We start from the raw sequence: 72,089 nt of genomic DNA, 5'->3' as shown, positions 1-72,089 counted from the left end.
ATGGCAGCGAGGTCAGATCCAGAGTTCGCTTGCTAAAGGAAAAGGTTGAGTGTGGACAAGAGAAGGTAAAGGGGTAAGACAGATTTCCAAAGCTGGGCTTGCTGCCCCTTGTATGGCTGCTGGGGAACGGGAGGAGAAGGGCTGGTGGAGCCAAGTCCATCACTCAATAACTTTTTCTCTGTATGCCCCAGTGTTCATCTCAGCAGCAGCAGCCTGGTTTCCTAGACTTGTGGTGCAGACAGTCACTTACAGGGTGGAAAATGAGACATGGCTTCCTGCTTTATGTATGCCATCCTGTATGCTGAGATTTTAACAAGTATACCATGAAATCAGACAATTTTGGCTGGGTTCTTGCAAGACAGAGCAAAATAAGGCTGTGTCTTGTGAGCCCAAATGTACTGCACTCCTAGGTCCTCTGGAAAGGAAGGACCAATAAAGATGTGACATGAATGTACATTCCTGAAGAAGGGCTGAAAAATGTCAGGTTCCCTCCCAACCCCTGTCTTGGCAGGCCTACTGTGAAATTAAATTTCCCCAACAAGACAAGGTTTGAAGAAATAAAGCACATGAAGTCTCCTGGGGAGGCTGTATTTGAAAACTGTGTCCTCAGTTTGCTGTAGTTTAACAGCATGAGAGTGGGCTCATTGGGATTTCCTGTACACTAATGTCACTCTTTGATAGTTCATTCATCTCACCTTTCCATGATGCTCCCACATGGACATGTACATCAGGGGTCTCTGTGGGGCTTGTGACCAAAGTCAGTGTCCTCGTGGGTACATTTTAAGCATGTGGAATAAGCAGAAATAAAAGCATCATGAAGGTCAGTGGTTTTTTGTGTAAATACTAACCTAAGCATGAAAACAGAGGATATATAGCCCGAAAGGGACTTTCTGTGTCAAGGAAACCTGTCCAAAGCCCTGTGTCACCCTGTTGCTTTCATCCATGGATGACTATAAAACCATATAGATATTTTGTCCCCCTGCCCCTGTGTGCATGGTTTGGAGCCATGCCCATCCATTACCTTGAGACCTCCTGATCTCCAAACATCTGGCAAGATTTTCTGAGGTGACTGTAGCATAGAGGGATTTGAGCTGGTATTAAACACGGGTAGTGGGGCCTCTAGCAACAGGGGTTGATCCAAATCTCTGTTTTCCTGACTGTATTTCATAGCTGGTGTTCAGCTACCTTGAGGATACCATTTTAAGTAACTGAGCTGGGCAGTTTGAGGCTTGAAAAGCTATGTCAGGAGCCTGTACCCATTTAATGTATTTTTTTTTTGTCCACAACCACTTTCCCAAACTGAGGATCGACCTGTATGTAGCACCCTGTTGTTTCCTGGGTGGTTCCTGCTCCACAAGCATTTCTACAGGGGCTGAGGAAGGGAACAAAGATTTAACGAGCAGCAAATGTGCCAGTGTCCCTACACACTGCCGCTCCAGTCTTACAGGAATACTCCAAAATCAGAAAGACATGGACAAACATCTTATTCTATTGTCATGCTTTTGCTCATGAACTAAAACTTTGATCAGATATACCTCACAGATGAACTCTAAGAAGCACAGACAAAGTCTCTATTCCACAAACATCCTTAAGAGTTTTACTATTATTTCAAGGGGACCTGGGCTTGCTACTCTCTGATTAAGTGTTGGGTTTGTTAGGCAGCAGCTGTGGATTGCTTACAGCCATTGGTGGTGGTGATAGGGCAGCTGTGTATAATTGATCTTCCTGAGGGCCTACGTTCCTTCCACTGGGATGGTGGCCTGAGTGAGGTGCTGGGAGTTAGTCCTGGTGAGTAGTAATTCTAGTTGCTACTGTACCCTGTAATTCTGGTATCTGAGAAGTTGTGGTTGGTTTGGATCAGTTTCCATGTTGGTACAACAGAGATAAGTTTTTCCTGCTGTAGTGAACAGGCATACTGCATCAATCGATTGGTTAATATTGTGAAATGCTTTGAAGGGGATAATGTCTGTGCTGGGGAGTTCAAACTGTGAGCAGTGGTACAAAGTTCCTGCATGTTCCAAAGCTCTTCCCTACGCTTCCCCAAAGCTGGGTGCCTGCTTTTTTCTCCTAGATCCCTGGTCCTCCTATTACAGCTCTTATGAGACCTCAATACAGAGTATTACTCTAATCCTAGCCTGACTCTCAAGTCAACCCCATTTCCTTAGTCCTTGAGCTATTACACACTGAAGTTCCTGCCTCACACACACCCTACCTTCTTGCTCCCATTTATTTTGCCTCAGTCCAGCTGCTGAAGGGTTGGCAATGTCTGCATAGATGGTAAATATGCTGTAGCTGTGATGGACCAGTGGCTTGGCCGCACAGAAGTGTCTGTGCAGGTATTTCTGCAGGATGGGTGCTAAATAGAACCCACGACTACATCAGCAATATACATGCTTAACATGAATGTGCATGTTGCCATTTCTAGAAATGTTCTCGCAATAGCGACCAGTAAAAAAACTGGTACGATCTCTTTTGTGAACAATATTTACTGCTTCCTAGTAATGCTCTGAAGTTCCTTTCTTGCTTGCTGGCTCCCCACACAGCTACCAGGGATTCTTGTTTGTTTGTGTCTTTTTTTTTTTTTTTTTAGCCTTCTGAATGCTTGGTACCCTAAGCTTTTCACTATAGGAATGGCCAAAGTAGAAGCAGAGCTTTCACTTTTAAGCACATATAGTTTTGACTCTTCCTGTGATTTTTTTACTTCCTGCTACCAGAGAGGAGATTAGCAAAGGATATAAAAGAACTTTAAATATGGCTTATTTTGTTAAAAACCCATAACAGTAGATATGACTATGGTCTGTCAAAGCTGCATGATTTTAGTTCTTCATTAGGATGTGTCAGACTGTACTGAAAACAAAAGGGGCTCAGAAATACCACCACCTAGTAGCAGAACCATCCTCCCCATTATCAGACTCAGGCAGTATTTTCAAACTTGCTTCTTTTTTGGGGATTTAGGAAGGTGCAGTATCCTATTCCCATACCATACAAGTACTAGTGGGTGCCCAATTATCCCATCAAAAAAGAGTAGTAAGTCCCATAGTTTAGGAGGACTAGAGCTAATTGACAGGTGTTGGAGGCTAAGGTGGAAGGTGGCAATATTACAGCTTGCTTGTTTTCTAGAAAGGAAAAAGCGGTAAGTTGCATTGCTTCCCTTAAGAGCAGCATGGGAAAGAAGCAATACTTTCCTTGAAGTGTAGGAAAGTATTGCTGTGGTGCTTTTGCTCTGTTGCTAGAGATGGCTGGGAAGGTGTTGGTGCTTGTGATGCTTTGTGAGTGCCACAGTGGCTGTATGCAAGTAGTACAACCTGCATGTGACAGTCTGATAGGAGAACATTGGAAAGATTGTCAGGGTCAAGTAAGCCTTGTAGGTTGGTTTTCCATCTTCAGTGTTGTCCATGACCAAACACTTTGCTTCCACTGGAAAGTAGGACCATCTTCATCAGCCCCATCTTCTGTCACTGATAAAGACCTCACAGTAATTATGCTCTTTGGTGTACTAAGTACCATCCTGTCACCTATGCCTTGCTAGCTCATGTGCCTTTGCTATTGGAGAATCTCAGCTTTTTCTGATGAGTAAAAACTTCTGTACTGAAGCAGCACAAAGCTAATTTCAAAGATGACAGCTCACCCAGAAACAGCAGAAGTGGTGTTGCTCGAGACAACTGGCCGCTTCCTGTGTGCATTAGGTTGCATGCATGATTACAGAATTGAGACTGCAAATCTACATTCACTTATTTCTTGCATGTGTACTGTTGTGGCATAGGTTTGTATGTTCTGCTGCCATGTATTTATGCTTTATGCAAGTCCTGCATGTTTCACTGTAACTTACAGGCAACCTGAACTATCAAGAAACAATAAATAGGAGGTATTCTGGCAATGTTTCAGTTAATATTGTCTTTTCTTTCTAATGTTGCAGCTAGTAATGTCTTTACGCAGCAGAAAATTCTGTCACTCCAGTGGGAGGTTGATACTATGCGGTTTCCTGTCTAGGAATAATTTTTGGAGGCTCCTTCCTTGTTTATTTCTGGTTTAGTCCAGAAGGATTTTTTAAAATTATGTGAAGTGAGACTGTGGGATTCTTTGCCACGTGCTGCTGTTGATGACCACAATTTATAGACAAAATTCTGGAAGAAAAATTTGATAATATTTAGACAAAGGCATTTTCTCTGGTTTGAAAAGTCCCTTGAGCCTTAGATCCTGAGAGACGGGGAGAGTATCATGTGGAAGGATTTGTTTTCCCAGTCTTATACTCTCCTAAAGTGCTTTCTGTCGGGCTCAGTCAAAGACAGAACTAAGTGCTGGATTGACTTTGCTCTGATTCAATACAGCCTGTTTTCTCCTTTGGTCTCTGCAGGTACCAGGTTATTGTTTAACTGGCAGTAAGATCTGTGTTCTAGGTGAGATAACGTGATATGAATCTTGATATGTACCCCTTTTTGCTAATGTATAGTTTTAAGACTTTATTAATGTCATCTTCTGTGCCTGTAGGATGCCTAGTGAAAAATGACATGAATCCCCATTTCTGACTAGGCCCTTTCCAAAATTATTATTTACAAGTTCATGAATCTGAAAATGATTCTCCCAATAATACAGAATATCTTGTTTAGACAAAACAGCCATATGGATGGTTAATAGCTTCACACATCCAGACTGATTAAGGTGGCAGCTGATAAAACAGGACTTGACCTTTTTCAGATCTCATTGTATTTTTGCCCTGGGTAGCAAGCAAAAGTAATTTAGTTTAAATCATATTGCTTTTTCTCAACTTCACTCCTAGCTCTTATGTTCTACCCAAATCAATAAGAGGGAGAGTCTCTAAACAAGATCCTGTTAAAACAGTGACCTTACACTTCAGTGCTATTCAGGTGGGTTTAATAAGTCAAACAATTGTTTTGCTGAGGTGTTTTTCCACTGTGCAGACAACAGGCAGATGCAGTTAGCATTGGGTTCAAAGACTTTTCTGATAGATAACAGTAGCAATCTGAGGAGTCACCTTTATATGTATTTGTACTGGATGAAACTAATATGCAGGAACTTTGTCATTTTACAGACTTGTTTTAAAGCACTCAAAGTGGTTTATATCAGGTTACTTAAACTAATATTGAAATTCTGCTGTGCGAGGGCCTGAAGTATATCCAGTCAGAGATTTCCCAATAGACTGGTGTCTCATTCAAAAGTGCCAATTCACAGAGGTTGAACTAAGTTCTAGTTTGAAGAAACCAGAACCAACAAACCCCCCAAAATAAACACGTGCACCCCCCCCCAACCTGAACAGAGCCCTGTGAAAACAGGGGAGTAAAGAACACACTTTGAATTTTGTCTTCAGATACATTAGGCCTGGAATTTTCAAATTGTTGGTTATAATAGAGGAAGTTGAAATTGCAATGTTGTACTTTGCTATTTTGAACTGAATTGTTTGGTCTGGGCCTTTTATGAGGGGGTGGTTGGGTTTGGGGTCATTCTTCATTTTATGGCTTTTTTCTTTTTTTTATAATTTAAATCAGACAGGGTTTGTGGAGCAGAGACAATATGGAGATCCTGGAGTTCCTTGTGTAAAGTAGAACTGTATTTCTGCCCGGGTAAGAGGGATAGCTGTCTAGGACATCCAAAAGAGGATGTCACCAAAATGAAGGGCCCTCTGCTGCCTCTTCTCTAGGGGGAAGTTTCCCTTGTGCAAGAGAAGCAGTGAAGGTGAAGTAGGCACAGACATAGTCCCTGTGGGAGGGAAGAAAGAGTGGAGAAGGGGGAGTATGTAGCTATGCAGGACACGATGGTACCCCAACCTCCTTTCTTAACTAGGAAATCTGCATCTGGGTGATGCAATTCAAGGACAAACTCTTCTGGTTGTGGTGATTTTCTGTAAAACAAGACTCACCTTTGGTGTTTTTCCTTCACAAGGCTAGCTGGGGTCCTCCTGCTTGTACCTTTGCATGCCAGGTGAGAACTGGGGCTCCTTGTCATACATCTGTCCTATGAGAACTATTGTTTTCTGTAAATCATCCATGTTATGACCTTAGGTGTTCTATATAGTAGTCATAAAGCAGAAAATTATAATCTATTTCTTATCCAACTGTCTGCCTTATAGAAAATGAGTATGTCTGTAATTGGGCATGAAGTATTTTAAATTGGGCCATCAAACAGACTGCATCTGTTGTTTTCCTTATTATTATTCAATACACATCACAGCCACCGATGTTGTGTTTTCATTAATTTTTCTATTAACTTTCCCCATCAATGTGATTAAAGATTCATTAATCTGAAGCAGAGTAAAACAACCTGCCACCACCCCCAAACCTGAGATCAGATCAAAACCATCCTGCATATAAGATTAGGCAAAACCTGATTCAGCCTTATAAAAATGAGGTATCTCTGAAAACAGATATGTTAGCAAAGGATTAGCTGTTCAAATGGTCAAGTCAAACAAGACATAATCAGGGCTAGCTTTACACCTCCTCCTCATTTCACTTCTCCCATCTGTGATTTCATAACCCTTTAGATGGGAGTTTAACTTAGTACCAATTATCTTGTACCAATTATCTATGTATTTAATTTGGCTGTGTAATTGGCAGACATTTCCAACTTGGCTAATTTTTTATATGCTATGTATTTAATGTAGCTGAAGGATTTTTTTTTTATTCCCCTTGTTACAGTCTTTTAAGAAATATATGTGAGCTCTCCTGCCTCCTATCTCTTTCTGGCTGTTATAAGCAATGTTGCCTTTAAGTTTGAAAAGTACTACTTCTAGCAGCTTGTAAAGGATAGGAAAATGATGGAAATAGAATGCCTCTAGACATGGTGTGTTCATGTGGATTTAGCAAATGTAAATTTTAGGAACTCATTGGTGACTGTAGTTTCATCAGTATTATTTTGTTATTAAAAACACAGGCATGACTCTTTCCTCAATATAAGTCCTCTTTTTTTTTTTTTCTCCCCCATAAACTGCTAGCGACTACCTTAATGTTAAGCCATTCTGACAGAAGGGAATACAGCATAATTGGGCATGGCAATAGACTTGTGTTTAAACCTGCATTTCTCCAAATCTTCCACGTTTTCTGTCAAGCGAATTTCAACTTAGTACTCTTAGGGAATTGGTGAAAGGATTCAGATGTGCTAATGTGCTTTGACTGAGGGCATTCTGGTGCTTGCTGGGCTCCTCCTGTGCTTCAAGAACTGTCTGCCAGTCTCTGCTCTGTTACACGCTCCCTCTCCTTGGCAGCAAACTCATGAGCAAAGGTAGTGCTGATCATTAACCTCCCCAATGTGAATTAGTTTTCTTTGCAGTAACTGGTATTTAGGTTTTGATTTAACAAAGCACTAGGGCTTACCCTGGGAAACCAATGTTACTTCATCTGGTCTTGTGTGCCTGTGCTGGTTTTGGCTGGGATAGAGTTAATTTTCTTCACAGTAGCTAGTATTGGGCTATGTTTTGGATTTGTACTGGAAACAGTGTTGATAACACAGGGATGTGCTAGTTACTGCTGAGCAGTGCTTGCACACAGTCAAGGCCTTTTCTTCTTCTCCCCCCACCCCACTAGTGAGCAGGCTGGGGGAGCACAAGAAGTTGGGAGGGGATGCAGCTGGGACAGCTGACCTCAACTGACCAAAGGGATATTCCAGACCATATGATGTCATGCTCAGTATATAAAGCTGGGGGAAGGAGGAGGAAGGTGGGACATTCGGAGTGATGGTGTTTTGTCTTCCCAAGTAACCATTATGTGTGATGGAGCCCCACTTTCCTGGAGATGACTGAACACCTGCCTGCCCATGGCAAGGAGTGAATGAATTCCTTGTTTTGCTTTGCTTGCATGTGTGGCTTTTACTTTACCTCTTAAACTGTCTTTATCTCAGCCCACGAGTTTTCTCACTTTTACCCTTCTGATTCTCTCCCCCATCCCACTGTGAGGGAGGTGAGTGAGCAGCTGGGTGGGGCTTAGTTGCTGGCTGGGGTTAAACCATGACAGTGCCTTACCTAATGGAGATGGATTAAACTGTATGTTGGAAATTGGATTACAGTCCACTTTCCTAGCTTTCTTCCACAGCTGGGAAGAACTAAGAAACTGCTGTCCATAAAGGAATTTGGACAGGGATGCTAAGGACACTTGGCCCAAAGGCTGCTGGCAATGTTCTACCTGTTTTGTGTTTTTCCAAAAGGTGAACATGTTAATTAAATGATTTACACACCCCATGTTCTGCACAGGGTGAAATATGCAGGTTGTCTTTCTGTCTGAGACCCATGAGACTGCAATACTTCTTACCATTCACTTCTCCCAGGAAGCATGTCAGAAATGAGGCCATACACATAATGCATCAACCTGAAATGGCAATGCGGTGGGGAGAAGAAAGTTTGTGTTTGGGCCACGGTGGCATACGAAAGCCAAAAGGAAGAAACTGCCTCAAGGTTATACTGAATCAGTGAGTTTGTCCATTTAGGTGGTGTGTAGCACGGGTGCCCCAGTTTTGAGGTTTGCTCCACCCAAATACTTTGTGTGTGTGTAATGGTAAGGGACATGCCTTCAGGGGAAAAAAAAAAAAAAAGACAGATCTTATTGCAGATGTGCTTCTCTTGGAGCTTCCTGACTTTGCAGAGTCCACTTCTGAAGCTGGGATTTTCAAAGGGTGCTGAATTCAATGGAGTTGCTTAAAGGACTCTAGTCATAACCTGCTGCTACCAATAATGGCCTGGCTAATACCATCCTCCCATACCAGTTTCTAGACAGCTCAGTGCACAAATTAATGCTTAGTGGTCAGCAACTGATGAGTGAATGAGCCATGGGGTGCCCCTGATGCCTCTGAAACATCTGTGAACGGTGACTTCTGTCTCTCTATGGACTGCCCTTCCTGGGAACAAGGACCTCTGGATCCTGTGGTTAGTACCAGCCCATTTGAAACAGCATTTTAACAGATCAACATCATGGTTCTAGAGAAGAATATATGTCATTTATTGTAAGGCAAAATTGACAAAACTTAGGTCTACAGGCAGAAACAAGTAAGACAAAAGCAGGCTTTATAGCAACATATTCTGCAAGTTATCTTTAGTTTCACCCATCTAAAAAGCTCTGTGGCTGGGATCCATGTCTCTTGCAAAACTTCAGATATTGTTTTGGATATTGTTTTCATCAACCAGGTTTGGGGAGAAGTCTCTGCTGTTTTCTCCTTGGAGAGGCCTTCAGCTTTCAGAGTTTGTAATTCATAAAGACTATTTAATTAAGGCATCGGGAGGAGGTAAGTGAGGGAACTTCTTGTTTCTTGCACTTTTTGTCCCCAGGTGTTCTTATTGTCCCTGCTTAATTTTGAAAGAAGAAAAATGCTATATTCCTCTGGACATGGCTGTAGAGGGCCATCTTCTGGTCAGGCAATAAATAAAACTCTCTTACTGAGCGTTAATGCAGCCTTATGACTGGCTGGGCAGTAACTTCACAGTAAAGAGTATTTTATACAGATAAATAAATTATACCACTGCATGCTCTGTGTTCCTCTCAATGAGAGGACACATATGATGGTGGTCCAACAGCTTGGAGGTGACAAGTTCTGCATGGGAAAATCCTCTAGGGGGATGATTTTCAGAGACATGGCAGTTCTGACATTTTGGAGGCAGACCTGTCTGGATATCAAATAAACCAGGCCATACAAAAAAACCTCAGCACTAGTGAAAACTCTTGAGTCTTGGATATTTGAAGGGCCATTAGAACCAATAATTTTAAACCAGTGTTGACCAAGATCATATTCTGTTCACTTTGTTGTATATTTTTAAAATGCTACTCTCTTCTTAAGATCCTATTCACATATACTTTAAGCGATGTCCAGGGTAGTGTTTTTAAACATGCATTTTTCATTCCAATTTTTTGAGAAAAGCATGAGATGCACATACTGGGAGTACTCAACTGCAATTTATTCAGTCTACTTGAGACAGTTAAGCACAACAGACTTGGAGGAAAGATAAACAGTTTTATCTGAATTTACACTGTACTGCTAATGGTGAAGGAGAAGAATTGTCTGGAAACTTCTTAATTTCGTCATAATTGAGTACTGAAGGAAAGGCTATGTGGACTAGCTCTGGCCAAGTGGAAATGATAGAGTAGTTGATTTTTTTTTTTATTAGGTATATTCCAGTTTTTAGTTTATCTGATGCCTGTGGGTACATTTGGCACACAAGCAGAACACTTTAAAGCAATGTGCTATTAAACTGGAAAGAACAACAGTTTAAGACAGAATTGAAGAGATGAGATGCAAACAAAATTGTTTACAACTCTGAGAAAATGTCTAACACTTGGATGATGAAAAGTGAAATCTCAAATTTTAGGAGGAAATATTGCAGTCAATAGAGATATTGGTTCCCCTGGAGATGAATCAGTAGGAGTTAGCTGTATTGCCCTTCAGAGACAATGTCTTTTTAGTCTCTCGATCTTTGAGGAAAACGCACTATCTGAAAGTCATGTGTCCAACTGTGACCCTTTTAACAAGACTATTTGCCAGAAATTGTGCTGCCTAAACCCCAGCCGGACCTTTTAAGTCTCATGCTACGTGTATTCTAACTATGTAAATGCTATGTGGCACAAGATGGCTGCATCAGGGTTTAATACACAGCTGTGCAGGGAAGGAATCCATCTCATGGAGCAAAAAGGCAAGGAGGGCAACTCAGTCTTTTGCAAGAGGCATGTCAGTGAGGGGTGTGGTGTATGGTGAAGCCTGGAAGTTCATGCTTGTCTTCATATTAAAGGATTTTGAAGTCAGTAGCCAATTGTTGGTGTGCATAACTTTGGATTGATTGCTTTTCTATGTGGAGCTGCAAATGAAAAAAATGCTAGTACTTGACTTATTGCAGTCTTTTAACAGATAGTGAAAGATGACCTGGGAGATGCTGCATCTTTTATGTCCATAAACTCACCTCCACTCCCCTATGCTTATCTACCTCCCTTAGGGTTTCAGCAATCCAACACCTAAACAATTATGTAACTTGCAGTGCAGCATAAATTATCTATTTTACAGTTTATAAGGAGGAGCACAGAAGGACTCATGAATTCACAAAGATTATTTCTGTAATTTCATCAATTGAAAGCAAATTGATGAAACAGTTTATCCAACTCATCAAGTGAACTGACCCCTGAAGGTTAATGTAGGGTTTCTGAAAGTGCCAGAGTAATGAAGGAGGGAGAGCAGTATCAGAGTGACTAGGGCATGTGCAACAACTTAATTGCCTCCTTGCAGAGATGGCTGTGGGGTGGGGTTCAGTGGAATGACGACTTTGTTTTTCCAATACTTCCTGAATAACAGAATAGCTTGTGCTCCAAAATATACACCTTGTGGTGGTAAGCAGCTTCTCTCACCTGTTCTCCAAAGAGCCATTGATCTGAAACCTGAGGAGTGATACTCTTTACAGGGAAATGCATCATTTGGTGAACATGGAAGAAAAAAGCACACCACATGTGAAGTAATAGCTGTTAACTATATGTGGTTAACAGGTCAATGGCAGCATATGAGTCTTTCTCTTCCCAGCTATATCAGTTTTACAGTGGTGCAATTTTACTATCTGCATAAACTTAACTGATTTATCTTAATAAGAGGAGTAGCAAGCCAATGCCACTAATGGCATGTGCCACATGGTGGATATTTCATGACATGCTCAACAAAACAACTTTCTATGCAGTAGATATTTCATTCAACTTGAAGTTGTCTGACTCATCTATTGTAAGATAACATTGATCATCTGCCATTCACTTGGGAAACCTGTTGGTAGAGAATAGGTATGCTACCCACTTATTCTAGCCCTGGTATCCCTAAAAATACTTCTGGATCTTCCATATTGCACAAAGGAAGAGGTAGAGAAAGTGTTAATTGTTCACATGCAGCACCTGCTTAAAAGCTTGCTGCCACAATTCAATTTGCAGAGAGCAGGGGGTGGTGTGGGAGCAGGGAGGAGCAGCTGGGAGCAGGAAGGATGCAATGTCTCCAGCTGTTTGAAGAATTCCTGCCATCAAGCATATACCTGAGGTCTGAAGATAGGCTTTGTAAAGTGCACTTCATGTTGATCTCTGTTTCACTTAGGCTGATGTTCAATGCTGACAACAAGCTGTTCTGTAGTAGCTCTTGTTATTTTCCCAGACAGCACCCTTAGGACTGTGTAAATGGCAGCAACAGGAAAAAAATATTGAGAACATCATTATTCTCTAACTGAGTTTCTGTTGTTGTTACAGAACTTGGAGAGTCAGGAGCACTGAGACTCATAAAAGTGTCTTTGGTTATTAGTTCTTATGATTTTTTTTTTGTGATGTTGGGAATGAGCTGGGATCCTGAATGAAACATGCATTTAAGATGATGGTATTTCCTGGAGTTTATGGAACACATGCTACAACATGATGAATTGGTATAATATGTTTATCTTGAGTGTTCACAAGATAGAAATACTCACTTATTCCACTCTTAGATAAATAAAATTAGAGGTAGTTTAGAACCAAATCTAATTCCTAGACAAAAACTTAGAGGACTCAAAGTAAGGAAAAATGTTGAAGAAAGGATTTTTTTTTTTCCTTAAAAATACTGAAAAAACATGGCACTGTTTCTTTTTTCCTCCCAGATTTAGAAATATACTAACATTCTCTTCTATGCAAAATCTAAATGTAAAAAGTACTTGGTAATGCATCTACCTGCTTATGTTTCCAAATGTCACAGCTATAGTTTAAACTAGCTTGTGATGATGTACTTATTGGCTAATATTACTGATAGCATCAGCATAACTGGCTTGAGAATTTTATTTTCTGCTTGCAAAGGATTTAGGTAAGGCTTATAATGCTGAGCAAGCCACAAAATCTGTTCCTGAAGACAGAAAGCTATTTTTTCAACTTAACTGCATGGAGATGAAGCAAGTTCTAAGGAATGAAGGAGCTGCCCTGTGTGATGTGGGACTGGCCCTGCTCATGGGCACCTCACACTGTCCATAACACCTCAAGATAGCAGATGACATCTGGGCTCTGACTAAACATTCCATGAGTACAGCATGAGTTATAACTGGGCTGCAACTTTCTGTACATGCACTCCTGGTCACCAGGAAATATGAGGTAATTTACGGTTGCCTAACTTGCAAAGGAAGAGTATATAGTTGAGCTGTATTACATTGCTTCTCTTGTGGGCTAATAGTGCTAAAGTAGCTTATCAGATCTTGGTAAGAAACAGGTTTTTTCACTTCTTAAGAATTATCCAGGCCCTTTTTAATGCAAAACATGAAAAATGTGTCTTGAGATTTTCTTGTCCTCCTCACAGGTCTTAGAGCACCTTGTTATTTGACTGTGCTTTTACAGGTAGTTAAATAATGATACAAACTCCCCCTGAGGCAAAAGAACAGGCTTATCAGGTCTGACAGATGCTCTTAGGCTCCTCCTCCACAAGGAGTTTTGGGCAGACAAGTCTTTTGCTGCATGTTATTGCCATGTCAAATGAGGCTCTGTATGTGCTGCTGTCCCTCTCATGGGGCCTTGCACAGAAAGGGGCGCAGCTCTGGAGCAATGGGCATGCTATTGTAGTCTAGTCATATGAACTGCCAGCTCATTTTTGTCATGTGGGCAAGCAACTGGACTGACAGTGTGAAGACAGCTATTACTTGGTTATAACCAACCTGATACTTCATTAGTCTCAATCTCCTCTTTAAACTTCTTCAGAAAAAGTGTTGGCCTATCTGCATTTCTAGCTCCCATCTTGCCAATTATTCAGGCTTTGTCATTAAATTCCTGTCTGTAACTGGAAAAAGTCCTGAAGACAAATCTCTTCAGGGCCTGCTCATGCAGTGGAAAGCAGTTTAGAGATTCTTGCCCTTGTACTAAAAGGGATGGATCTGAAACAAAAACTGGTGTAAATATACCCCTATCAGGTAGTTAATTGTCTAGAGCGCAGAAATAGTCTGCTGTGCTTCTGAGATGCATATGACTGTCTGCAAAGCAGCGATCAGGCTTGTGAGAGCCAGCCTGGAGAGCTTTTGTGGCATGTTACAGACCTATCTGTAAAGGCAGTTCCAACTCTCCATCAGAGGAACAAATTGCTGGACAAAAGTTAAATCTGAAGAAAAATTATTGCTGCAATTTGGGGTTGTACTGGAAGTTACTTCCCCATAAATTTGGTGTAAAGCTGTAAAACTTAGTTGCTGTGTGTCACCATAGCTTGCTAAAATGGCTCTGTTTTCCTTTAGGATGACTGCATAAAGAGTACTGATGGAGCAAAACCTTCTCAAGCTGTGGGTTTACTTGTCGTCTCTGTATATTAGGCTCATGTAGTTCTTGCAATATTTCCTTGGAAACAAGCTCTGAATGGTCAGCAGTGAGTTATTGCAGGAGGGGCTCAGGGCCAAGTCAGCAGAACCTTAGGTCCATGCTGTAAGTGTAATGGATGTTGCAATGAGTCCCACGTTTCAGTGAGGTACCCAGCAGGATTAAAGCTATTGACATATAGTACTGGTGAATGTTAATCATGATGATATAGGAAAAGTGGCCAACTGATTGCAAATCTCATTGCAAAGTGTGGTAATTGCCATTTCTGTAGGTATATAAAAGGTGTCCTGAAGTGCTGTTAAGTGACTAGTCCATATGTTGTTAAGTACTCCATGCTTAAATGGACATATAAGAGGGGGACTTTTTTTTTTTCACTTTGTCAGAAACATCATCTTGTTGTCTACTGCAAAGGAAATGGGTGGATAAGGTATTGTAGAGGTAATGCAGGAGCCACTTTTTATGAGGTGTCAACTGAAAGTCAAGGCAATATTTCTGCAGGAGTTCATTAGATAAAGTGTTTAGTAAGATGATGCTTCTTGAAGAAATTCCTCTAGCTGAGAAAGGTCAGTTGATAGGGAAGTGATACAGTGGATACACTTGGTTGTATATGTTTGAGAGGAGAAACTACACAAACGGAATTTGTCAGAAAAGGGGAACTAGAAGTACAGCATTAAAGAAAGGAGTAAGCCGGACTCTGGCATCTGCTCCAGGTCTGTTCCTAGAGGAAGCCTCAAGGGTGCTGAGAAAATCACTGTTAAGCCCTGGTAGTGCAAAGCAATCTTTCTTGACGGACAAGTACAAACTTGAAAATATCAAATATTTTGGGAAATGGTGCTGTAGGGCCTCAGACAATTGTCCCACTTGGCTCAGGGTAACAAGGTGGCTGCTGTGGGAAGATCCCTTAGAATGGCTGTCCTCTTGACTTAGTGTCATTAAGCCATAGTATAAGAATTAGATCATGCCATCAATGAAGAGGTAGGGTGAGATGCTGCAAGGTGGTGCCAGTTGGGCTTCAAGCTCAGAGTGGAGAAGCACTATGTTGGCATTTCCACCTGGAAACACCAGGGAGGATGTGATGTGCTAGATCAGAGGAAATATAGCTGAGGCAGCTCCCTTCCTTGCAGGGGATTTAGTATGACTGGCAGTGCTTGGTCAGCATGGTTGATGTCTGTAGCCCACCACAGAAAAACCACTCACAGGTGATAGAGGAGGCTTTGTGCAATCTTTCACTGCCATCTTTGAGTGCCCAGCTTGGCCTTATGGAGATGTGTGGCCCACTGTAGTCCAGATGTTTGCTCACGCACTTTAGGTGCTGTGCTGCAGCCTTGGTGGGTGGGAATCAGACTCTGCTGGGGTGCCAAGTAATTTTTTTTAAGTGGTTCTGCATGAAAAGCCTTTTCTTGCAGCTTATCAAAAGTATAATGAATCTTTCCTAAACTGAAAGCCGCAACTTTCCATTTGAAGAGAAACTGAATGAGAGGTGAGTTCTGTGAAAGCCTTTTCCTTTTCTTGGATTTTTTTGAGTTTTTTTTTTTTTTATCTTCAAGCCACAAAGCAGCATGTGGATGGGGTAGATTACCCATGTCTGTTTCCTCCTTTTTTTCATTAGGAAGATGCAAGATCAGAGATCTGATCCATAATTCTTATCAACATCTTTGTTTTGCATTGACTATGATTACAACATTAGGATTTCCCACTGCACTCCGGAAAAAATGAGCAGTCTGCTGCAAGCTTGGGAAAGCCAAGTTCTTTCTCTCAATACTGACCGCAATGAAGAAAGCCTGGAGTTGTCTGGTTACTTCATTGTTCTGCTGTGAAATGATAGATAGTTAACTGTTTTCTGTTTAAAGGGGCAACATCCTTCATACACTTTTTGTTTGCTTTTCAAAGACTGGGTCTCATCTATCTTCACCCTGATACATTGAGATAGTAACTGCAGCTCAGCAAGTTACTAACAGGGGGAAAGAGGGCTGCCTCTTTCTTGGCTATAATCGTCTGCAAAGTGGTATATGTCACTTCCAATTTTACACTGGCTGAAACTCTTTGGCATTTTTTGTCTTGCAGTTATTCCCAGGGAAGAAATCCTTGTTCCCACATATTTGTCTTGATTGGTAGTGGGAGAGGTTGGCTTGCTTTGTTGCTGCTGAGCAAATGAGGGTAAGAATGCAATCATTACTAAACAAGGCCCAACATCTTCCCTTCCAGAGCTTTTGATGTGCCTCTTTCCTCCCCATGTTAGGATTTCTACACTTGACCACATTAACTGTTTTTTGTTTTGCTTTTTTAACCTGGTGACTGATTTATTGACATTACAATCAAATAATCACCAGGAGAATCAACGTAGTGTACTTCAGCAGAAACAGTATTTAATATGTCAGTTTTTATTAAGCAAGACTGATTATGTAGTTAAATACTTGAGTAAAGCATTCCATGTAGGACCGAGGCCAGTGTGCTTTCACAGAAAGTGTGCTAGTACCTCAATGAATGGATTTAAAAGGTTAAAGTAAATGCAAAAAAAAAAAAAAAAAAAGCGTCATGCTGCCAAAGAGGAAGAGGAGAACAGTTCAACTTGGGAGGTACAGAAGGCTTCCTGCAAGCAAGTCTCCTGGGTTGCCTATAAAGTAAAACTTGTGCTGTGCATGGGCTGGTTGCTGGCTCTGTGCACAGGCTGGAATTTAATGAACAATGTGAAATTCCTACCAAGAGCAGTGCCCAAAGAGGCATATAAAACATGTGGGAGTGAGCAATGACAACATTCTTGGAAATAAAATAAAATAAAAGGTTTAGTGGGATAACATCCAACAAAACTAACAAAGTCAGTCACATGGTTTAGCTAAATTAGGCTCCAGCTCTGAATCAACACTTGGAGGAGTCTCTCAGTCTCCACTCATGATAGTGGGAATCTAGGGAGACTAGGTGGCCAGAATAGTGATATTTTTTTTTTTTCCTCTGCTCCACACTGGGAAGACTTACAGGAAGGTGAAACTGGGATTACCCCAACACAATAAAAACTTTGAAGGATATTGCTACTTGGAGTATGCGTAAAAAAAAAAAAAAGCTTTTAATGTCTGGATGCAACTATGGAATCAAACTAATGTTTCTTCTCTGGCAGGCTCCATGCTTGCTGGATTTCTGCATCTCTGTGGAAGCACACTGAGGTTCAGATGTGGCTTTATGCACTCTTCATAGGCATAGAGGCTTCTTTACTATGCCTCCTTATGTTGTATCTGCTATGGGCTAAACACCATCAAAAGGCAGATCTACAGTCACTTAAGGGTCAGGAGCTTTGAATGGTCAGGCCCAGAAGACCAAAACAGTCTGACTCTTCAACCCACTGGATCATACTCTGCGTCAGAGCAAAGCTCTCTTCTAATTTTCATAGCAATGGTGGCGTATAATATTTTTAAAACACTGAAGAAAAGCCTATAACACCCAGATTTTGTACCATTGCTTTTGAGTTCATAGATAGTCAAGAGGCAGGAAGTCTTTAATCACCTTTTCTCTCCTACTAAAGCAAAATCTTCTCTTTAAAGATAGCCAAAGAGCCAGGGTTCAGCATTTCACCTTTTACTAAAAATAGGAATGATGATCATCTTTATCTCGACTAAGAAACCAGGCTCCTATTTCTGGCATGGATGGTAGGATCCAGTGTTTCTGTATACAGTAATCAATGCTGAACTGGTGTTCTTTGCAGCATCATTTCTGGGAATCCCATGGCTGCTACAACAACTCCAGCTGTTGAACCAGTCTCTTAGGTAATCAGCCTCTCCCTTATATCATGTGCTGGGTTTCTTTTTTTAATTAGAAAAAAAATGCTGTTTCTTACAAGCAAAAGGCTTCTGTCATTAGCACTGTGTGTCTGTCTGGGCGTTTGGTCCCAGATTAATTTAGAAGCTGAAGCAGGAGCAGTCTCATGAGTGAATTGAGGTTTTTCCCCTGTCATCATGAAGGATCAGTACTGCTTTAAAACACTTTCAGGAAGGTCCCGCTTTGAAATGGCCTTTAATACCAGTGATTTCTAATGGGATGCTGAAATATGACAGCAGGAATGTGTGCAATGAGTTCTGAAAGTCTAATGACAGTCTAACATTTATCTTTTGTGTTGCTAATCTCTTCTGCTGCCAGGAGATTAGTTTTCAATATGTTGAAATAAAAGCTCTTTCACCCTTTTAGGTCCTAACACTATACAATTAGAACATAGGTTCTGGTTGGTCTTTTCCCTCTCTGGGTACCTTAAACTGAATCTTACCATGTTTCTTGCTTTCTGTGCTGTTTTTCTGTCACCTTTGTTCCCCTGCTTTCTTTCACATGGCAAATTGCTATGGATCCACCTCAGCTTGCCACCTCCCAGTTTCCAGCTTGTTTTGATGTTTCCTGTTTACACCTGCCCCTATTTCTGTAGGGTCCTACTTTTCTATGGCAAAATCTATGCCATGTCCCAGCTCTTGTCCCATGCTGATCACCAGCAGACATGCCCTAAGCAGCATTTTGCCCAGGACCCACTGCAGCTCCAAATATTGCGTCAGTGTATCTGAGAAATGTGGCCTTCTGCTCATCTGGCCATGCTTGTGCCTTCCTGCCTCTTGAGGAATTCAAGTGGAAGGAGGTTAAGCTGCAGCTACAGTGGGATTATAGCCTGCCTTGCATAAGATTGACTCTACAAACCCATGTTATGCCATGATTAAAATGACAGTACTACTTGGTTGAAGAGACTAACAACAATGTGCTTTGCATGCAGCTCAGATTCTTTGACATGTTCTCCATTTAGATTTTTTCCTGCAATGTTGTCTTCAGATGTTAGGTTTCATTTATGTCACTTGGCATAGATTAATGACACTGCAGCTCTGAATAATTTTATTACTTACTACTGTCTATTGATGCTAATGAATTATGTTATTTCTGCACCATTATGTGTTATCATCCTTCAGTACAATTGAGACACAATGTATGGTACTTGAAAGATGTCCTGCCACTTCTTATGAGTTGAACTGTATTTTATTTCTATGGTTTTAGATCTTAAACTTTCCTTGATTTATGTGGCTCATCTGCTGGTACATTTTTAAGTCCCTGAGTGACTGCCTAGGAACTTTTTCTTTGGGAAAAAATACAGATTATGAAACATTTAAGATCCTGTCCAGACTCCCCCAATGTATTTCCATCAACTCAGTGATGAAGAAATGCACTCATTCTCAGAAATGGTTTTTGGAATCATTCACTAGATATATTTGGAGACTTATACTAGAGCTGGTGTGCAAGGGTATGTGTTTTAGGCACCATGAAGCCAACTGCATTATCCAATTGAAAGATCTTAGGGAATCATCTAGATATTTAAAAAACAGAATTAACCAAGTTCTTTTACCTCAAGTGTGACCTTATTTTTCAATTTAGATGTCCTGTACTTTCACTTGCTGTTTATCGTGGAATACGCCAACAGCTTTTTGCTTGTTCAGTAAACTGGAACTTAACTTAAACATCAGTTATCTGGCACCTTTTATCATGTATGACCCATCTTAATACTGTGAACCACATTCTGTTCATGGTCTGTATTTATAACAAAACGCCTTTATTCTGAATTTACATTGGTATGAAGAAATAGAATTAATCCATGGGCATATAAAATCAGTTAACATCTGCAGTCATACTGGTCTGTAACAAAAAGAATGTGTTATTTTTACTGGGGGTTGGGGAGAATAGTAAATAAATTACACTGCTGCTGTAATAACTGTCTTGATTTGTTTCGTTGTTGTTTAGTGTCCTTCAGAACTATATAATTTGAGCAATATTGCTAGTAGGAAATCAATGTGCTCACACAATTACCAAAATAGGGCAGTCCCATAAGATTTGTTGTGTTGGTAGTCATAAACAGAATGAAACACTATCTGTAAAGCCAATAAAACACTGCCATGAAAAGCCTGGCTAATTATGTTTCCTTGCAATTTCAGTTGATAACACCACCTCACTAGGTATTAGACTTGAGAATTATTAAGGTAATTTGGGCAAGGGAGATGAAGTCAACAGAATTTACTAGGTTATGAGGTCATGTAGGGCTTGTATTAATTTTAGGTAAGGTCTGCTGTCACATGGAGTATCAGCCAATGTAGAAGGGGTTTCCTTAGGTGAATGTAAATGCTCTTGCTCAATTTGACAAAATTTTTAATTAAAAAGGTGAACCAGGTAAATCACGACCTCAGCTGTCAAGCTTCCATAAGTGCATCCCTACCTGTGATCCTAGACCGTGTACTAGTAATAAGGTTTGATTTTAGGACAGGTGATCTTTTATTCTAGATGCTTGTAGTATAACTCAAAGTGGTAGGTTTCTGGGGCAGAAGATCTGGAGATAAGTTGTGAACCGCATCTTAGCTGCCTGTTCCCTCCTACCTGGGGTCTGCAAGTGGCTTTTCCTCAGAACTTGGCATTTGCAGTATCAAACTTCCCTGCAAATTTGCAGCTTATCAAGATGCATGTCCTCATTCCTGACACTTTCAAACTCGCCTGAACTTGCAGGAGTAGTGCACCCACATGCTATTTCTACTCGACTCCTTATCTCTGAGAAAGTATCAGGCAGCTTCACCTAAATTCCTGTAGTTCCTGAGAACACTGCAAGTTCTTTTTATTAAAGCTAACGTACTCCTGAGTACAGAGCTGGAAACAAAGTTATGAAAGAAATTTATAAAAAAAAAAAGCAGACACAAATTCTAAATATTCTATGACATCTCAATGTTCTATGACAATAGTTAACAGTAGTTATTCTCAGCTGTGACAGCATCCTAACTTTCTCACTTGGGATTCTGAAGAAATAATTAACCTGTTAAGTAAGACTTCCCTTACTTTTTAGCCACCATCTGTCTGACACTTCCCAGAAGCCAACCCTAAACTAACTGAATATCTAGCACCCCTGGCTAATCAGCGCAGCAACCTTCTGAACTCCATACTTCTTTTTCGAGATGGCTCACTTTCTCTTCCCTTTGTTCACTTATTTGTTTACTTTTTCGCTTCCTGGTGCTTTCAACCAACAACCTATAGAATCACAGAATCATTTAGGTTGGAAAAGACCTTCAAGATCATCAAGTCCAACCATCAACCATGCCCACTAAACCATGCTCCGAGGTGCCTTGTCTACGCACTTTTTGAATACCTCCGGGTGACTCAACCACTTCCCTGGGCAGCCTGTTCCAATGTCTGACAACCCTCTCAGTAAAGAAATTTTTCCTAATATTAAGGCCATTTCCTCTCATCCTATGGCCAGCCACCTGACAAAAGAGACCATATAGTTTTATAGAAGAGACTATAGTTTTATTGATTTTATGAACTGATTATAATGACTCTCCATTTCCCAGTAGTAGAATTTTCTTGTTTCCTTGCCCTGGTGCCTGTTGGTTTGTTTCTGGATATGTTACAGGAATTTTTTTTTAAGTGATTGTATGATTTAAATGATTGGTGAAGATTTTCAGCAGAATTATAATGACCTCAGGAAATGAGCTGACGCATCTGGAATACACACTGTAGCGCGTAGATATTTGTCTTTGAATGTGTTACTCCCTTTGTGATATATCTTCCCATCACCTAGTGTTCAGTGAGAATTGCTCTCCTTTCCAAGAAACCCTTGAAAGGCTGAAGGAGGTGCAAAGTGAAATGAACAGTTTTAAGAAGTTATTTGTTCTAGTGCAACAGAAACCTGGTGCTCTATGCCTAAGCTCTATGTCAGTGCAAGATGAAAACATTTGTCATCACCTGACAAGGCATACTGCTCCAACCATTTCATCACATCTACTTATCCTTCTAGCTGCACTTCTGCTGGTTTTCAGGAGAGAAAATTACACTGCTTCACACAGCAGCATGATTCTTTAAAACTTACACTGCATTCATGTGTAGCCTGCTGTGAAATGGAGAAGGTGGAAGAGGGAGGAGTTATAAACATATCCTCTTGGCCTTTTGTATGCTTCTATGATATATGATTATCACAACATATTACAGCAATCTCTAAACCAGTCTTACTACTGAAATACCATCATGTTAAAACAGGGGTTATATTCACAGCTTTGAGCTCATGTTGTTCTTTTTAAATTCTCTGAAAACATCAAGCAAACTGTATACTAGAACAAATTTAGTGAACTTCTAAATTTGTACTGGAAATTATTATTACATAGTTTAATCCTAAATGCAAGATTAAGGAAATCTGCAGTGAATTACTCAGTGTCAGGACTACGTAAATCAAATAGAACACTGCAGTGCTTAAGTAACTGCACTTAGTTGTGCTCTTGTTTTTTTCTTCTCCCAGCCAGACTCTGCTTTGGTTTCTCAGGAAATGTATCCAAATGTGCATGGAGTACACTGAATTTCCTTTTTCCAGGGACATCAGATGTTTATTCTCATTCCTATGCCTTTTCAGTTGTTCAGCATTATGTGCCCTCTTGACTTTTTTTCTTTTTCTGTCCTGTCTTCTAAGCACAATAGCAATGAAGGTAAAGTTTGAATTCAAATAGGAAATACCTCACTCTACTTGCAGTGTCTTAAGTTTTAGTATGACTCCTTTGAACAAACTCTTATATGTACCTGTCTGTCAGGGAAAAGTTTTGTTGACAGGGTGGTATCTCTGCTCTTTTTTGAGCATTGTCTGTTCAGGTTCAGTTTCAGCAGAACAAAGAGACAGATGTGATTTTTTTTTTTTTTAAATCTACAAATACAAGGAATGAGAAAGCAAGAAGGGTGAATTAATTACATACACAAGGGAAATGCTATTAAAAGAACTTCCAGGGTGTGTATCAGAAATAGCTTCCTGTCAGAAAGAGATGTGCATATAAAATAGGGAGGTGGTTAAAAAAAATATCATGATAATGGGATGTCTAGATACAAACATATTATCAAAATCTGGTTTTAAAAGCCTTGCCTGGAGTAATGCTGCACTGATTTGGCCAGATGGATCATGGAGGTAGCTAGAGGGTTAGACATTTTCTGCCTTTATTTAAAAGGTTTTGTACTCTATTACTACTAAAAGAAACAGGAGAACCTGCAGTGATGTCTTGCATGTGGGTAAGGGTGGGGGAGAGAGAGCAAAACTCAGGGTGCAATGCAATGTTGGCAATTGCAAAGTCCAAACCTTTGCATGGCAGTTCCCTGCCCACTCAGCTCTGCTGATAGCACTGTGAATCAGGTGAGGAAACTGAACTATTCCTGGAGAGGGAAGAAAGAAAAACTACATCTTGCCTGCATCAGTTTGGCTGTCTAGTTGCTACAGCAGTGATAGACGCAACTGCAGGGCAAAAAATTGCAATGGCGAGGTAGTGTCGTGGTTTCAGCCCAGCCGGTAATAAAGCACCACGCAGCCACTCACTCACTGCTCCCCCCCCGGCCCCGGTGGGACGAGGAGAAAATATAAAGAAACGCTCGAGGGTCGAGACAAGGACTGGGAGGGATCACTCACCACTTATGGTCACGGGCAAAAGACAGGCTCAGCTTGGGGAAGAAAACAAAATCAGTTTAATTTACTACAAGTCAAAACAAAACAAGGATATTAGGAAGTAAACCCCAACCTTAGAACACCTTCCCCCCAGCCCTCCCTCCTTCCCGCCTCAACCCCACTCCCGGTTCTCTCCACCTCCTCCCCGCGGCGGCGCAGGGGAACAGGGGACGGCGGTTGGGGTCAGCTCCCCACACCTTGTCTCTGCCGCTCCTTCCTCCTCGGGGGGAGGACTCCTCACCCGTCCCCTGCTCCACCGTGGGGTCCCTCCCGCGGGAGACAGTCCTTCACGAACATCTCCAACGTGAGTCCTTTCTGCGGGCTGCAGTTCCTCACAACCTTCCCTGGCGTGGGTCCTTTCCGCGAGCCGACCTTCAGTCACAGGCTGCTCCAGCGCGGGCTTTTTCATGGAGTCCCGGCCATCCTGGGGGGCATCCCCCTGCTCCGGCGTGGGCTCCTCCCCGGGCTGCAGGTGGGCTTCTGCTCCCCCGCTCACCTCCATGGGCGGGAGGGGCACAGCCTGCCGTCTCACCGCGGGCTGCAGGGGCATCAACCTCCTCCGTCCTCCCCCTCCTTCTTCACTGACCTCGGTATCTGCATCGGTGTTCCTCTCACATTCCAATCCCCCCACTCGCTGCCGGTTCCCTTTCTTAAATTTGTTCTCCCCGAGGCGCTACCACCGTCCCTGATGGGCTCAGCCTGGGCCAGCGGCAGGTCCGACTTGGAGCCGGGGGAGCTTCTAGCAGCTTCTCACAGGAGCCACCCCTGCGGCCCCCTCTCCCACTATCAAAAAAACCCCCATGCCACACAAACCCATAACAGATGACAAAGCTAGGAAGATAACCTGAAAGAATTTTTTTAAAAAGGAATTTGAGGAGACCACAGTGAGTGGATGTAAGGAGATGAATGGATAAAAGAATGTCCGTGGACCTAGGAGAATGCTAGTCAGAGCTGAAATGGAATAGCAAAATCAAATTACAAAAGGTATTCTGGAAGTGGCTGGAGTAAGTTATACATTATATTCGTGTGTGTATTTGTACTAGTACATGTACTACTAGTTACGAAAGTGTTAAAGGTCCTTTTTTCTTCTTAACTGGTGCCTCTGTTACCAAAGGCTAGATTTGCAGAGGAGATTCTGAATCCCTCTTTCTGTTCTGATTAGCTCTTTGAGACTATCTGTTCTTTGTTCTGCTCCAAGTCTCAGCATTAAATCCCACTCATACTGCTAAATCCTCTTCATGTGATGTGGTCATCTGTGAAGTTCTGACTTGTGGCTTTAAGGTTTTCATATCCAACTATTTTATGAAAGGTATTTTTCCTATATATCAAATCCATCAACACTTCTAGGAAATTCTGCAAAGTCTAATATTTGTGACCACTTACTGCTGGAAAAAGTACTGTTTAAAACTTCCCTCTCCATGGATTTGGTATCTCCTCCCTGGTGAATTTCATCCTTAGGAATGTCCATGGATAAAGTATGATAACTGTCCAGGCAAAAGTGGGATTATACTGAAGCAGCCATAATACACTGATTGTGTTGGCTTGAGTGCTGTGATCAGGAAATTGAATCAGTATGTGACCTCTTGCTCACCATGAAAATCTCATTGCAAATGCAGTAGCAGAAATGCCTAGCAGGTTGGAATATGCTCACATAAACAACTTGTTAAATAACTTTGAATACCAGTATCTTCAAATTGGAATTGTGTCATCCAGACAAAAAAAAGAAAAGGTTATGGAATTAAAGGTTCTGTGAATTTGTCACTTAATACATGTGTTAATGGTGGCTTCAGCACTAACATTGTTGCTGTCATCAGGCGGAGGTCTTGTACCCTTTAGTGGTCTAGCTCATGGAAGTTTCCTTACGCTGCAGAGTTTGCAGGCTTACAGATCTAGAAAGATGCTAAAACTTCTTGAAGCAATGCCTGGTTCCTCCTGTATGTCCAAAAATAATAAAGGGAAGGCATGGGACAAACTTGCAAGTCTGGCTATAACATGCAAATTACAAGAAAAGGGTGGAGGGAGGTTAACTCTGGCAGGTTGTATGGTGAAACAGTACAGGCTGAAGTTAGCCAATTTTTCTCTGTATGCCTTCCTACTTTTCAAGGTCACACACAATCAACTTGTGTCCAAAGCAAGCCTACTAACCCTCCCAACAGCTCTACAGACTGAACATGTATCCCAAATAATGTGGATTTTTAGAGAATGGCTCTTTGCTTCATAGAGAACGATGCTGGAAAGGGCCTCAAGAGGTCTTTTCTTCTAAAAAAAGGTTCTTTTTCTTCATTTGAGACTAGAGAAGGACGATGTGTTGTTTTTTAAATGGGTGGCCTCAATCTCAGGGAAAGCATGGCATCCTTTTGCTAGCTGTACTTGTTTCTCTGTATACAGGATTTCCTTATTTTTCCTCTTCCCTTGTAGGCAACCTCTTTCTGTTGGTTCAATTTCATTTCAGTGTACACATATGCATTTACAGTAATAGCAACTTCCAGTGTGCTTTCTAGGTTTCAAATAGTTTTGAGATGGTGTCTGTTTTTCAAGAGTACCAAGAAGTTTGAGTACCTCAGGTACTGGGAGCTTTGGGAAGTTTGGGTTTTTTTGGTGGTGTGTTTTTTTGGTTTGTTTTTTTTTTTTTTTTTTTCCTGAGATGGTAGTATCAGTCATTCCATGTGGCTTTGATAGATACTGCAGATGAATGTAAAGAGGCTGTCAAAGTACTGGCATCACAGATTTAATGGCCACCTGTGAAAACCTACACACTTACAAAATCTGCCCCTTGATTAAAAACTTCTCAGACCAGACCACAAATCTTTTGTGTGACCTTCATCTTCAGGCACCCATTGCAGTGTCTGGATACTTCTTCTGTGGAGTGCCTCTGGCATCCCCAGTATATTCAAGCCTGTGTTGGATGGCTGACAAGTCATCAGCAAGCTCCAGGCCTGGAGCACCTCCTCCAGGCCCGCAGGGCTGTTTCACTCCCCCCCCCGCCCCTCATTCTGCCAGGCAGGGTTTTGCCCCTTTTTTAAAACACCCTTTCTCAGAGGCACCACCATCGTGGCAGAGGGGGCCATTGCAGCCGGCTGGAACCAGCCGTGTCCGGCACAGGGCAGCCCTGGCCTCTCCTCACAGAGGCCCCTGCAGCCCCCACCGCCAGCACCTCACCACCGACATCCAATACAGGACTCCAAAAATGTCCTGCACTGATCTTCTCTAACAGTTTCTTTGTGGTGCTACACTGGCCCGTGTCAGCTGCAACCTGTATAACACCATGAGAGACTAAAGAGAGACTAAAGAAAATACTCAGCAAAAGGGGTGTTCCCAGCCCAGGTGAGAAGCCTGCTACTGTCTCTTCCTTGTCCTCCTTTTCTCCCTTGTTTTTGTTTCTCTACCTCTTCTCCTCTCCGTGCTCTGGCAGTGCTGCTGAATGGCAGTGACACAACTGGCTAGAAAAAAGTAAAAGGAGGAGTACCTGCACCACCACCTCCTTTTTTTTTGAGGGGGGGGTATGGCTTCTAAGTGACTTGCCTCATGAGTTTCTTTGCCTTCCTTACTTTGATAAATCATTGTTGTGTTAGTAGCTGTAGGTTATTTGTGATTTGTCTGTTTGGTAGCATTGAATATTATTTTTAATCTTAACAAAGGTTGCTCGAAGCATGTAGAAGAGCTCCTGTGGCATGTGGCATAGAAAATCAGTATAAATATAGGTTCTTGCATACTCAGTATTAAGGCAACTTAGTTTTTGTGAAATGGATTTTCCAAGCGCATATATAATTCCATAGTTAACATTAAACTGAAAGGATTTAAAACATAAATAAAAAGAAGCCAGCCTAATGCACTTTAAATCAAATAGGGCCAAAAAGTCATTTGACCTAGTGACACAGCTGTGTTTAACAGCAAGGCTGGTCTGGGCCGTTTAGCTATCTGCTTGCCTCTGGCAGCTGAGGAAAAGACCAGGCTGAACAGCCCCTTAATTAGCGTGACTACATTGCTGGATATTGTGCTATGACATGGCTGTGATTGGGGCTTGTCAGCTGAAACAGCTCCACAAAACTGTTGCTCTTTATCTGGGCTGAGCAATCAACTTGACAGGTGAACTGAATGTCATTAATATTTTTTGTCATCACTGTTATGATAGAGAGTTGTAGAGTAAATTTTATGCTTGGCCTGATAAGTTTTCCTGACAGTTTTGCAAGGTTAATTTAGGCCTGTAGCTGCAATGAATGAAGCAGTGCTGGAAATGAGCCTTTTCTTTCTGAAGCTTCTCTTCTGTTGGGTTGTCTTGTTATCTCTGCCGGCAGGTGGTTGTTGTCTCTAGTGTAGCACAACTTTGACAGCTGAATCCTTGACCACAGAATGCCTCCCAAAACCAGCTGTGGCTTTCCTAGCAAAGGCATGATAGAAAAGGTCATTTTCTTTTGTACAAAATATAAGTATAAAATAGCTGCATAGAATCCTGTTTTTTTTAAGAGACATAGTAAATACTCTGCCAATATCAAGTATTACATTTTTATAATCTAGATGTAGTTGTGATGTTGCCACAGATGCCCATAGTTAGAGTTCTGCTTGACTCCATCTGTGAGATGAAATATGTTATTTGAATCTCGGAAGATCCTTTCTGCCTGCTGCAGGAGTTTAAAATCCAAGAATTGTCTTAGATTAACCTAATCAGAATGAAATACCTTGAATACCCTCACAATTATATTGTATCAAGAATGTGTACACAGGCAGTAGGGCAATGCAGGATTAGCCATCAGCTACTCCATGTTCATAAAGTAGTAACAGGCTGCTTCCTCTCAGTGAGAGAGGGCTTGGTTTCCTTGCTTTTACTGCAACCATGTTATTGTGTTTAACCTCACTGCTGGGAGTGCAGGTAGGAAAGCATAGAGACCCAACCACAAAGGGGATTGTGCATCACACCAGGCAGTGCCAACCAAAGCCCCTCTCCTCCTTCCCAGCTGTGAACGTGTGAGGTCAATTCAGAGTCAGGGCTGTCATGGATTGGGGTAAATATGGTAGTTTTAACAAGTGTACAGCACTGAGAGCAGTGGTATTCATGGGCTGGACTTCACCAAGAACATGGCCAGCAAGTATCACCTAGCACATCTTCGTGTATATAGCTGCAGGAATAAATCACTGGAGGCAGACGGTGTGCTACAGCCCTTGTCCAGGCAGCAGAATTTGGTTAAATTGATTATCTGGGCACAGCAGCATTAAGCTGTCTTTTCACTGGCATCTTTCTCAGGTGTACACAGTGGCAGACGTAGCTGAATTTTGCTCTGTGCAGCAATATATACATTGAAAGGGTTAGCGGGCAGATGCTTACCTGGTATAAATTGATGTGGCTTCATTAACTTCAGTGAGACCATGCTGATTTAGAGCCACAGAGGAGCTGGCTCTGTGAAGCAGTCAAATTTATAAATGACTACATAATCTACTAGAAAGTCATGTCAGGCCAACCTCTGTGCTGTGACATTTCCTCTGAAACTCACTTTAATAAGGTAATATTTTCTTCCAGTTCCATAAATGCAAATCAGCTGAACTGCACTTCACATACTTTCTTGTTTAATTAGAAACTCTTAGTTCAACTATACTGCAACTGCAGGTGAAAGTGAATTATTCTAACAATTTTTCATTTTAATTATCTTGATTAGCTTTTCCTTCTTTGCAATTTTATTATATCTCATTTCAGAAATGTCCTTTAATTTAAGACAATAAATAAACTTTTATTTAGCAAGCTGGGGAAACTAGAGGATATGATGCAAAGAAGATTCAACTCATTAAGCATTAATGTTACTAATATTCTTACACTAATTATTCATTAGGTTGATTGTCTTAGCAAAAAAGTAGGCTTGGCTTCTCTTGTGGATCATCATATTTTATTTGCATATGCCACAAAAAAGCTAGAAATAGCAAAGCTTACTGAAGTTAATGCTAAAATACTTTAGAGGACATAATGCACTTAATTAATTTCTTGCCACTAGATGTATTTAAGAGCTCCCATTTGGTTTTTAGCTGTAAAACTCCAGATATGTCCTTTCACATACTTCTAGATTAAGTGATGTCTATTCCTTCATAGTTTCTTTGTTTCTGACAAAAAAAAGGCATCTGTGAAGGGAGGGAAAAGTCACCAAAAAATACATGCAATCTCCCCTTTTAGCCTCCTGAAAATCCTATCAGAAGAAGCATTTCTAATCTCTTAATTAAAAAAAAAAAAAAGCACTAGGGGATGTTACTATGTCTACTAAGGATTTTGTTGCTATGTATTTTACAGGGGCAGTAGTGTGTCTCTCTTTTCCCAGTAAATCCATATATTTTAAATTTTCAAAGACAGCTCCAAGAATGGGGCATAGGAAAGAAGACTAAACCTGAAATCAGCCTGTTTATGTAGTCCAGGAGGAAAGTTAAGGAATGACTTGATCATGGAGCCTATAAAGCCTCCAGCTACTAAAATGCCTGATACAGGACATGTGGAATTCAGATCTCTACATCTAAACCTGCGCTCTTATAAAACCTCCTCTTAGGTGCTATAGTTCCTGGAGGTGCCTGTATTTCACAGGTACTTTCCCTGTTTGGCTTCTAAGCTCTCCACAGGGCTGCAGACTAGAATTGTCTCTCTTGGCAAGAGAATGGCGCCTAGCCTGTGTCTTGGCCTGACTAACATCCTCAACATCTGATCTCCCCTGTATCTGTGCCCCAGGGATGTCATCGACAAGAGCCATAACAATGACTGATGAAAGTACCTGGCGTTGGGCTCCATGTTAAATGCAGGGAGATTTGTGTTAGTGTAATGGTCAACTAGGTTGTGCACCTGCCTGGGAAGTGCAGGGCTGAAGTTCACTGTGATCTCATTTCCTAGGACAGTGCCATAACTACAAGGCTATAGTGAGAGGTTTCTGGTGGTGGGTAGCAGTCTTTACCCAGTTCTTGAAATTGTGCCACTCAGCAGGCAACCATTCAAGAATTGAAGGGCCAGGGAGTGACAAAATAAAATGGAATACAGGTCCTCATATATACCAGTGTTGGGCACATTTTTTGAAAAAGAAAATGGTGATGTGAATGTGAACTTCCTCTGTTCTCTGATCTGAGGATGGATTTAAACTTGAGTTTTCAGATTCCCATGTGAGTGCTCTGTCAATGAGCTGATTTAAAAGGCAGTCACCACCACTCTTGCATAAATTTTGAAAGAAGGCTGAATCTTCCATAGCTCTTCCATAGAAAAGACACTGACTTTTACCTTTGGGGGAATGATTCTGGCCTGGTGCGTGTGGGGGTGATGGATCCTCAAAAGCCAGAGGTGACTAGTTCCCAGCTATCAGAGATGCAGGTGTGCCTCTGGCCTAGATATTTCCTCCTGGCTAGCCTTCTACTGCATACCAGTAGTTTGTATTGTTTTGGGACAAGAGTCTACCCCTACCTATTGGGTAGGGAGGCTAATGGATCTTACTCCCAGTTATGGATTTCACTGTGGGAAGGATCAAGTTTTGCAACCTTTTTGTGGTTTGACCCACAACAGATTAAATAAGGAAGAGTTTTCTGAAAGATAGTCCAAACACTGAAATCTGAAGTTAGTCAATTATCAGTAGCAAATAACGGCACAATGGTTTCTATGAGAACATGTAACTGTTGGAACAATTTGTGATGCTGTAGTGGGATGTCTGTGATGGAAGGTCTTTAAATTAAGCATTGGGAGTCTTCCTAGATGATCTATCTATCTGAAATTATATGCTGTGGGTGACAAGTTCTTGGCCTCTGGTAAAACCTCATATCAAAACTGCTATGGATGCGTTTATTGGTTTCTGCACAATTTTATGCTGTCAGGCTTTTGAAATTGAGGTTCCTGGCCCTCAATAGACAAAGGGTGAATCAGAATTGTGTTCTCATGCAGTGTTGTGTAAGGTCCTATTCACGTGGTGCTGCTTATTATGTCAAGGATTTTTGAAAAAATGCTTTTCATTAATTTTCTGTTTTTATAAAACAAGGTAAAGTGCAAATTTGATAATTAATGAAACTTACACTCTGACACACAATTTTCAAACAGTGAAAATTAAATTTGCTTTCCATACCAAATCTTTCAACCCTTCTGAGCATCACATGCTCACAAAATCCTACCACAGATTAATGAAACAGAACCAATCTGAGAAAGAAGCATGCCAGCCTCTTACCTTTTCTTCCAGCTTCTGCTACTTGCCACTGCTGGAAACAATCCCAGGCTACTAGTTAGACTTCTCTTTGGTCTCTGTGAGATTATTTATTTTCCCAGCTGTTGCTTGAACTAATGCACATGAGGTCGCTCAATGTTTCAAATGCCCAGCCTGTGTGATTGATACGAAAGGTACATGGGACCAAGCTGGCACCTAGTCTCTGTTCTTTGAATAATGATTTTTTAAGACAAGTTTTCACAGTGACAATATTTTCATGCTAGTAGCCTATCAATATTCACTTCAACCCAAAGCTCATAAGACAAGTTTCAGTTGAGATGTTAAGATGCCTGCCATGATGACAGGCAGTCTTCTGCTGTTTTTCCACAAAACTTCACACTCTCAAACAGAAGAGCCTTGAAACCACAAAGTATAAACACAGCTGAAGAGATAAGATCTCAAAGCAGTATTGCAATATAAGAAATGGTGAAAGTAAGATAAATTAATGTATGCTAGTGTGAGCAGAAAGTAATCTCTACTGCGTTTTTCTCGTGTCTTAGAGTAAGTCAGCTTGCAGAAATGAAATCCTCTAAGGAAAAGTTGACTTCCAATATCATTGAAGGTGGTAGGAAAGTTTTTAAGAGGTTCTTGTAGTGGATAGCACTGACCCCATTAGGAGCTCTGGGCATGGTTGGCCCTGTCCCCTGAGGAGGTGGCCCAAAGGCATCCATTGTAGAGATGGGTTAAATAAAGTCCTGAGCAGGAGGCACATTTCCCTGAGAGCAGCTTTCTGGGCAGAGAGGAATCTCTCTTGGGTAGAGGAGAGAGTTCTCTCCTTGGTCCTTAGGTGTTTGAAGAGCACTGATGCCTCACCTGTGTTAGGCTACTGGCTTCTTGAGTCACATGGCCTGTGTCACATGTTGCTTTTGTCTTTGAATTCAAATAACGCATGTCTGAGACAGCTTTTAAAAACCAAAATGGCCTTGGTTTCTGTGGAAGGATGGAGAGAACAGGTAACAGTCCTATTTAGAAATATTAATTACCAGCTTGTATAGTTTCAGCTTCTGTGCTTGTTTTTGCCTCCTAGTCCTCTCCCTTTTGAGATTGCTGCTGATCTCTTTTCTTCATCCACCTTCTTTACAGCCTTCATCACTGCAGTGGGAAGGTGGCTGGAAGGAGCATGTCTGGACTGTTTTTTGCTACACATTCCTGCCTGTGGAAGAGAACTGGCAGCCCCATCTTCTCTTTGACCCTCTTCACCCTCATCTGATTGGTTCTTGATTAGAACCAATTGCCCACTAAGAAGGTGAGAGCAGGGCTCAGGAGAAGCACGTTTCTCACCCAAATTCATTCACTGAGAGGTAGCTTTCTTCTCATTTTCATATTTGACCTGGTTTTAGATAATGATTTTTTTCTGGAGCCATGATGCGGCTGTTTCAGCTGGTTACATTCATGAGGGATCCCACTACAATAGGAGTCTTAACAGTGTTTTATTTACTGTTAAATTTCACTTAAATACCTGCTATGTTAATTTCTCAGAAATATCTGAAGTGTAAGTTTTACTACTTTGTATTCCTTGTGGTTCCCTAAGACTCTTCTTTTAAAGGTTGTGTTAAATCTAGGCTGTAGATTTCTTTGAGAAAAGACCAGGAATCCTATGTGTCATGGGTATGTTTAACTCTACCTGTGCAGGGAAACTCTCTTCCATGGTTGCTGTGGGCTCAGCTCTGTGTTGGGGCATCTCAGCCTGGCATTAACTTTTTACCAACTCAAAGAAAACTTTAGCTCCAGACATACTCTTGCTTTCAGTAAGACCATATCTGACAGGTTGGATCCATCCAGCTATAAATATTAACAGCTGCCAAAAGTCAGGTTTAGAGTTGTGATGTGGAGCTGGCCAAGGCAGCAATTACCTGTATTTTAGCTAGTGCTGCACACTGTGGATACATTAGCTTTAGTGGAGATTACTTAGAGGCTCAGTAGCTTAAAAGCAGAAATCACTTACATTCATATTGGATATTATTACAGATTCAGGAGAGTTGGCCATAAAAACAGTTAGCTTCCTGTAACAAAAGGACTCTTAGCCAAGCAAGTAAAATGTTAATGAGACAGCAAGCACTCATTTTTGTGTCTGTAGCCTTTCCCTCCAAGGTTTTGCTGCTTCATACTGAGGTTCATTAGAGTGGAAATGGTTGACTTTAAAAAAGAAACACTAGCTAAATTGCTAGGGTGTAGAATTTCCTTTCAGATCATAATTATAGGTGATCAACGGAGTGTGTAATTAGTAAGTTGGGTGAAGGATATTTCCAGAACAATCGGCAGCAATTTCCTCCCTGCTGTTCCTTTCTCTGCTCTGAGGACCTTTTGTCTGCTTTCGTAGGTGTGGCTTTTAAGCCTGGAAAACGCAAATACAAAAACTTATGTCATATAAGAGTGACACAATAAATAATAGTAAAATTAAAACACCCCTGCAACAGGATATTCTGTCTTCACTGTAATAGGCCTTACTGATTTTCACTATGTTTCCAGCACTTGAGCACAGATAGTTGTCCAGAGGAAAACAGACAGGCTCATTTCTGGCCTCCCTTGACAAACCTATGAGACTCTTGCTAGAGCCTGGATTTGCAGTTGCATGGCAAAAATGTGAGAAGCTGTCATTGCCTTCAAATACAGGAATGCCCAGGCTGTTTCTTGGTGCTATGAATAATTCATGGCATAATTCAGCGGATCTGTCCAGCATGGCTAAAAATAGCTGGGTAAACTGAGTGCTTTTGACCTTAAGAAACAAAATCTGTCTCAAATTTAAAAGAAATAAGTGAAAAGCCATTAGAAAAATCCTGTGGAAGCAAAGATGTCAGTCTGTAAAGATACGTTTGGTATTGTATCCTGGAATGAAATACGGCTCATCCTTTCCCTCTTAAAAAGAGACTTTCATTTGTCTTCTTCACATTGTTTGGTTAGAAGAATGAACATTTCTCATAACTAGGATGGGTCAAGGCTTTTGGTCATCTCTCCCTGTCCCTGCAGTTAACAGGCACATGGGCAGGGCATGGCTTTGCTGTGTCCCTGGCTAACAGCTCTCTCCTCCTCCGTTGTTGATCCTCAGCAGACAAGTGCTGCAGGAATGATGGTTGTGAAAAGCTGAGGGATGGCATCCAATGCAAAGACCTCAGCCACAGCCTGAGCAGCTCCTGCATATGATAATGTGGAGCACAAAGCTTTTAGTGCTGCTGTTTGGGGTCAGGATGCATCCTACCTGCCCGTCTTGTTCTGACAGCAACCCCTGTGCATTGTACACAGGGCAACTCTAGTGATCCTTCTGCTGTTGGAGATGTCCTGCCACTAATGCCCTGAGGGTTTTTCCTCATTCACTTCCACCGGTTGTATTTTAGAAGCCATGGATGGGCCTGTTCCTTATGGATTTATTTTGTGCCCCAGCCTGTTTTTGCACTCTCCATAGTATGTGACAAGGCCACAAATTAATTTGGTATTGTGATGATGATAATAATAGTAGCACTTCCTTTAGTTAAGCTTTGAGTCCTATCCGGTGACTTCACTAGGTGGCCTTTCATGGCACCTGCTATTGCTTTTGTAGTATGGGAGTATCTTCCCTTGACACAAAGAGCTGGGCCTGTATTTGAATGTTGTGTTCAGTCAGTCTCAGTCTACCTTCTGATCAGAATATATCCCAAGCTGCTATTTAGTGTCACCAGACTCCCACAAAAAGCTCTCGCAGACCCTGTGGTTTGTGGAAACTGAATGCTGTGGTCCTAACTAATCTGGCTTGTGTAGTGCATGGAAGCAGCCAGCCAGCTTGAAAAACTGCTCTGGACTTTGCAGTAGGATGGCCAGACACTGGTCTCCAGAACTAAACAGTGGAACATCTTCAAATAGCTGGTTTTAAACTCTGTTTATAGGGGGAAATCTCAACCTTAATTGTCAGGTTGTTAATGTCCTCTAGATGAGAACATATTCCCTTAAAAATATTTTTCTATTTTAAATGTGGGCACAATTCTTGGAAGTAATAGTTTGCTGTTCTCATCCACGCTGAATGGTAACTCATGGTAAAAAGTGAAGTTGAACATGAAGACTCTAGATTTTGCATTTCTGTATTGATACAATGGTCAAATTAAGCTTTAGCACCAGCTGATACAGGGAGTGGAAAAAAAATCCTATATCTGATTCTGCAGATGTGTCAGACTACTTGCATAGGCCCTTGTATGGGTTACAGGAAAACAGCTGGTACTCTCCTGCTCCTGTCTGTTCCCCTCCCACCATATACTGAGTACACAGTGCTCAGATCAACCCCTGGTTATGAAAAACCATAATGATGGGTTTCTTTTAATGTCTTGAAATAGCAAGAAAGCAAGCAGTTTGGGCATGGCTGCCATTCTACGCAGCCGACCTGTCTAGCTGCAACTGTGAACACGCTGTACTGGGCGAGCACCCTTCGTCTGGAAAAGATAGTCAGAATTTTTCTTGTCAAACACTTGTTCAATAAAAATAAAATTCCGTAGAAAATGCATACTCTTTCCTTACAAAAGCATTTATTGGGCTTTTATTGAAAACCTAGATTCTACAAAATCTGAAAGCGTAGACTTGACTGGGCGGGAGAATCACGCTTTCTATGTAGATGCTTGGTTTTGGCATTGAAAGTTTTCAGCACACTCTTAATCTTCTGAAGAAAACAAATAAATTACAATTTCTATTGGTGTGGTAACTCTTTGGTGGGGGAAAATGGGGCAGGGAGGGAATAGATGTACTTTGGTCACCTGCTCAAATCTTTGTACTTTGATACAAGTTTTTTCAGTGTGAGGCAAACAGACAAGTAGAGCTGTGTATTCACCCTGTGGGGCTTTCAAGGGAGAGATGTTGAATATGTTTTTAAATAAATGGCACCTTCGTTATTTATTCATAACTAGCAGGCCAACTGAAAAATGAAAACAGCTATGCTAGTTAGTTCAACAAAGCTTTGGCTGATTTCAAATACAATTCTTGTCAGTAGAAAAATAGGACCTAATAATTTTGACCATTTCAAAGCTTTACCCAAATGATCTGTTTACTCAGTGACTGGTGTTGTTTCTAGATATGGGTGTTTTGTTTTCATGCATTTTTTTTTTAATTTGCATTAATAGTTAACACTGCAAATGTGGGACATGTCTGACTCAGCAGCATAAATTATAGATGTAGCAGCTACTGATCTCTTTATGCAACATGGGATCATAAATTGTGTTTTCCTGCTCTGAGCTCGCTGTGAGCCTCAGTCCCTCTGCCACTTTGACTCAAAATTTCTTCTTTGCCAAGGAGTATGTGGTTTACCTGCTTCCCTTGAGCTAGAAATTGAGCACCTGACAGTGACAGGGCTTGACTGCGTTTGTGACTACTTTCTGGAACTCACAGGAAAAATGTTAATGTTACTGAAACTGAGACCCGGACTGTGTCACTTAACATCTTCCCGAACATCAGTGCTGGGGGGCTAACATGAACTAATATGAAAGGTTTTTGGAAGGATCTGCTGCTCAGATTCAGTCTCTTTGGGTCAGAAATTGCCGTGTGGAGACTTGGGCCCCACAGATTCTCTGAAATATGGCCTATGCTTTGAGCAGGAAATGTTTGATTATCCTGTCAGGGCTCAGAGATGAAGCTCTTGGATGGAGTCCCTGTGGATGTGGCATTATGGCATTGGTGCCGGAGGCTCTGGAGATGCAGGTTTTGTTTCTGGTGTGGTCCTGGGCTGACTTTGTGGCCTTGGACAAGGCATGTCATCTCCACAGCTGAGGGATCCTTTATGTAATCAAGATAAAGACTCCCGTCTCAAATAGGGCCTGTCCAATACTTCCATTTTCATCCACTGAACTGTTAGGTTGACTCTGGTTTACCTTTCCATGGTGGATGTGGGAGTACACGTTCCCCTTCTGCATTCATAGGGTAGTGCTTTCCTGCTCCCTGGTCCCAGGTGCATCTTACAGGTGGTAGCCTGATCTGCAGTGCAGCAGGTAGTGACACTGGTGTCAGTGCGCCTCAAAAGAGGGGGGCTGCAGGAGATCTGCCTGGCTTTATCGCCCTTCCTCTGTTTTTTTTTTTGTTTTTTTTTTTTTTTTTTGCATCAACACCAGACACAACCTTTAGCACATGACCTGATGCTGCTTTTGTCTCCAGACCAGGACACTGAATGCTTGAGAGGCTTTCTTCCAGGTGGGCTATGTGTCAAAAACTATGGCATGAATGGCCAAGTCCTATCTCCTCCTTCCTTCATAAGCCCTAAAGACTTTCAGGATGCAGAGTGTCCTTTCCCTGATTCCATCCTTATGAAATTTGGAGCCCAATGCTTGTGTTCCCCATAGAGGGCCCAACTGGATTCAAGATAGAGGTGATCAGCTAGAGCAATAGGTGTTTACCATAGTCCACAGATGACAATCTGCCCGGTGCTCTGAGTGGTTGTCTCACCTCAGGCCACGTAGCATGCAGAGCCATGTTAGTGGGCTCAGAGCCTAGAGGGTGGGGAGAAGAAAGAGCCTCTGTGTCCCACGATGGAAGATTGCTACTCTGGAAGAGCTCAAAGTCTGCTTAGAGGGCTGATGTATTTTTTTTAAATGGCTCTTCTGTGAATGCATGCCTAGTATAAAAGTAGTTCTGCATTTCAACCTGAAAAAAATCTTCATCCTTTAACAAAGGAAGTGGTGTCTATTTAACTGCCTGAAGCCACCATTAGTCCTCTTGCCTCTTTTGCTTCTGGTAAAGTAGTAGACATAAAATGTGTTGCTCCCTAGAAATAAAATTGCTGCTTCTTGCTGAGGGAAGAGCTGAGAACCTCCAGAATGTCACACTGGCTTGTAGGGAGCCAGGGTTGGGGACAGAATGGAGGATTGACGCCCTCTGTTGTTAGGAAGGAAAAAAAAAATTTGCAGCACAGCAATAGTGTTCTTTCTTGGTCCTTTCTTTGATTTTATCCCCCCCCCCGTTTTAATTTTTACCTTTTCATGCAGTGGCTGGCTGCAACCTCACAGCTAACAGATGGCTGGTTTCATCTGGCCACCTGAGGGGCTCTGTTGTCAAGTAAATTCTTGTCACAAGTGGTCAGCAGGGCAAGGCTTCTAGTCTCTGCTGTCCTCGCCAAAGCATGAAGCAGAAAATCAGCCATGCAAATCTTTGTGCATTTTATTTCCACTGTGAGTGTGTGCTGATGGAGTTCCAGATGGCTGAGGCACGTGTCCTCTGGCTTGCCAGTACCTAAAGGGCAGCATTGCCACCTGCTCTGTGAAACACAGGTTGGCCCATGAAGTCTGGTCTGCAGAGATTACCCTTTATGCAATGTATAGTATGATAACGACCTTGTACATTTCTCTCTCAGCAAATGTTTTGTAGTAGTTATTTACTGGTTTCACTGTAGTTGGTGGCAGTTAATTTCTTTTTCTTTTCCCTTCCTGCAGCTTATTTGCAGAGAGGTCTTTTGCGGGTTCAAGTCAAGAAGCCTCACCTGTTCCTGCTTTTATTCTGAACACAAAGCCTTGCACTTCATCAGCATTAACCGATCCTGATGCATCCCAGATAATGAAATGATGGCTGTTGGGGCTATTAGGAGAAGCCTCGCTGGGCTGCTAGATGCAGAATTTATAGAGTCTGTCTTTAACCTTTTAGAAAATGGAGAAATGTCTCATTATCTAAAATGATAGCCTTGTACACTGGAGAGTTTAGCTATTTGAACTACTTAACCAACTCTATTTCTAAGATTTTTTTAAAATTTTTTTTATATTTAAAACCCTGAAGCTGCAGGAATTGTTATTCCTGTAGGTGAGAACATTTTCACCACACTTACAGGAGAGGGCTATACCCGTGTGTATTCCAGTCTGTCATTCAAAGTGATTCTCTCTTGCTGCGTTGCATACACCTTCTCTTAATAGCAGCTCTTTCAAAATCTCACCTGCAGAAGAATAACCTTTAGATATTGTAGATTCAGCTGGTGGAATCGAATGATCTATCTTCTACCCAGGAAGAAGCATAGATAATCAACAAGGGTATTATATGAGTTTGTTACAGGATTGATCTAAGGAGCACACTGTCACTTTGAGAGAGTTTATGGATTGTCAGTTTGGTGCTGTGCATGCTCCAAGGCAGCAGTAGTCACAGAGATCAGGTCTGCATGCTGCTTGGCCAGCTTTTGGGCAGAGAAAGAAAGTGCCAATAATCACAATAGAGGATTAAACCAAATCCACAGAGTGATTTTCCCCAAAATCTCACAGGGAGCATGTGAGCTAGGAATTATAGCTCAAGCTGTTGAATCTTAGGTCAGTGTCTTGGGCAAAAACTCATCTTTCCTCTGGGAACAGCAAAATACGTTGCAGTAGGGTCAACATGGGAGATGTGGTATGAGTCCCTGGGACCAGACCTGGAGTCCAGCACGCTCTGGAGACACTAGAGAAAAGCTAGTTTGACCTCAAGCACAGTGATGTCAGAGTGAGGCGCTCAGCTTGGCATCTGCCTATTCTGCCTTGTCATAGGCTGTACCACACAGGACACAGACCCCTTCTCCTGCATGACATAGGTTGACAATGCAGCTCTATGTGCTGCTCTGGGAAATGCTAATAAGCAGTGCAAATGCAGCCCCTTTCTTTTCCATCTCTCTGGATTTATCCCTGGCTGGCCTTTGTATAGCCTTGCTGTCTTCAAAGAGGTACACGAAAATTCTGTGAAAACCCAGTGCCTCGACAGAAAGGTGTCCAGACGGACCATACTTCTATTGTAAACAGGATTAATTTTATATCTTCTTTTGCTTTATGTGCTGCAATGATTTTTGCTTTAAGGGAATTCTCATACAGCTGTTCGTTTTATTGCAGCACTTACTCTTAGAGGAAGCTGTCAGGAGCTGCAAAAAAATTTTCCTTCTCTTTTAATCCACTCTAAAGCCAGCCCTTGAAGCTGATTTGCTCCCAAAGACCTTGGGCAGTGGTATTTGGATTAAGACTGGCTCCCATTGTGAAGCCGTCCTGCTAGCCCTGTAACATTTGAAATGGCACAGGAGAAGGTAGGCAACACATATCAAGATCTTCCTTCACAGGCCTCTATGAAGAGGTAATTGCTCATAAATTGCTGTTGTGCTGCTTTATTTCCTTGCTGAGGAGCTCTTAGCTGAGAAGACTGATACTTAAAGCAAAAAGAAAGCGAGAAGTGATGTTACTTTCTGCAGTGGAATACGATCAACCAATACTGCAGTTGTACAGGTGAGTGGTCAAAACTGCTGGGTTTTCATATGTTGTCAGAGGGCACCTACTTGACAAATGCTCCCTACAGATCCACCAGCCTCATGCTGCCTGCTGGGCATTTAGAAGTAGATGATGGTGTTCTTTACCTTCGCAGGCTATGAAATAAATAGCATAACTATTTTCAGTGTCAAAGTCTGAATGCACTATGTGACAAATAATAATTACAAACCCCCCAGTTTGCAGAGATTAATTTTTATCGTGCTAACTCTTCCAATGTGAAATAATCACCCGGCAACCACACTGAACTCCAGTTGTTGTAACAAGCAGGTTCACGTTGCATCCAATATATACATGAGCCCACGCTACGTACAGAACTTTAGTATGAGTGCTGTAAGGATATGAAGAGGATTTCAGCCCACTTTACTCCCAGGAGCAGTTGGAAAGTCTGGGTCTTGTCCAGCAAGCAGATACACTTCCTCAAGAGGGTATGATCTCGCAGCAGGGTAGTACTTTGTTTCCAGCATGCAAGTGCAAGTAGTGCTCCACTTGCTCCTCTTGAAAGATTTAAAATGCTCAGCATAAGTTATCTTGCCTTTGCCAGCAGGCTGAACAAGTATTACACAATGACTGGCATACCTCCATCTCCATTGCAATTTATAGACAAATAAATTAAGCCTTTAGGAGCCTTTTTCTTTCTACCAACCTCTGTAGTACTCAAACTTCTCCCATTCATAAGTCAGATGCCTTCTATTTGAATGCTATGTGACAGATGTCATTTTGGTATGGGTTAAATGCCAATATAAAGGCATCCAGGGAGGCTGTAAAAGGCAAATGGTAAAGGTAGTTGGTACATTATGTAGCAGAGGGAGCTACTCAATGGCTATGAAACCTTTCACTGTGATCCTGCAAGTCAAGTATCTGTTGGGCTTTGTGCTCCTGTGAGGGTAGGTGTGAACTGGAGAAAGCCCTAGGCTTGGTCTCACACAATTAGAGGAAGTTGTATTTACTCTTACATTTGTTCAATAACTAGACAAAAAAGTGGTGAGGTACAGACACAAAATAGCTATTTCTTATGAATAGACTTTAATGAAATCCTATTTGTGTAAATTTACTGCTGTCAGTGTTTGAAACATAGGTCTTGCTTGTTATGTAATGCTCTGGAAGTATAGATAATTCACAGGCAACAGGGGAGTGCAGAGGTCATACTGAATGGGAACGGGAGTCACAATTCCATGCAAGCCCCTGCATTACAAAGCGTGAGGAATCTGATGGCTTTACAGCACAGGTGGGAACATGGGGAAGCTGGAGTTTTCCATCTCTCTTTGCATTTGCATCACAGCCTTACAGACCAACAAACTGCCCTGATCAGGTGGAAGGGTGCAGCTTTAAAATTTCTTGACAGGTTTGAAAGGGATTACCTGAATCCTTCTTTTATTGCTCAGTTGATGTGCCATTCTGTAATACACACTTGAATCCCTTTGTTCCTTTAGCACAACCTCACTTTCTGATCAGTGTCTTGAATTCTGCATGTGGTTTAGCTCTCACCTTCCCGCTCATGGAATTAGACTGTCCATTAGCCTTGCCTGCAAATGCTTACTTTATCTTCCCTGCCAGAGCTGTGCATAGAGGCTCCTTTCTGCCATCCTGAATGGGCAGGAGGAGCACCTTTCCACTCTTCTGCCTCATAGGACAAGTCCTCCCATGCAGGTGAATTGGTAGAAGAATGAAATGATGCTGTCCTGCATGGCTTCTTTATCTGTCTTATTACTAATTGATATAATACAGGCTGCTTGACGGGCAACAGAGCTGCCCCTACTTGCTACTTTGAAAGGACTTGTCCTGCAATCTGATTGAATCAGATGTCATAGCTGATTTTACCCTGGTTTTGCCCCTTGGTAGTCTCACAGGTGGTTGCAGTCTTCCAAGTAATGATTCACAGGAAGTTGTTGTGTCTCTCTGCAGAAGGTACATCCTTTCGAAGACATGTCCCATTCAGTTTTTTTCGGTTTGTTTTTGGGCATGCAGCGCAGCAGAAGATGGAATGAGAGTATGTCTTTCTGTTGGGAAGAGTAGGAGTATTGCACCCTAGTTTCCTAACTCTCTTTGCTTGGCTGCAAGGGAAAAGTTTGTCATAAAATTCATGGCCAAACTTCTGTTGACTTCATATAAGTATTCAGTGGGATAACTCTGTCACCAGAGAGACTGGAAAAGCACCCAAGCTTGGCCATATTATGGCGTAAAAGCAGCTTTAAAGCACTGTCTAAAATGGTGAGCAAAGCCCTGCAGCACAGGACGTAGGACAGATTTATGTTCCAACCATATGAGAGGTTTTCAGGGGGAGCTGAGAACATCCTGCACCATCATTTCAGATGATGGTTTGACAAATAGGAACATCTTTCTTTTAGCACCTACTTGAATTTTTTTTCCTAATGCTCCATCCCAGCAATATAAAAAAGGGTATTTAAATGTGTACATAAAAGGATTTAATTTTGTAGACATAAGCTTGAATTTTATTTTCTCTTTGCAGAGACTCTAAAACAGCAGCTGTGGACTGGGTTTTTCTTTATTTTTTTTAAATGAGGATTTTGAGAACTTCTCTGTGCAGAACAGGAGATGGAGCTATTTCCTAGCACGAAACGTATTTTGCAATTTAGTTATGCACTAGCAATAGTTGCGTGCTGTCTTTGATTCCGTTCTTATGTTACCATGATTGCAGTCCCCCTCTAATCCCTCTCTACCCCTGAAAATAGCCTCTTTTTTTAAGCTCAATAGTAGTTGTCAGCACATCAGGATGACATTTTATTCACAATCTGGGTTTGTGATTAATGGAATCAATAACCAGCAATCCCTTGCTTATGTCGCTGGGGTAAGCAGCTCTCAGAGGTGACAGCTGCTTGTTTTGAGGTGAAAGAAAGGTTATTTGTAAGGCTCACAGTTGTGTGGCCATTTCAGCCACCAGGCAAAACATGAATTACTCTTGCAACCCTTTTCTGTTTTGTTTCTAGTCTCCTATGAGGTCATGTATTTATTCTCAGGTGTCTAAATTAAATGTAACTATTTCTTTGTTTAGTTTCCGAAAGAAATGAGGCTTTTGGAGTCATGTTCTATGTGTATGTGTGTGTGTGCCTGTCAGGCTATTGCAATTAACTTCTGAACCACTGGTCAATTCTAGTGACATTTGGCAGAGGGGCAGAGGTTTTAAAAACAATTACATTCCTGCAAATGGCACAGAAATTGACAGCTGGGTGATGGAGAAAAAAACATGTTAACACTCTTATAGAGGGGAAGCTGTCAGCATTCATCTGTTATGGAACATGAGAAAATCCACTTACAAATACACATCATTTGGAATACTGACTTCATTAGTTTTGCTGCTCCTGGAATGCTTCTTGTTTGTTTGTTTTCACTCAAGGGGTGTTAAAAAAAATAGTGAAGTAAATATATTTTATTTTTATGCTAAGAGTTGTAAGGCTGTTCTGGGAGAAAAAGCTGAAATGTAATCACTGGTTAGTTTGGGGTTTTTTTGTTTGTTTGTTTGCTTGGAAGATGTGCCAAAGAAAGAAATCATGCCTTCCACTTCCTGATACTGGCAGGAAATAGAAACAGAATAGGATAAAGGAAAAATGTCATTTCCAGACTGCCTAGAAGCAGGAATGCCAAAGAAGTAAGAGCATCTGTTAATGTATAGCTATCCTATCTCATCTTTGTTATTCCTGGGAACAGGTGCACAAACCCTGAAATGATTTTGCAGGTTCTGTCTCTCCCTTCTTCCAAAGCACCTGTGGGTGACCTGATCTATGAACAAAAGAACAGTGATGTCTAGTACAGGTTTATTTTCCTTTTCTCAGTGTTGTCATGCTGTACTGCAGGGTACACATTCTTCTTTGGAGGTGTCTCTTGGCATCACCACTGTCATTGTAACTGCTATCCCAAGTCATGCTGCAAGTAGCGTGATACTGATGCCTGCCCCAAGCATGCTTTTGCTCAGTAATGCAAAGACCTGTAGGTTTGTGGACTTTGAGATACGGCCAAAAGAAGTGCTCCAGGTAGGCAGATTTCTCCATCTGCTAGGAAAGATCAGCCTTGTTAGGCAAGGAAGAATCCTGCTTCCCCTTCCCTCCCTGGAGAGCTGAGCTAGGAGGTAAGAAAGGAGTTATTGGTGTACTTCATATGGGTGTGTGGTAGAAGAGAAAGAAGAAAATGCCAGGCAGTTCAATGTAATTAATCTTTTTTCCATTGTGAAATATACCATTTGGTTGCTCTTTTTTGCTCTTTTTATGTGGTCGGCTCATCTATGAGGTTAGCAATTGTTGTGTTTCTTTGGATGCGTCTTTCCTCCTTGCTTACTAACACAGAACCATGTCCCAGCCCTTGATATTTCACACAGGCTGCCCGACCCACCATTGTGTCTGTTCAGCACCATTCTCAAATCTACTTTCTGCCATTAACTGATCCTGGCTGCAATACTCCAAACATTTGACAAATGCAGCAAAAGTAGTTCACATCTCATCTAGTGTAATAAGAAGCAGTCTTTTCATATCCTATAAACTTCAGTATCATTAAAGACCAGTCTACAAATATTACTAGATGCTTTCTTATTCAATTTGTGGCGGGGACAAATGGGATATTTTTGTATGGAGTTTGGCACTATGCAGGCTTTTTCTAAAATACTGATACAATATAACTAGACCAATGTTTGTTTATCCTGAGCCCAAATAACTACCTTTTCAAATGTCTGGTTCATATCTAGTCAAAATGAATTTAACCAAAAATGTACCATATGCACGAAGAAGAGCTAGAGGGAAAGGATAGTCCAGGAAAAACATTTCTGGGCTGGAAGAAATCTTGGTTTGGGTTGTAGTCCACATCACCATCAGATTTTGGGAGGTCTTTTCACTGATTTCCGCTCTTGCTGATATTGTCTATTTATATAGCAAATTTTCTTGTGGAGGGACTGTGTCTAAATTGTCTGTTTTATAAAGGAGCTGGCCTTACTTGCTGCCCTGTTTCAAAGCTGTAAGTGCTACCACGTTTCAGGTGAATTACTATGGAGTTGCGCTTGCTTACAGGAATTTGGTGTTCAAACAGGGAGTGTGCAGGTTGCTGACCCACCCTCACATGTTACTGCAATGCAAGACTGTGGCTGGACCTGAATTAGCTCCTTCCTTCTATGCTCACTTTTGATGCAAATGTGGGGATATTGCCCTGCCTCTGTCACCATCAGCCTGGGCTCTCAACCCATCTTTGCCTGGAAAAGACTGCTCCTGGTGCTGAGCTTGCACTGAGCCCCAGCTGGCCTGGCTGTGACAGGGCTCGTCTGAGCTGATGAGTACGGTGCAGGCTTACTGCCTGAGATCACTACTAGCTCCAGATTCATGGCACTTTTAAGGCTGTATTTTCTCACAGATCAGCTAAATGTAGCATATGAAATCTGTGCAGCTATGGATCTTGTGTTTGCCATGGGTTTGCGGGGTGGTTGTTTTGTTGAGGGTTTTATGCCTTGAGTTAATGAGGCATTAACTTGGGAAGCAGTCCTCGAAGTGTGGGTCATTAAAAAAAAAAAAAGCCACCCGAAATCTATTTGAGTAGGAGAGCATGCACAGTTTCAGCATTATTCATTAGACTTAGTTCAGTTAACTGTGAAGAATTTTCGAAGAGATGATGAATACATGTTTTCTTGCAAACTCAGTGGATATTGCATAATAAGAGCAAACAGCAAAGAGAATACAAACCATACTTTTCTCCCAGAGAAGTGTTTTCAGTCCTTGCTTCCACCAGTAAAGATGCTGACAAATGCACTTATTCTTCGGAAATAGTCACCAGGTATTTTGACATACTCTGACACATGAAATCTTCTCAAGTGATATCATATAGTAAGAGATAGAGTATGTACTTTCAGGATATTTTGAGGTCACCTGTTCCTATTTCCAGATTGTAGGGGGAAAGAATATCTTAGCTAGTTAGAATAGCTAAGACTTTGTGGATCATCCATGTTACTAGGAGTGAAGGTCTCCAAATTTCCTGCCTGTTCTGTGAATGTAAGAAAATGTCTTATTAAGAATAGAGCTCTTTCCTGCTGCTACCATACTGCGCAAGAGCAGATACAGATTAGAAACAGTCTGAACTCCTACGATGGGTACAGGAAAGAAGGAGGGGGCAGATGTTCATGTGTTCTGGAGGCAGAGGACAGAAAATGCTGCCAGGGTTATTGTATCTGTGGAATGAAGTCCTGAAAGCTGGCAGATGTGGAAACTGTCAAACTTGGGCTATTCTGTCTTAATACAGTTTTTTCTTAGCTGGATCCTCTTTTTGGTCAGAGATTTTTGTTTGGGCAAATACTATATTTCTCAAGACAGCTGAACTGTATGACACAGTGATTGATGATAGACAGAGGTCTACTTGTGCCAAGGAAGTAATAGGCTCTGCCTAAAATAAGAGAGATCATTGCGCTCAGGCTGCCTGTCTTCCCTGAGGTAATTTTTTCCCCTGAATCTTAGAGAAGTTTGGCTAAAGCACAGAAGTTTGTTTTATTAGAGTTATGGTCTTAATGTGGACACAGGTGTATGAGTGAGATGATGCAGATTCCCTTGCCTCATGCTCTCAGCCTAGTTTCCCATAAAATCTTGGTTCTGGGTGTTTTCTTGATTTCTTAAAGCAGAATTAACTTGTCTTCCAGTGTGGTGGTTAAATCTGCCACCATGCCAAACATGTAGCCTCTAATCAGTGACCTAACCACAGCCCAAAATGAAAATTGGCTTGAGTAATTTCTGAAATCAAACTGATATTTTAAGTTTTGAACTCAAATGGGACCAAAATATTAAAACTTCACAGCTGTGCTGTAACTGAACTCAATGCATGAGATTGCCTCCCTGACTGAAACGTTCAATTGCCTTGGCTGCTGGGGGACTGCATGGTCTTTCAAGCTTCAATGTACCTAGCTCTAGCATAAGGCAAATTTAATTTTGTTACCTTCTCATCAACAAGGTCAGCAAGTCCCCTGCCACTAAACATTTTCACCATGTGAAAGCACTGGCACACAGTGATCAAATTACTTGTCAGTCTTCACTTTGATAAACTGAATAGATTAAGGTTCTTAATCAATGAAGTAGCACTTCTGCAGTCTTCTTTTTATCTCTGTCACATTTCTACGGTCTTCTCCAGTGTGGACACCAAACCAAACTAATTTAGTGCTGTGTACAGAAGCCAACCCACTTCCTTTTATGATAGTGTGAGATAAAATAAGATATCAGAATATGGTATTGGATTTCAGTTTGTATATTTGAGACATGCTATTTGGGATAAATGTTCTGTTTAAAAACCAAGCTATATGAAAATGAAATTCACTGGATGAATGTGTTCCTCAAAAACAGGTCAGTGCAAAGATACAGCAAAGAAGGAGGAACGACAATCTGTGGATTCTGATTCTTAAAAGAAATGTTGTGTTACTTAATCCCTATTTCGAAAACATGTACTTTGAGCTGATGTTTCTTTCCTCAGAGATCAACAGAGGTTTTTACTGCATGCTTTAAACAAATTCATAGTTTATTATAGCGATTTTTGCTATTCATTGTATTTGCTAGATGCACTAATAGGGTAGTAGTTAGTTCTGTCAAGCAGTGTATAAGCTTGAGCTAATATCTATTTTCATGTCATCTGATACAACATTTCAGATTATTTTTTCCTGAAGTGTCCCAGCGAAGGAAGAGGCTACTGTTTGTTTCCAGTTAATAACTCCGTATTCAGATATGGCATACATCTTCCAAGTCTCTGTCACTTGAATCAAACTACTTCCTTAGCAGGTTTCTGTACTACTTCCACCTACTCACAAACTAAATTAGGCTGTGCTTCCTCTTGTTATTAATTAAACATCCTCCCTTTTCAGATGAACTGTCTTTTATGCATATCATCATGTCTGGGTTTCTACCCCCCAAATTTTTCATAATGCTTGTTTTAGAATTACTGTCTCATTTGGTAGTGAAATAGGTGGTTAGTATAGGTAGCACTATTCCCCAGCTGATAGTTACCTTCATGGCTTTTCCTGCTATCTGTCACAGCCACAAATATTTCATTAGTTAGTGGTTACCTCCCCCCCCCCACTTATATAGGAACTGTCAGTCACACAGCAAATAAATGCTGCAGGAAATCTGCACTGCCTTCTCATATAATTCGGCACTATAATTTCCTCATCTAGATCTAGTACTGTTAAAAACCCAAACACTATCTAATGTTCTCAAGCCTGAATTTTATTCTTGTATCTAGCCTGAGAGGGCTTTTCACTGTAGGATGATTTACTGCCTGGTGCTATGATTTAATCTGAGTGGCTTTTGTGGGGAGAGACTTTGTGGCTCCGTGACTTAAAGGAAGCTGAAAGTCCACAAAAAAGGCTCTGGGAGGATGCAGAAAAGGCTATGTGTGTCCTTTGTCTTAGCATATGTTGAGAAATGAGAAGGAGAGGTTTTGCAGAATGTGAGGGCTTATTTGGTGTCTAATTTGGAGGTAGCTGAGTCAGGAGGGAGTCTTTCGAGGTTTTCTGTTGAGCGAAAGATGAACCCATCTGATATTTGAAAGATTTCTTCAGAAATATGCCTCCAGAAAGCAAATGGGCTATAGTTAGCTGGCTAGTTTTTTTTTTCTACTACGCATTGGTCTCTGTCCAGTTCTCCCATAAAGCGCCAGACATGTAGTTGACTTCATGTTCTTCTTGCTATACCTGCGGACACAGAGCAAAGGGAAATACTGTAGGATTTGTCCTGCAGAAAAGCAAGTTTGTAACACTTTCAGGTTGTAAATTGTTGTTTCCTCATTTCCTTAGTTTGAGCTATTGCTAATAAAGACCCAGCCTATCTCTAATTACATGTGAAGAAACAAAGCCTAACTGCTTTGGTGACGAACACAACTGAATCATGTTATATCTTAAAGAACTTGCACTGTCATCAGACATATCTCTGTCACAATCATTCTAACTGGAATTATCCTAATGGCAGATTGGCTGTCTCATTAAGTTGCTAATTAGTACGTATTTATGTTAAAAGGACATATTAGTGTTGCTTTCTGTATTTTCCCATGTTCTTAAGGCTTGAATTAAAATTTTAATGCTTTTGCTATGGAAAGATCCTTAATTAGGTTACACTGAGAGTGCCAATTAGTAAAGGTTTGAAAGTAAGCTCCCGGAGTATTCCTTGCACTGCTGTCGGTCTCACATTTGAAGTAGGCAATGATAATGACACAGCTGCATCATGTGGGCACCATGTAGCAGATGATATATTGGGGTTTGAACAGCATCTCCTTTCCTTTTTGTGATTCCTGATATGCCTTTGCTAACAGTATGAGAGAAAAATCCATTTCTTTGGTCAGCTTCTTACAGCTATAGAGAACATGTTTCCACCTGAGAGGTAATCCTTGTGGAGAGACAGCTAATGTTTTCTCTCAGAGCTGTTCATGAAACAAACCTGACCCCCGGACTGCCTGAAGGCTAATGGTGCTCTGGGAAGCAGCATACTCCAGATCCTGGTCAAGGATGCGTAAGGGTGAGGGTCTGACTGTGACTATGCATTTCACACAAAAATAATGCACAGCCCCCACCCCCAATATTTCAGACAATAAGCAGAGACAGTTTGTGTAGTGGGATTTCTTGAGTGTGTGCAAGTGCCACATGGATAAGAATCCTAGCATTCACGTGCGGAATAATGATCTCTGTCCACCATCATCTTAAGCGAAGCATGATATTTAGCAAAAACAGAGTTCCAGAGTTGCAGTTTTATTGTTCAGAGGTTTGACTTCTCCCCTACGCCCCTCCCAACAGGGCTACTCTACCAGGGATCATTGGTATAGCTGTGACATTAGTGTAGCCCAAATACTTGCGGTAGTCCTTGAAAACACAACTTTTAGCTGGATGGTAACCTATGGTGTTAAGGAATGGGCTGGAACTATTACACAGAAGTTAAAATACATATGTGTGCATACACACACACAAACAAGTAGTATTGTTAGGGCTGTATTCAACAGTCAGCTGAAATCACTTAGGGGTAATTGTTATTACTGTTGCCCTTTCCACTGAATTTATTTTGTGCTAGCATTGGTTGGTCCTGTGACATTTATGGTAGAAAGAAGTAATGGGGTACTGTGATATCACATGCTATAGCTCATGTTTTGTTTTGGGGGGCTTTTTTCGCTTCAAAAATAACTCTGCCTTTCACAGTAACTTGGATGAGCTTTTTGAGGAGAAAACGTTCTTTGTTCTATTTCTTTCTTGCCTCTTTTCCTTCAGTAGCACTCAAATCAAAGCCAGAGGCAGGAGTAGGTGGAAAAATAGCTGCTACTGAAAAAAACAGTGTGATTAGTGTGCTGGATGCTTTCCTGTCAGCGTGGAGTGAGAAACAAACTTGTTAGCAGAGCTCAGGCTTTCAGGCCAACCGCCTGCTGTCTGTCTTGGGTATTCGTAGGCAGAAGATGTGGATGTATGTTGCCTTTCAAAAATGAGCAAAACATCAGCTTCTGTTTGTAACTTCCAGTTATAAATCTTAACTAAAACAAGAAAACTTGTCACTAAAACTAAGTAGTTCACATTATTTAACTGAACTAGCAAAATTTGTAATAACTAATAGTGAAATACTGTCTGTGTCAAAATCGACAAAGTAAGCAAATTAGTTTCAGCACTTGATTAGGTAAATCACCATGCTGATACTGCAGAATAATCAATCCTTGCTGTCCATTGGGTATAAATCTCACTAGGGAACCTTATTACAGCCAGTCAAACCTCTAATTGGAATCTAGCGAAGTACCCTCTTCCATCTTCAAAGGAGCTGGCATGATCTTGTCAGGATCAGATATCTTAAATTATGTTATAGTCTTAGGGAAAAAAAAAATCCAATTTAAGATAACTATAAAAACATCTAAAAAAATATGCTGGCATAATAAAAACACTTGCTCAATGTTCATTCAACTGCAAACTAAAAAAACCTTCAGACTGTGATACGTGTTAGCTGTTCTGCTGTGTACTAGAGGCAATGTTCTTACTGATTTTGGCAAGCAAGGCAATTAAGAATAGTATATTTTTGAACAGTAAGACAGCTTTAAATCTTGATAGAGAACAGTTATCTATTAAACATGGTAAGATGAAACCAATCACTAAAAAATGTTAAATTTTGTAGTTTTGCATGCTACCTAAGTATTTTCCTTATAGCAGTCAGTTTGTTTACAATTGTAAAATATGTTGTCATTTTCTTTTGGCTTTTTAGAAAAAACAATATCTAGGTATTTAGTATCTTGCTATGTCTTGTATTCCTGGCAAACCAGGACTTTTATTTTTCCTTCTCAGACCCCTCCTTTAACATGGAAAATTAAAATCCTATCTTGCATTGTCTAAAATTATATATGTATGTTAAATAGTAATTATGAAACACTACTTTTACAATTACAATATCTGTTGGACAATTCAAAGGAAGAAACCTATTCATACACCTTCAATAGGAGGTTCAAATGCTTTTCCTTAAGTATGACATGAAACAACAGATTTAATGTGGAGAACCTGCATACTGTTCTCTGCATTTTGGGGGAGGGTTCCTGTGAAATAAGTGCTCAGATCACAGTATATTATTATGCTATAACTGCAGCTATGAATTGGATCTAAGTTAGCTCAGCAATGATTGCAAACACCTGGCAAATGTGTTAAGAACCAATTGGTCATGTATTGAACATGTGGTGACAATCATATTACTCTACTATGGACTTCTTCAGCAATATGAAGGTTTTTTTGACAGGTAAAACTACTGTTTCTCAAAAGCGAGTAGAGCTGGTTGTACCTCCATTTTATGCAGGCAAGAGCTGTCAGTGGAGTTATGGCTGGTTCAGCAGAGGGTTACAGTCAAGACAATCTTAATGAAGCCTGGGATCTCCAAATTCATTGAATGAGAGATTTGATTCATCCTGTATTTACCCCTTCCCTCTGTGAGCAGTGCAATTATTTGTAATTTTGAAAATTGGGTGTAAAACATGTAAGAGAAGAATTTTGCTTTGAAGGCATTTTGCACACACTTGCTCACAAGTGTAATCCCGGAGAAGTTCTGGGCTGCCGAATTGCAGCAGCAAGTAGAATGAAAAAAACACTTCTTCCTGTTTCCTCCAAAATACCATGTGTGAGAAATTATAGTGGGGGAAAAATAGCTGCAACAAAATGTTACAATATTTTTGTGAGACATATTGCGTTTGTACTGCGTGTATTCTCTGAATTTAGAATTGTGCAAAGCGCCTGTGTGGCAACATTATTTCCCGCTAAACATAAAGAATTCGGTAAAGGCTACGTATTTTCTTTCTTGTATCTTACAGCTGGAGGCACAAAGATATCAGAAGTGACTGCTAGACATCAGTCATAATGGACAAGGGACAGAACCCATGTTCCTTAATTTCTAATTTCCTAGAAGGACTGGAATTTATTTCATTTCAGAATTTAAAAGGAACCTAGAAGTTAGTTTCATGTGGAAACTTTACTTGAAATAGTACCAAAGAATTGTCACATTTTCATCAACTGGAGTGAAGCGTTATTTGGATTTTGACCTTTCATCATATTCCATTACAGGAATATGCTATGGGAGTTCTGGTTTAGTTTTCCAGAAATTTTCAATTTACTGATAATTTTGGAGGTTGTGCGTAGAAATAGAGGACTTCTGATAAGGAATTTCTGATAATATCTAACCTTATTTTTTTCTCCTCTGTTGATTTCAAATTCATGTTGCTTCTAGTGCAACCCTGATGCTCTGCCCTGTCAAAGGAGTATGAGGAGTGAACTCAGATTAAATGAGCGCCAAGAGGAGCAGACCCCTCTGTGGCTGGAATCAGTGGTGGCACTCAGGTAGGTGTAACATGCACCTTTTTTCTTTCTATGCGCCTGCATGTGCTGACCCACAATTACATCCTGATGTGGCTGACTAGCCTTTGAAAGTGATGGATAATTTAGGAAGGCAGTAGGAGAGGGAGGAGGAAGACAGTCCTTCAACTGGCATAAACCTGCATTAACTCATTCATCATAACTCATTGATTTCACTACCATGACATCAATTTATCTAGTTGAGCATCTAAGCCTTTCTTAAAAAGATTACACTGGCTTTAGTGAAGCTGTGATGATTTATGCCTACTTAAAATCTGCCCTCTGCAACAATGCGTGCCTAATCTTATCTTAATATACACATGGAAACTTGTTTGAAAAGGAGTTAGAGCTGCTGCTATACACTTGATGTGTGTCAAGCGACTGCAGAAAAGTGAGAAACAGCAAGTAAGCCACAAACCAGTATCTCAGTACATAACCTCTTCTCTCTATACATAAATGCATTTTTCTCAAGTACAGCTCTGACAGTACACCTCTGCATCGACTCAGCCCTCTTTTACACAAAACTTCTGTCAGATTTTCCCCTTTTCTCACAATCAGTACTAGTTGTGGATGATTAGAATAATAACCGATTGTATCGGCCCAATGTGAAGAACAGCATTGAAGGTGGTGTATTGAGATTGTGCGACTGGATTTTTGTAGGTGTGGAGGGCTGACCAGACCTCCTTCAGCCCTGGTTCACTCAGCACAGCCCTACCTTTCCTCTCTGCTTCCCTCCATCATTAACGAGGCCTGAGTACGCCTGCTCTTGACTTACAAGTTGCACTGGTGTGGACTGGAATTGGACAGTCATGAAGTGGAAGTGTATTTATCCTTCACCAACATTCATGCCTTGAACATGCAGAGCTTGGTTTCAGTTCCCTCTCGAGTCACAGTTAATAACATCCTAAGCCCAATTGTTTACAAATAACTGCACTTGGTAAGTAGGTATAAAGCTTCCTGTTGTAAAACTACAGCAAACAGGCTTTGACTTTGGACAGTTCTGGTGTGCCCTTGGCTAGAAATGTGGTCTTAAAGGGGGAATGTTTAACATGGGAGCCAACTGTAAGGGCTACAATGCTTTCTACTTCCATATTATTCTATTATGTTGTAATTTGCAGAAGTGAAAAGAAACCATGTGACTATCAAATTATTGATGCCTTTCAGAAAGTCTAGGATTGTTGAGTGTCTGGTGCTCCTTGACTGTTTAGATAGACAACATAGATTTGTGGTCAATATTTTTTTTTTCCTAGTATAAGTAATAATGCAAACGATGTATATTATTTTCTGTCAAAATTGCTTTTTCTCTTCTAGTATTTTTTTCCAATATAATTTGTAATCATTTATCTGGAAATACAGTGTTGCACTGGTATCTTCTCTTATCTCTTTTTAACTGTTTGTTCAAGAACAATTAGTTTTAAGCTATATTCATTATTTTTCAGCATGTTTGTAAACTCTCACTGAGTTTCAAGTGAATCAAATGATGAATCAAATCTCACTGAGTTTCTACTCAAACCTTCAAGCCTGAACATCCCCTAAACCTTCCTTTGTACCTCAGAAGTTAGCTGGAATGTCTCTCATTCAGTGATAGAAGCAGCAATGTAAATTAAGATAACACATAGATTGAATGTTACTTAACAAGTGTCACTTTTCTTCTCTGAATAAGCTTCATCCTGACATAGTTTGCATAACCATATCACATTTGACTTCTCTGAGAGTGAGGATTTGTATTGTTAGAAATACAGAGTTGGGTACAAGATACATGTAAAATCTGAACACACTGAAGAAGATGATTCTTCTGTGACTTTGAGATCTAACTGAAATTATCCATCAGAATGTAGAAACGCTTGGTTTAACTGCTTGTACTTGGTGTTTGACTGCTCAAATACAGAAATTATTCCCTAATGCTCATGAACAAGCAGGCAGGGCCGTTTTCATTAGGTCTCTCAACTGTGCATATAGACAAACATAGGTGTGTGCTCTTCAGATGACCTCCTTTCTTGTGGTAAGAGAGGGAAAAACAACTGGAAAAAAGTTGAAAGAATTGAAGCTTGAGATATGAACTGAACTCCTCACTCTCCTTAAGATCCTGATTATACTGCTCTACAGAGGCTGTATTTTATGACCCTCCATTGCAGCCCCTGATGGATTTATAGACACAAATGCATCCTTATGAAAACAGCCTCAGCAACAAATACTTGTGTTGGATATAGCTTTAGTAGGGAGAAACATCTGTCTTGTCAAGGAGGGAATGGGCATGTCAGTATTGAAAAATCATTAAAGGTGAGCTTCTGTTGCATGTAGGCCCCCTCCATGTTGAGGTGGAGTCGCTACGCATTTCTCAGGACCAGGGCTATAGTAATCAGTTTTATCAACTTCCAGTGATAATAGGCTGTATGAAAGCTAGATGCAGTTGATCTCTTTTTGAAAAAGCCTAGACATTTTTTTTTTCATAACAGTTGTATTCTCTTCCAGAGTGAAACACGATCAACATACATTTACATATTTCATGTAATCAGGACAAGTAGAGGTGCATGCTAAAAGCAGGATATTATGGTCAGAGTGTAGAGCTTCATCTTGCTATAATGCAACTAATTACAAAAAGCCAACTGCAAAAATCTACAAAAACCTTAACCCATGCACCGTTGTTTATTCACTTGTACTTGAATCTGTAAGAGTCCTCTTTTATATCACAGTACTTCTAGAAACGACGACTTTGGAAAAACAGCAAATTCTTGTTGGAAAGATAAGCTCTCACAATGCATTGTCAGCTCTGCCAGCTCCAGTAATGAAAATAATGCTTACTGATTTTTACTTTGTTCAGCTCTATGGAACAGTTCAGACAAGAGACTAAGCTGAATTCCACTTCATGTCATGAATTATCATCTAAGCACTTAATAAATTTCAATTAATAATTTTTATTTTTTTTATCCTTTTGAAGAAAATGTGCTAGGACAGATGCTGTCCAGGATGTAACTAGAATACAAGAGGATTGCACAGCTGTACCTGATGATTTAGTTTACCTTCTAGGAACTATTCTACCACTGAGAAATATGAAAGGGAAAGTACACATTTGGCTTTCTCAAAGGGACTTAAAAACCCCCCACATAAATAATCTAGCTGTCTAACTCCTGACAGCTCTCAAATTGATGAACACAACAATCCATTACAGAGATTTGAGAGAAACACAGGGTTTCTAATAGAAAAATACATGTGAGGAGAACTCTTGTATCCCTCTGGATGCTTGCCTATGCAAAGCTGTTTTATTTAACCAGAAAAATGTACTGGGCCAGAGGAAGCTATAATTTTTTTTTTCCTTCTGACAGCTAGGTTTCCTGTGCTTTTGAAGTGCACTATTCAAGGGGCAAGTAGAAAACCAATTTTTTATATAATCTTTTATATATATATGTGTGTGTGTGTGTATACGAGCGTATCTATTTTGTATGTTATATGTATTACATATATATGTGTGTGTTTATATAAAATATATAGACAGATATATCTCAGAAAATGAAAACCAGTATGCAAAGGTCAGCACAGTTCACTAAATCTCACTAGGCTAGTGCAGCCTGTCCTGTTCTGAAGTCCATAACGTACATCCTGACATCTAGGTAAGCATATATGTTCTGGGTGATACGTGGGTAGATTTCTTCAGTGGACTAATAAATTAACCACCACCATGACCCCCCCCCCCCCTTTTTTTTTAAAGTACTCAACTCTTTCTTTTCTTTTGCTGCCAGCAGAAGGAATGCTCCATCTCCTCAGCTTTGGGCGACTGTGAGCAAGACTCAGCACTTGCTCCTTCCTGTCCAGATGATGTGGCTAGGGCTTGTTTCATGGGTAGGAGCATGCCAGGGCCCTCCGCACTCACTTTGTGAATGCACGTCAGCAATCTGAATCCGCTCTCCCAGTCCCCACACAGGAACAGCTCAGCTTGTTACCATTTCTAGCACATCTTCATCTGTTGCTTGATTTACTGCAGCTATAAAGCAGCAATTTCCTTCTATTTCTGGGAGGCAAAAAAGGAGGCATCATTATAATTTTAAAAGTCACCAGAAGTTATTCACATCAGCATTATGCTGTGTTTTTTCCCTTCCCCATTTGTCTATTTGTCAAAGCAGAATGCTTTCCGATGTAGGAAGAGCTGGTGGGGCAAAGGACTGTGCTACACAAGCAAAGAGTTTATTAGCTCACTTTATAAATTCTCTCATGAACAGTGGGATTATGGAAGTAGCATCCTACAGATTGTGTCCCAAAGCTCATTGAGTTGAGGTGTCAATCAAGAAGCTCAGACTGAAGTTTTTCCCATGGTTAAAATACATATGAGGGTGCCCTAAGGAGTCTCTGCTGCCTCATGAGGTGCACTCTCACACTCCAATAATTTCCTTGATTGCAGCACTAAAATAGTCCCTTTTCAATCTGTTTGTTTTCACAAAAAATGGAAGAATTCAGTATGGTTGAGTTATTCTCCCTAGTCAAATTTACTTGAATTTTGTCAGTAGGTTCAAAAGTTGATAACTAAAGAAGAGACAGGTGAAGTCAAAAGAAAAGATCCTGGAGAAGGAGTTTAAAAAAAAAAAAAAAAAAAAAAAAAAAGTCTTTTCTGGGTGAGTGCTTTGCTTATCCAGGAGTTAGCAGCTTTTATTTGTGCTTGCTCTGCTTAATGTCACAGGATGTGTGATGCCATGTGGAAGCCGTGAGGGTAATTGAGAATTGTTACCACTAGTGGCAGTGCTTGTAACAAAGCTTTTCATTATGTAAACGTAGCAAAAGTGTCCTTTAAAGAAGGCCTTAAAAATTGAAGCTATTGCAAAGATCAGAACTGGCCAAAATTATTCTACCCAATTATTATATGATTGGAAATTTTGGCCCCAATGAAAACAAAATGTGAGGGGTGGAGTGATCCCGAAAGAAATCTGAGTTTTCTAGCATAGGGGAAAAAAAATGTTTTCATTGTATTAGCTAAGATGATATAGTTTAAATGAGGCATTTCAAGTGGTTCTTACACAAATTGTCAAGTAAATCAATCTCTTCCTTCAGCACAGTTCAGTGTCACTGAATCAGCATTTTTCAATGAAAAAGTAATTTGTTAGAAAATGTCCAGTTTTGATCTTTATAATACTTTCTATCAGGCTAAGAAGCTATTGTTTTTGAGAAGTGTGGTCCAAGCTTCTTTTCATAAACGCTTCTTATTTTAAGTTGGCAATGCTGTCATGAAGAAAGGGTAGAAATTGGTAAATCTAGTGGTCTTAAATGCATTGAGGCAGGCATTGTCAAAATGCTCTCATATCCTTATTCTGTTCCTCTCCACTTTCTATTGTTTCCACCAGAAGAGAATGTTTTCCTGCATACTCAGAGAGGTCTGTCCCACTCGTTATGAAATAATGAATCTGCCTGCCTTGTTTTTAACTTGTTTTTTAATTTTTTTTTTCCCCACTTGGTAGTTAGTGTCCCTTATGAGAAGTATGTATACTGAGAACTATGGGTTGAGGGATTCTTTTGATTCTTATCTAGCATTAATGGATTTTACTTGAAAATCAAGTTCAATGATAAATGAAGGGTAAAAGGTAGGCAGCCATTTTAAATAGTTATTAACACTAATTGCAATCTGTGGTTCAATTAATGTTTTGTTGGGGGGGGGGGGGATAAATCCAGAAAACACTGACCAACGGGGAACAGCAGGTACTTATTAGAAGTGTTAAACTGAATATTAATAATACCGTTGTGTGTTTGGAAACCATGGCAATGGTAGGGAGTAGCAATAAAGATAATTTTCTAATGTCTGAATATATTAATTAAAAAGTGTGCCCACCTCTACTCTTGATCCTAATGGCAGATAACTCCCCTAAAATAATTTTTATTATATGTGGATGTGAAAGGGGAAAATGCCATAGAATAACTGGTGAAAAAAGAAGCATGAAGCCAAGGTGAAGCATTTAGGTTTTTTTCCCCAACTTTCTGTCTAAGCTGAAGATAAAAATACTTGGAAATTTTCGGTCATAATGGAGGTACAAAAGTGTCAGCCAGCTGACCTCAGGTTCAGTAGTCATTAAAATCTTCTAATAGTAAATCTCAGGAATAGTTTACCTGAGAAGACCCTCCTTTACTGTGAATTTTTAAGAACAAGTTGTATAAACATCTGTCAGGAATAAAATAGAATTTGTTCTGGTTTAGGATGAAGGAATAAACTAGATAGTCTTTTGGGTCCAGCAGCATTTTTTGGCTATGTGGAGTCACAGAGCAAGAGGTGCTAAGGGTGTGCCCATGCTGTGACTATCAAGTGTTAGCATTTGGTATTGAGCAAAGTCCTTGATCTTGCAGGACGCCAGCTGAATACAGACAAACAGTCAGTGAATTCAAACTCTGTATTTCTTCTCATTATTGGTGCTTTCTGGTTTAGGTAACTCTGCAGCTGGGCAGTGCAGTTACTGTACATAGATGGTAATCTCACATGGACTATTTAACACTTTAAGTGAGGTTTTTCTTCTCAGACCACCTAATGGTTCTGGGAAGAGGTGGGTCTCTATTCCCAACTGGCCAGGTGTGTACCTTGCTATACATCACAGGAAAACACAAGGGGCAGGGAAGTGTTGGGGTTTTCTCCTTTCTTTTGTGCAATGCTCTACCAATTCCTGGACAGACACAGCTGCCTTAGCAGCACGGACCTGTAGAGCAAACAGGTCTAACCTGTGTGTAATATGGGTAGAGGGTACTCCCTGAAGGGAGGGGAAATGGGGTCTTGAGGGCTAACTGAGTAAGTGAGAAGGCAGTTAAGTCTGCCTGAATTTCCGACATAAGTGGAAGCTGATGGATACCTGAGTGTGCTACTGGCATCCAGAAATTAATTCCAATGGATACCATGCGATTTGATCAAAAGTCAGAAAAATAAGCTCTTTGCCCACTGGGAAGCAACCAATTCAATTCCAAGGTGCTGATATTGGCTGGAAAAGGGCCTTCTCTGCTGAGGACAGCAGTGATTTCCTTGCTTCCCAAAACTGAGTGGAGCATCTTCTTAAAAGCACATACCAATAGCTGCAACCTGCATGCAATTCACAGATGCAGCATTTTTTCAGTGTGTGTGTCTCAAGTAGCCACTGAGGGAACAGGGTTGTACCAAATTTAGGTGTATGTAGTAGATCATGAAGGGAGAACTCATCCTTCCATTTTATAGACAGCTGGTATATATGGGAAGAGAAACAAGAAAATGGAAAAGTATTTGCTTAAAAAAATATATCTTGGTTGCCATGTGAGCTGCCATATGGAGAGAGAGATGGTTGGCTATGCAGACTCTCTTTTTCTCTTACCTCATGGCATAGGCCAGGAGGATAGCTACTGGGCAAAGTCATGAACACCTATTGAACATGCAATCTGGACCTCCGCTGCTGTCAGGGCAATAAACAAATAAGCACTTGTGAGCTGAAAGTCACCTTAATACCAAATGTGACCAATGCTGACGACTCTAGTGGCATGAGTATTCAGCCAGTTTATTCTTCCTTAAACTCACTGTTATAAACAACTGATTAGAAATGACAGACACCTTAATTTAAAAAAAAAAGTTGATTTATAAAGCTAAATACCTGTTTACATGTGTGTTCAGCTAATAATACCACAAATTACTGAAATGAAAGCACACACTAAGAGTAAAAGTTGTACCTGAGGGAATGATGAGACTCTAACCAGCCTCTGCAGGAGTGCAGTGTCTCATTCTGTACTACACAGTGTTTTCTCTCCTGCAGCATTTCCATCTCAACTTTCGGGGCAAATCCCAAGTATTCTGACTTGGGCTTTTCCTGTGGTCGTGAATCTCAGAAGAAATTAAACCTCTGTCAGTGATACTGTAGATAAACTACAGGTCTGGCATGCATTTGTATCATCCCCCAGTAATAACACTACCTTTTCCAGTAACAACTATTTTTGTATGCTCCCTTTTCCCAGCTGCAATTTGAATGCCACTGTTACAGGGTGAGAGAAAAAAGAAATTACTGTTTTTCCTGAGTGCAACTTCTTCAATGAAATTGAGGACTATACTGTGATTCCGGAGGGGGAAGACATGATATGCATATGCAACAAACAGATATGTGGCAAAGTGCTAAAGCTGATGATTAACACATAATAAGTCTAATAAGAAGGTATTAGTTACTGCCAGGTGACTCTAAGGATATCTTGCTGGGTAGTGCTTTTCCAGAGAATGGAATTATTATAGAGCAAGCTAACTTTCTCTGACTGGGTACAATTGATTATTAGATAGCAGAAGGCTGTCTGACAGTTTCAAGGTAAAAATGTTTTGTCCTATTTTGCCTTTAAAACCTGCAAGCTAACTCCATGAGTGGGGAAGAGGTGGCTTCAGTAGAAAGAAGGCTGCCTCTATCAAGGGCCTATTTGTGCACAAGGGGAGAGAGTGAACTTTGCTCCAGGCTCAGAGGCTGCAGGTGAGAAAGGCAGGATGAAGGACAGGAGAGGCAGGGGGAATTTATTCCCCTAGCTGGATGAGTAAGGTGCAGCAAACCTCCTAAGAAAAAGCCTAGGAATATAGCTTTTTGGCCTCAAAAACTTCAAACTCCCAAGTATTACCTAGATGGAGTTTGACTCAGAATTGAGAAGACATGTTGGGGGGGAGGTTATTTGTTACACTAACAGATCTGCCTTTTGACCAATCCTTTTCCCCTAGCTTGAGTTAGTACAAGGACAACTATCACTAGGTAAAGGTTAATGGTCGCAGGTGTCTAGGCCTAAATGCAAGAGTATTGCAGAACATAGTATCAATCACTTCCTGACTGCATGGTACTTCTTGTTTTTATACATTGCAAATAAATTATTTCTGTATTTCCCACCAAGCAAAGCAATTTGTCAAGAGTGTAAAACCTGAACAGCAGCTCTGGCCTTTAACTGAGCATCTGCCTCAGGTTCCTCAGCCATGGCCCCACTTCTTTGTCCACTGCACAACACTGTCCTTTGCTATAGCACCCATCAGGGAGTCTTATACACCCTTTCTTCCTGACCCCCAACTAGGTGTTGCAGGCCTACAGGGTTGGGAGCAATGGGACGCACTGTCCCACCATTTATTCAAAGGAAAAGATTAGGAGAACAGCAGTCTCTGTATCTATCCTCACTCCAAGAAAAAAAGGTTTTGCTTAAGTGGATGTGGTTACTTTCTCTTCTCTAGGAGGCAGACAGACAGGGAAGGCTGCTGTTAATTCTTTTTTACTGCCAAAGGATTGAATATTGTATTGGAGGGTGGATCTTCTGGTGACAAGCTACAATTGACACTTCTGATGCAAAAGCTGTAAGCTCCCCACTAGCCTACAGAAGTAGGAAACATTATAGAAGCCTTCTTTATGCATTACATGCAGTTAAACATGCTGCATGCGGTTTTAGTTGTTAGTCTTACATCTGTAGCTAAAGAGACATTTAGACATTAGCCTAAGTGCTCCACTTTGCTTCATGTTCTTTTGGACATCCTATAATGCCTTTTCCATTAATTCATTATCTTCTCTGCTCTCAAATTACACAAGAAGTCTTGAATTCTTGCTGAGGTTTCCATGTAGGTGTGTCAACAGGCCTTGCTCTCACTCACTGTAGCTAAAAGCACATCCTGTGTTAGTGCCTCCCATTTCCTATTTCTATTAATTTCTTTTGTGTGATACATGTCAGTCAAGTACAGTTCATTTTCACACCAGCTAAGCAGACCAGTATGTTTCACTAGCCTGATTATACAGCTGTTAACCTTGAAGGGATGTTTTGATGAGTTCATTCTGATATACTTAGTTATCTGACAAAAAATATTCAGATATTAGCCATGCAAGTGTTTCCCCAGGCTACTATCAGGGATTTCAAACACTGGGAGTTCTACTAGAAGGCTGTGAACTGCTAAGATATTTGCTAGCAACAGCATGCTGCTGTAAGACATACTGTCCTTTAAACAAAACATAATTCACCCAGATAGGTAGAAAGTTCATATTCGGGAGAAAATTCTTAGCAGTGATTGGTATGACAATCTGGTTTGTAAGTGCAGTTCAAGGTAGATCCAACAGTGACAAAGAGTGTATCTGAATAGGCGGTTTGTTGCTGTAATCTTGTTTGCTCTGGAAGGTGGATGCCCTTAGCCATGAAACTAACATTGTGAGTGCTCAGTTTGGAGATGAGATACCTTTGTAAATAGTTATAAGACATGTGGCAAAATAATCAGAATCTTGAAATCACTGGAAAAAGACCTAAATGGTGTATCAGCCTTTCTGATGATCTGGAGATAATCAGATATTTGCAGATTATTTAACTGCTTCATGGTAGGGAACCTGTCTTCTAAACCAAGTCGCTGCCTACATCTCCTATGCATTATGAGTCTCCTGGAAAAATTCTTCGAATGTTGGACAGAGAGACATAATCAAGCATCCCAAAGAAGCTCTTTCAGCACTTGTGGCTGAAAGAATAGGGGGTGCAGAAGGTGCTATGAGATACCACTGGGTCTATCCTTGCTAACAGAGCTGCAACGGCATTTGTTGACAGATGCCTGGGAAAAAAAGGATGGGACCTGTAGGATGCCTTCATTGTGTTTCTAATTTCTTCTGCCCTGGTGCAGTGCTAATCCATGTGCTGAGGAGGCATTGCCTCCCACCTGAGCTGCTCGCCCAGCACAGACAGGCAATGGCCTATCCAGGCTGGACAGCAGTTGACTGGGTTGGTAGTGAAAGAAGTCTCTGGTGCTGTTGTAACTCGCTGGTGTTAAACTGCCTAGGTTTAGTGTTCAGTGTGCAGACTTACTAGAATTTAACTCTCTTTCTTCTTTTAAAGTGTCCTGTCAAATTCTGCCTAGTCCTCAGTTGATATAAATCACTATTGTTCCTCTGAGGACAATACACTATCACTGTTTTTCCCAGCTGGGGATTTGTTCCTGCATATGGAAACCGAAGATGTTGAAGAAATAAAATATTCATTGCAAGAAGCTGGAAAATGCTTCTAATTTGCTGTTTCTGATCCTTGCTGTTAACTGCCTTTGGCTCCATGGTGGCTGGCACAATCACATCAGAAAATGGGTGTGCAGAGAACTGGGAAACATCAATATTGTTCGGATGGCTGTGAGGCATGCTGCTGCGTGGGTGTTTTTATAAAGGGTTATGTGCAAATGAGATAGATTGAAAGGGAGTTTCTAGCAGGAAGACAGGAAAACCAAAACAGTTGTTCAAATCCCTCCTAATAGCCAGGTTTATTGCTGTAGGAGAGGATTCTGCTCCCCCAGGGTGATGACAGGACTGTTTTGCCAGACAGAGAGATCAAAAGACACTGATCTGCTAGACCAGCCATCACAGTGAGAACTGGAGAAAAACCAAAAAACCTACTGCTGACTGAATCGGAGTTTGTTGCCATAGCCATAATGAAGATCTTGAAAGGAAGTCTAATTACAGCTAGGAGCACACTTGGGCATTGTCACTTCAGAGGTGTTTCTGGACTGCCAGCCTCACTGTTTTGGAAAATTGTTTCCTGTGTCCCTGTGCCCTGCCAGTGCTTGCAGAAGAGCTCCTGATGGTGCTAGGCACTGTGTGCTATCACAGCTCGCAGTGGCAGGGTTGTTACCCAGGGAGTTGGTGGCACAGAAATGGAGGGGGCAGCAAGCGCTAATGCTTAGGGGAGTGGTGCTCCTGGGCTCTGAGCTCTCAAGAAGGGCTGTTTTGTTTCGTCCAGCACTCCGGCAGAGGTTGAGATGTTGGAAGATGAAGGAAAAGCCAAATATAACAAGGATGGTGTTCAAGAGTCCAAAGGAAATCTTTCGTCTCTACCTGTCAGCAATTTGCAGAATGAATACAAACTTTTCCAAACTCATGCATGACTTTCACATGTTTCTACTCCACAGTATCTGACTTTGGTCAGTGATGAGTCAATGCTGAAGGGTGCAGAGCTGCAGTCTGCTGAGAGCACTGGGTGAATGTAGCAGGGAAGGACTGGGAGTTCATCCCCATCCCTGGAGGTGGGAATATTATCTACGTTGTTCTTGACAGATGATTCCCAAATTCATGGTCCAGCAAAAAGGAATCAGTGACCCTAAACACCCTTTGGCTGACTGTCTCCATGACTCATTATCCTACTGCTAAGCTTTTTCTCAATAGCTATGATAAAATTCCTGTTTTTTGCTTCTTAAATTCCTTACTTCTTTTTCTATCTTTAATGAATGTGGAAAAATATTTATCATTTTCTGAGTAGAACTACATCTCAAGTATTGAGGAATATTATAATATTTCTCCTAAACCGTCCCTTCTTTAAACTAAATAACTGGAATTCTTCAACTGTTCCTTATAGGATATTTTTCCAGGTGTCTAAAAATTCTCTTTAGTGTCTTCCAGACTCTGTTTAATTGTATAACAATTAAACTCTGTATTCTTCCTGAATTATATTATCTGTATGCCAGCTGAGGCCTTACTGATAAAGGAGAACTGCTTCATTTCACAGACAATACTCCTGGTACATTCCTATATGGACTTTTAAAACAAATTTTAGTCTCATGTTTAGCTTGTGATTGACAATGATGTCTTAGTTCCTTACTGCAATATCAGTGCTGGTCATTTCCTATATGGTGCTTAAACAGCTGATTATGCCTACCTATGTGTAGAGCTTTGTATTTCCCTTGTTGAATTACAGTTCTCTTACACCAGACCAATTCTTCTGTTTTCAGGATAGTTTTGAATTTTCTTCCACTTCCGCAATATGCTTGCTACCCCTCTAACTTGCTGAATTTGCAGATTAAATGAGCACTTCTTGCTCAACCTCTCCAAACCATTGATGTAAATCTGACAAGCCTCGGGCGCACAGCAGACCAGAATCCCCTTGATGTAACCCACTAGGCTAGAAGTCAGTCATTGATAGTTGCTTCCTAGATGCAATTTACCAACTGATTATGCACCTTACTGGTAATTCTATTATCTTCTCTCTGGTAATTTCATAGACATACAGAGCAAGCAGTAATATTTCACCTGAGTTTCCCTGTGATGAAATTGAGTGTTTGCAGTCTCCTCTTGCAAGACAGACTTGTCAGTTTTCTGAATTTCTGGTTGCCCTTCTCTGCTACTGCTCCAGTGTAAATTCCCCCCCTTTTTTTTTTCTTGAATATGAATGGCCCAAGTTACGCTCAGTATGCCAGATGTCTCAGGATGTTGGCTAATACTGTCATGGTTTAACCCTAGCCAGCAACTAAGCCCCACGCAGCTGCTTGCTCACTCCCCCTGTGGTGGGATAGGGGAAAGAATCAGAAGAGTAAAAGTGAGAAAACTTGTGGGCTGAGATAAAGACGGTTTAAGAGGTTGTTACGGATGCACTACTAACCAAATCCAACAGGTGTTAAAACAGATTTATTCTTCAGCAAAAGTTAGTTAGAAGTCCGGTAACATTTTATAAAACCACAGGCTCAATGATGTAAAGAGAATTAATACTACACGGCCGACTTAAGAATTCCCAAGATTTAAAGTGATGGCTCAAAACGTGCGTATCACTCACCTAAAAGCTGAGGGCTCTCTCCCTCGAGGAGTTACCTCGGGCGGTGCCCCGGCCCGAGGGGGAGTCCCCGACTGCAGACCCGCTGCTCCGAGGAGGACTGCCAACGTGTCCTCCGGCGGGACCCCCGTTTATACCCCTGTCGAATCTGACCTGTGGTCATTTAATTCTATTGGCTAGGAGGGTCACCTTGGTGTACCTGGCGCATCTCGATTGGCCAGTTCAAATTTCAACCTGCAGCCTCCAGGGTTTCCTTCCCCTTCTCCCTTCCTGGAGAAGTTTCGTTTCCTGCTGGCAGGATGGGGGGGAGGCGGGATGTACTGCCACAGAGGTAAAGCAAAAGCCACACATGCAAGCAAAGCAAAACAAGGAATTAATTCATTACTTCCCATCGGCAGGCAGGTGTTCAGCCATCTCCAGGAAAACGGGGCTCCATCACACATAATGGTTACTTGGGAAGACAAAATGCCATAACTCCAAACATCCCCCCTTCCTTCTTCTTCCCCCAGCTGTATATGTTGAGCATGACATCATATGGTCTGGAATATCCCTTCGGTCAGTTGGGGTCAGCTGTCCCAGCTGGTGGGCAGAGAGACCCCTCCCCCAACTTCTTGTGCACCCCCAGTCTCCTTGGTGGTGGGGTGGCGTGAGAAGCAGAAAAGGCTTTGACTCTGTGTAAGCACTGCTCAGCAATAACAAAAACATCCCTGTGTTACCAACACTGTTTTCAGCACAAATCCAAAACATAGCCCCATACCAGCTACTAGGAAGAAAATTAACTGTATCCCAGCCAAAACCGGCACACTAATTTTTCTGTCTTTCAGCTGGAAATACCTTTCCAGTTACATCAAGGATCATATCTGTCTTTTTCCACAGTAAATCTGATCACTGACTCATAGTCATCCTGTGATTGATAACAGGTTCTTCTCCTTCTTTAGTTTTCTCTTAGGGATCATTTGTTTACTAAGCTGTAATTCTCCTTTCCCTGTCTTAGAAAGAGGGGTTAAAATAATTTACTTATGTGATTCAATTTTGACAGTAGCATCCCACAGAATAGATTGTATTGGTTTGATGTGTGAGTAATGATCTGAATGCTCTTAGTCTATATTTTTACTGTGTGCTCTTTCTTCAAATTGCGGACACTGTAAACACTGAAAAATAAAAACATGCAGATGAGTGATGCATTGATATTGTACAAAAACCCCTAAGACATGATGGGAACAACTTTAAACGATTAGGTGACATCTTTAAACTCTTTGTTGGAGTAACAAACACATACGAGAGAACTTTTATATCCTGTAGCTAAAATTAAATATTCCTTAGTTTAATAATGACAGTCTATTAGAAAGAAGTAACAGGTTGTCAGCATACATACCATGCTGTGACCCTGTTAAGGTATGATTTAAATTACTCTGAAGTTTCTTTCTCTTTCTTTGAGTCACTGTAGAAAGTTAAATTGATAATTATTGTTAGAGATGTTTGAAATTTGCTGAGCTTATTGGAAATGGCCTGTTCTTTTCAAAATTTTTATTACCTTTCTTTCCCAATAACTTTCCTAATATTTGGTAATTAAATTATAAAAACAATGGAGGCAATGTTTTGACACTTTCTAATGGGGTTTCTTTTGTCTTTCGTCTTTCTGTGTTTTACCTCTTGTATTGGCTTTTTGTGGCAAGGTTTTGGTAGTGGGGGGGTTACAGGGGTGGCTTCTGTAAGAAGCTGCTGGAAGCTTCCCCTGTGTTCAAGAGAGCCCATACTAGCCGGCTCTAAGACGGACCCGCCGCCGGCCAAGGCCGAGCCAATCAGCAATAGTGGTAACGCCTCTGTGATAACATTTTTAAGAAGAAAAAAAAAAAAAGCTGGGGGACACAGAGAAATCGGCAGCCGGAGAGAGGAGTGAGAACATGTAAGAGAAACAACGCTGCGGACACCAAGGTCAGTGAAGAAGGAGGGGGAGGAGATGCTCCAGGCGCCGGAGCAGAGATTCCCCTGCAGCCCGTGGTGAAGACCATGGTGAGACAGGCTGTCCCCCTGCAGCCCATGGAGGTCCACGGTGGAGCAGATATCCACCTGCAGCCCATGGAGGACCCCATGCCAGAGCAGGTGGGTTCCTGAAGGAGGCTGTGACCCCGTGGGAACCCCGCGCTGGAGCAGGCTCCTGGCAGGACCTGCGGATCTGTGGAGAGAGGAGCCCACGGAGCAGCTTTTCTGGCAGGACTCGTGACCCCGTGGGGGACCCACGCTGGAGCAGTGTGCTCCTGAAGGACTGCACACCATGGAAAGGACCCATTCTGGAGCAGTTCGTGAAGAACTGCAGCCTGTGGGAAGGACCCACGTTGGAGAAGTTCGTGGAGGACTGTCTCCTGTGGGTGGGACCCCACGCTGGAGCAGGGGAAGAGTGTGATGAGTCCTCCCCCTGAGGAGGATGAAGCGGCAGCAAATAACGTGTGATGAACTGACCGTAAACCCCATCCCCGTCCCCCTGTGCCGCTGGGGGCTTGGTAGAGAATCCGGGAGTGAAGTTGTGCCCAGGAAGAAGGGAGGGGTGGAGGGAAGGTGTTCTGAGATTTGGTTTTATTTCTCATTACCCTACTCTGGTTGATTTGTAATAAATTGAGTTAATTTTCCCCAAACTGAGTCTGTTTTGCCCGTGACGGTAATTGGTGAGTGATCTCTCCTGTCCTTATCTCGACCCACAAGCTCTTTGTTATATTTTCTCTCCCCTGTCCAGCTGAGAAGGAGGGAGGAATGATAAAATGGCTCTGGTGGGCACCTGGCATCCAGCCAGGGTTAACCCATCACACCTCTTCTTTCTCTCAGTACATTTTTCCCTCCTTCCATTTCTCTGTGTAGTTAGGCATATGAGGCCCAAAGGTCTGTTGTTTTTTATAAAATAAACTCAATTGGCAACATAGATGAAAGATGTGATCAAAGATGTACAGCTCCTCCTTCATAGCGGTCGGACGAGATTAGGTGGGCAGCCTTGCCCACAAGGGGTAGTTTGGCCTGAGTGCCAGGGACCTGACCTGACCATTGATGTGAAGACCCCAGCCTAGACTGAATTTTCATATTCTAGCAAAGGAGAAACCTCTCTGGTAGAAGGGTCAGCACCTCCATGGGCCAGCTGGGTCTGTTTCTTCTTTTCTGTACAGTGATCTGGGTAGGCTGTCAGGTTAATCTCTAAACTGTTTAGTGCCCGGACCCTCATCAGACCAGCTCATTTGGTCCCTAACTTCTGAGGACATGTTTGCAAGGTCATGTTTTAGAGACCAGGTAAAGGTATCAGGGCTGCCATCAAAGACCTTTGATAAAGTGCAGTCTTATGTTTCCAAAGGATGACTCATACCTGGGGTAAATCTAAGCTGCTGCTGCCATTCTGGCAGGGGAAGGAAGGGCAAGGCGTTGCCTTCCCTTGGGATAAAGCAGAGTAGCCCTCATCCCCGCACAGGGCCAAGGAGGCGCAAACCCCTTTGCAGGCTGAGCAAGTTGGAGGAAGGTCCTGGCAACCCAGAGTCAGAGGCAGAGAGGGGGAAGGTGTCCTGAGGCACAAAACTTTGGGGAAATCCTGGGGTTAGCATATGTAACTCCAGCACTGGATCCCATCTGAATAGGTCAGCAATGAGACAGATGCTACGAAACCTTGCTTTGGCCTCTGAAACTCATCTTCTTCCTGCACTGCTGCTAGTTGTAGCACTAACTTGTTTTACACAGGCTGCTCACAGATGGCACTGGGCTTTCTCTTCTGCCAAATCCATCGTCAGTCCTCCTCCCCTCATCAGGATGAACTATAATAAAGAAATGACAATTCCCTCCCCTGGCCCAGTCTAGGCTGTGGAGTAGTGTGCTGTGGGTTAATTTGTCCAGCCTGAGAGTCAGGTCTTCTTCATAGACAGCAAGCAAAAACTTTATGTGGTAAGGTATCATGGACACTGACTTCTGCGTGTAGTGTTTGTATGTATTGGACCAGACCCTCTGTAACCTTTTTTTCAAGGTTTTTACATGTTTTTCCTTTTTCAGATAAGTTATAAACAAACCTGGAAGGTCTTTACTTTTTTGAGGGTCGTATTTAATTTTTCTTGAGTAAAGTGTTTTCTTCATTGTTCAGGCTCTTAACATTTTTCTATTGGCAATTCAGGCCCCAGTGTAAAAGATAACATGCCTGGTTTTGTTAATTATTTTCCCTTACAAGTTACCAGCAAACACTCAGCAGTCCTCCACAGACCCCCATTTCCACACTACTCAGTGAGGATGCAACATATTGCAAACTTCACACTCTATGAAACGTGGCTATGATGGTATCTCTCTAATTGAAGAAAAGCTTTTATTTTTATACTTTTGTTACTAAAGTAATGGAATAGAGAGCACTGGCAAACATTTTTCTCTCCTGAGATGTGTTTGAGCAGATTAGTGAGGCTGCCATCTGGAACAGCAGACATTCACATTTTGTGCATAATAGCTAATCAGTATGACTGTTGTCTTATTAAATGCCTTATTTTCAGAAGAGGTACAACCTGGTCAACTAAGGATCGGGAAATCTGACTCTGCCATCAACTTACTATGTGATTTCAAGCCAGATTATTTAAACTCTCAGTGTTTAAGCTTGTTCATATGTAAAATAGGAACAATAAAGCTTTTGAGTCCATGGATTTTTGAAATCTACGAACGAAACATGGCTGACTTACTTTCTGATATTTAGAGAGTTATAAACAT

Source organism: Harpia harpyja, chromosome 1 (genome assembly GCF_026419915.1).
Source record: "Harpia harpyja isolate bHarHar1 chromosome 1, bHarHar1 primary haplotype, whole genome shotgun sequence".
Lineage (NCBI taxonomy): Eukaryota > Metazoa > Chordata > Aves > Accipitriformes > Accipitridae > Harpia > Harpia harpyja.
This window is presented reverse-complemented; position numbering follows the sequence as displayed.